The sequence below is a fragment of the Chiloscyllium plagiosum genome, unplaced genomic scaffold (assembly GCF_037043375.1).
Source record: "Chiloscyllium plagiosum isolate Xiang-an unplaced genomic scaffold, Cpla_swu_hap1 HiC_scaffold_31, whole genome shotgun sequence".
Lineage (NCBI taxonomy): Eukaryota > Metazoa > Chordata > Chondrichthyes > Orectolobiformes > Hemiscylliidae > Chiloscyllium > Chiloscyllium plagiosum.
In genome coordinates this window covers 71807145-71879233 of record NW_028270169.1, presented here as the reverse complement: position 1 = coordinate 71879233, position 72089 = coordinate 71807145, and the positions used below count along the sequence as shown (strand labels likewise).

Genomic DNA, 72089 nt, shown 5'->3' with positions numbered 1-72089 from the left:
AGTTTTTCTTATAAAGAAAAAGATAATGAGAATGTTTAGCAGTCGGACGGAATCGGAAGAAAAGGTCATTCACTGTGACGATTCAGCTGCAGACATCTTCTCTTCCTTCCACAAATGTATAACTTGCAACAATTCCAAATGTATTCTGATTGATAAAGGAAAGAGCAAACATCTGTAAATTCTATTTTTTTGTTTACAAAAAAAGTCACAAATTTAATTTTTTTAGCTTTAAAATATTTAAATCTTACTGTGATCAGAATTACAATAAATCTTTGTGTTGAAGAAAAATCTGTTCAAATCAATCAAAATATACATCGATATTCACAATAATTGGGAGAGTGTACACTGCAATATCTTTCCATCAGTTGATGTAATGAGCCATAATTCCACTTTTCTATCCCTTACTGGATTGATCAGTGGTTAGATATTAGCAATAACTAAATTATTAGTATGCTGTCAGTGAACTGCATGTTAATAAGAAACTTCCCAATGCTGTTTGTTCGAAATAAACAGTAATTATTGGTGAAATGTCATTAGATATCTCTTAATCGATGAGGCTGTGATTACTTTGATTATGAAATGAGTAGTATTCCAATATTTCCAATGAGCATTGGATGGAAAATCGACGCTTTTTGGTGTAGACCTGATTTTTTTTTTATTGTAGCATTGGCAGTAATAATCAATGGATAATATTATGATATGCATCACACCTTACTGAATATTTTCAAGTTTTCTAACAGGTTTCTAGTCCAATGTTCAGTTTAAAAAGGGTAATTTTGGCTCAGTACATCAGTAACTGCAAAAGGTTTCAACTCATCTCCAAAGTTATTAATCTTATAATTTAAAAAAAATCAAAAAAATTACCTCTGTAAATGTCATTGACTCTAACTTTAGATTATAGTCAAGTTCGTTCTCTACTTATTTTCTTCCTATTTCTGACACCAGTGGCTAAATATTAATTAGATTAAATGTCATATGAGTGAGACATTAGTTTTCTCTCAAAGATCTATGCAGCACAGGAATGGGTCCTTTGGCCCATAATGTTATGCTGAACATAATGCAAAAGAAACTCATCCCTTCTGCCGACCCTTGATCCATATCCATCAAAATTATCTAAATGAACATTAAATAGCCTTAATGTATCTGCCTCCACCACCAACCCTTGAAGTTCATCCCAGACATCTACCACTTCTTGTGTAAAAAACAATTGCCCCTCACATGCCCCTTGAACTTTTCCCCCTAGCCTTAAATGCATGACTCATAGTTCTCATGTTTTAACTCTGGTGAGAAACTTACTGACTGACAACTCTACCTATGTATCTCATGATTGTATAGACTTCCATCAATTTTTCCCCCAGCAACCGCCACTCCACAAAAAAGCAGCCTGAGTTTTTTCTCGCCTCTCAAATCCAGGCAGCATCCTGGTAAATGCCCTCTGTACCCTCTCCAAATCCTCCATATCCTTCCTGTAATGTGGCGAACAGAAGTGAATACAATACTTCAAGTATGCCTTAACCAAAGTCTTATGATGTTGCAACATGATATCCTGATTCTTGTAACCAGTTCCCTGACCAATAAAGTCAAGCATGCCATTTGCCTTCCTTACCACCCTATCCACTTGCATGGACACTTTCAGGGAGCTATGGTCTTGAATGCCAAGATCCCTTTGAACAACAAAGTTGTTCAAGGTCCAGCCATTAACTATCTACTTTTCCTTAACATTTGAGCTCCCAAAGTGAGACACCTCACACTTGTATGGATTAAGCTTTACCTTTAATTTCTCTGCCCATAGCTGCAGTTTATCTTTTTCCTGCTGCATTCTTTGACAACCTTCTACATTATTCACAACTGCACTGAACTTTGTATCATCTGCAAGCTTATTAACTCACACAATTAGATTTTAATTCATGTCACTTCTATATATTTGTATCGTGAAAAGAAGGGTTCCAGTACAGATCCCTGTGGAAAAAAGAGAGAAAATGAGGGAAATGCAGAATTCTTGAATAAATGAGTTTTTTTTTTCAATGACATAACAATTCTGATGAATAATCTCTGAAGTTGTGATTTTTGTTTTCACATTAACCCAATATTTTAATTCTCAGTTTACTGATCTTAATGAATATCCAGTACAAACTGCTTTGAATATATTGAATCATTTTAAGTGTTGAGTTCTAACATTATGGCACAGTGGTTAGCACTGCTGCCTCACAGCGCCATGAGACCCAGGTTCAATTCCCGCCTCAGGCAACTGACTGTGTGGAGTTTGCACATTCTCCCCATGTCTGCGTGGGTTTCCTCCAGCTGCTCTGGTTTCCTCCCACAGTCCAAAGATGTGCAGGTCAGGGGAATTGGCCATGCTAAAATTGCCCGTAGTGTTAGATAAGGGGTAGATGTAGGAGTATGGGTGGGTTGTGCTTCGGCGGGGCGGTGTGGACTTGTAGGGCCGAAGGGCCTGTTTCCACACTGTAAGTAAAGTAATCTAATCTAATTTAATTGTCCTTTCAATTCTCACGCCATCATGAGATTCTCATTTTAGTTGAATCCATTATTTTTTAATGCCAGTGTCATAATGAAATATTAATATTATTTTCAGGTCAACACACCTGCAATTAACCAACGTTTTCTCACCCAACACTCATAGTAACTATCTCATTCTCTTTCATTTGAATTCTCATATTAATGGATGGATTATTAATCAGCTTTATCAATTAAGAGATGGCTAATTATTTTTCACTTCAATATTTCAGTTTTTTCCGATTTCCTGCACAGTTACATTGCAATGAGGATTTTCTTATCAACCTTAAATTTGGTTTCAGCCATTTTAAAACTAATTATTGCTAATGTCTAACTGGTAATCATTGTTTAAATGCAATATATCCAGCTGTCGATGTGGAACAATGCCTCAAAACATCAACTGACAAACAATATTGCACTCTACAATCTCTTAATCTTAGCAAAATAATTTTCAGTGTGGAAGCTTAGTTGGATTGAATTGGCTGTGAGCAAAAATACATTCTGAGGAAGGGTCACTGGACCCAAAGTATTAACACTGAATGCTCCCCACAGATGCTGCCAGACCTGCTGAGTTGGTTTCCAGCAATTACTGATTTTGTTTCTGAGTTCCAGCATCCACAGTTTTTTGCATTCTTGTACTGATTGTATTTCACTTCAATGCTAACATTTCTATATTTCTGATTATTACAAAAGAGATAACTATTTTTCACATTAAACATTATTTAAATTTCACATGTTTCTTGTGTACACAAACCTGAATTAACAAATGTTTGATCGATTCTTTTACAATAAATCTTCAATTCTTAGAAATCACAATTTTGTGAAACTGAGGGAAGTTGCCTTTCGCTGAGTAGTCACGTTGAATGACCAATGCTTTATTTCCAAATCATGTGCTTTACAAAGCAGTTTAATTTTAATTTATGTATGTGAATAACTGCTTCAAACATATTGAATTATTTGATTATCATGAAACTTATATTTATTTAAGATCATTGTCACTTCGTTCCATCATTATTAGAAATTACTAATTCTTTGTATCCATTACACACTGGAACTATCTAATACAATCCTAGTCCAATTATCACAATAAATATCTGAGCAGATTTCCCTGAGAGTAACCACAGTAAGTTTGTGATTATAGTCCTGCCCTTCCTGCATGGGAACATTATGGAGGGCTCTGGTAATGTCTGTACTAATAGACCAGAAGGGCAGGCGTTCAATTCCTACCTTAAACAGAGATGTGTCAAAGCACCTCAGAGTTGATTTGAAAATATCTAAGTGTCAATTGAATTATTTTTCAATCCAACATTTTCTCAACTTGTATCTGTTGTTCATTATAATGATCACAATATCTTGAATTTATTTGCTTCAGGTCACTGATTAAAGTATGAATGTTATTAAGGTGAGGGGGAAAGTTTTAAAAGGGATCTGAGGGGCAACTCTTTTCACAACGCGTGTTTGGCATTTTGAGATAAGCTGTGAGAGGAAAGGCAGCAGCTGGTACGATTACAACATCTAAAAGACATTTGGACAGCTACATGGATAGAAAACATCCAGAGGGATATGGGACAAACACAGGAAAATGGGACTAGTTTAGTTTCAGAAACCTGGCCGGAATGCCAAGTTGGGCTGAATGGCCTGTTTCCGTGCTGTATCAGTCTAACTTTTTACAATTCAAACTTGACTGTGCTGGGTAAAGGAAAGCAAAAACGGGTGTTAATTCTATTTTCTGTCCATGAAAAAGTGACATAAATTTTAAATAATTGTGTCACATGAAATAGTTCACTCTTATTGTGATTAGAAATACAATGAATCCGAGCATTAAAGTGAAATATAATTGAATTAATTCAACTGTGTTTCCATGGTGTTTTAAAAAATTCTCAAGGTCAGGTTCGTAGGAGAGTAGTCTGACACAGAACAAACGACCAAGAGGCGAGTCTGCTAGAATATGAGCATTTTATTCCCCGCAGCGTCGCCACAACCAGGTCTCATACTTACAACGGGTCTGGCTTATACTCACTCTACATGTTACCGGAACTGGGAGCCGTCAGTTCTCGTAGAGCGGTTGCCAACAACCCACGCTCGGCGGTTAAACGTAACCCCGGAGCAGACTCACCGAACTGGAGACTTTTCCAGCTGATATACTCTTTTCCAGATATAAACATTCATGTGAACAGCAGAGCAAAGCTAAAAAACACATTCCATTCTGGTTACATACAGATAAGAAGATTCACACGGGGAGGTGTGTAATAAGATTCACACGGGACTAAGCAACACCTCCATTCCGGTTAGATTCACACATGTATTGGGACATAATTTTTAACCGTTTCACCACATTCCACTGCTTGGCCCAATACATGTGTTACATTATGATTCACACATGTATTGGGACATAATTTTACACCACATTCCACTGCTTGGCCCAATACATGTGTTACATTATGCTTAATTCAGTTCAATTCGTTTCAGTTAATTTCAGTTCAGTCAATTCAGTGTAGTTCAATTCAGCTCAGTTCAGGTCTGTTCAGTTCAATTCAATTGTGTTCAATTCAGTTCCGTCCATTTCAATTCAATTTAGCTCAGTTCCATTTTGTTCCGTTCAATTTGATTCACTTCAGTTCCACTCAGTTCAGTTCAGTTCAATCCCATTCAATTCTGTTAACTCCGCTTCAGCTTTTTGGACATGCCCACATCCTCCGCTGTACCCCAGGCAAGGGGTTCTTCGGCAGGACTGGGATCCTCTCAAGGGTGGACAGCAGCGACCCTGGGGTTCCTCCGGTCGCCCCCCACCATTTCTCAAACAAACTGCCACGTCATGCCACGGTCCATGCCATCCCGGGACGGTCGGGACCTCCACAGTTTGTTCTTCTGGTTTCTTAGTCTTTTTCCAAAACATTGTTCTGTATCAAAATCTCTCCTCAATTGCGATTGACCCTGCTCGCTGCGCCAAATGTTTTAAAAAATTCTCAAGGTCAGGTTCGTAGGAGAGTAGTCTGACACAGAACAAACGACCAAGAGGCGAGTCTGCTAGAATATGAGCATTTTATTCCCCGCAGCGTCGCCACAACCAGGTCTCATACTTACAACGGGTCTGGCTTATACTCACTCTACATGTTACCGGAACTGGGAGCCGTCAGTTCTCGTAGAGCGGTTGCCAACAACCCACGCTCGGCGGTTAAACGTAACCCCGGAGCAGACTCACCGAACTGGAGACTTTTCCAGCTGATATACTCTTTTCCAGATATAAACATTCATGTGAACAGCAGAGCAAGGCTAAAAAACACATTCCATTCTGGTTACATACAGATAAGAAGATTCACACGGGGAGGTGTGTAATAAGATTCACACGGGACTAAGCAACACCTCCATTCCGGTTAGATTCACACATGTATTGGGACATAATTTTTAACCGTTTCACCACATTCCACTGCTTGGCCCAATACATGTGTTACATTATGATTCACACATGTATTGGGACATAATTTTACACCACACATGGTTAAAATAAAAATTGATATTCACAATGATGAAGAGTTTGTACACTGCAATATATTCACATCAGTTCATGTACTGAGCTATTATTGCACATTTATACCTCTTACTGAACTGAACAATAATTACATATTAACAACACAGATTTTTGAAAATGTATCAGTGCACTTCAAAGAAGGAGATATTTAATGTTACTATGTGACTGTGCAATGTGTAGACATGAACAGCAATCATTGCAGTGAAAAGTAATTACAGTTCTCTGAATTTATAAGGCTGAGACAGCTGTGATTATTCAAATGAACAAAAGTCAGTTTTCAAAGCGTGTTGGATGCAAAATCATTGGTTCCACTGTGGGATAGTTGACCTGAAAACAATAGCATTGCTGCAATGGATTAAATGAAACAATGGATTAAATTAAAATATGGATCTGACTATACACGTTAGAAAGACAAACATGAATTCATAATAAATGTTGTAATCTGAACAAATAAGTTGACTCAATATTTTAAAAGCACTTTGCTCTGATGTTGATTAGACATCATTAAGATCGGTAAACTGAAGACTAAAATATAACAGCTAGATTGATGGATTGAGGACAATAAATGAGCCATTCAGTAATTATTGAAAAGAAATGACTTTTGATCAAAATGCAAACAATACAGAAGTAATGTATTTCATTCAATTAGCTTACATGTAGAAACGTATGTTTTTAATTTATTTAATTTTATCCTGATCGATGTTCAAACATTTGTGTCTGAATTAGGAAGAAAATAAGGAGATAATGAAAGTGAATATCAGAGTGACCACAAGATACAGTCCATGACATTTGATAGAAAAAGGAATTTGCATAATTTTGTAATTATTGAACGTTGATAAATAATTAACTCCTCAGGTACTGAAGCAGTCCAACCCCAAGAACTACAAAATCTGGACAATATCCAGGTTTGGGCTGACAAGGGGCAAGTAACATACATGCCACACAAATGCAGGCTGTGACCATCACGTATAAGAAATGACCTAACCACCATCACTTGACATTCAATGCTGTTACAATCACTGAACACCCACTATCAACACTATCCTGGGGATAATCATTGATCAAAAACTGAATTGGTCTCACCACATAAACACAGTGGCTACAAGAGTAATTCAACTCCTGGCTCCTGAAAGCCTGCCCAACAGCTACCAGGCACAAGTCAGGAGTGTGATGGAATACTCCCCACTTGCCTGGATGAGTGCAGCTCTAACAACACTCAAGGAACCCATGGCCGCTTCCATCTCGAAGGACAAGGGCAACAGCTATATGGAAATACAACTACCTTCAAGATCCCCTCCAAGGTACTAACCCACCCTGACTTGGGAATATATCGCCATTCCTTCACTGTCGGTGGGTGAATGTCCTGGAAATCCCAACCCCAATGGCATCGTGGGTCATCCCACAGCAGCTAGACTGCAGCAGTTTAAGAACACAGCTCACCACCAATTTCTCAAGGGTAACTAGGGATGGGCAATAAATGCTGGGCCCAGCCAGTGACAACCAAATCACATCAAATAAATATTAAAATAATGTCTCCAAGATCAAAACAGCTCCAACGCTGTCCTAGCTGCAATCTCTGCCTCTTCTTATTGACAAAGATAAAAGGTTACCCTGCCCAACTTTCTCATCAGTACAGTATTCAACCCAGCCTTCTCTTATACCAACCAGCAGCATTTCCATCACCAGCAGCAACTCCACTTAAAATATTTTGTCAGTAACTTTTCATTAACTGGTTACTTCAACTACAATGCAATCTCTACAAACAGACCAAGTACCTTTTAGGTGACAACAAATTTTCTAACAACGTTTCTTGATCTCTCTCTGCCATTCTTTTTGGTTATATGAGGTAGGGAAGGATGGGATCACCACAGTGATGTAAGATATATGTAACACAGTGAGACAGGAAAGGTAGTATGGCTCATGTTGACTCTTAGACCCCACAGTGTGGAACAACGCATTCACTGCATAATAAACACAACACAACATTTCAACCCGGCGTGACAGTAATAAAATGTGGATCGGTTGGACAGGCTGGATTTGTTTCAGCTGGAGTTTGTGAGAGTGAGGGATGACATGACTGAAGTATCTAAGATCCTGAATGGTTTGGTAAGGAGGACGTGGAAAGGATGTTTCCTCTTGTGGGTCATACGTTAAAATTAGATTCACCCTTTCAGGACAGAGATGAGGAGGTTTATTTCCTCACAGAGGGCTGTGCAACTTTGGAACTCTCTGCCCCAGAAGGTGGGCTCAATGAATATTTTTAAGACACAGGTTGATAGATTCTTGCTAAGGGACGTTGGGGGAAGATGGAACACAAATCACTAACAGACCAGGCCTGGCCTTATTGAATGATAGAGTGGACTTGAGGGGCTGAATGGTCACCTCCTGCTTCTTTCTCACATGACCCAGGACTAAGAGCTTTGTTGAAAATTCATTCACTGGATGTAGGTGCCACTGGCTATGGGCAGCATTTATTACCCAGAGGGCAGGTAAGAGTCAACCACATTGCTGTGGGTCAGGAGTCACATGGAGACTAGATCAGGTAAGGATGGCAGCTTCTTTCCCTAAAGGACATCAGTGACCGAGATGGGTTTTTCCTGACAATCGAGAATAATTTCATCAATAGACTCATAATTCTAGATGATTATTGAATTCAAACTCCTGAAACTGACTGACCATGTGGCTGTCAGTGAATCCAACACAAGTGAATGGAAACATTGCTCAGAGTCTGGTTCTGGAACATTCAACACAACTAGGAAATGGAAAGTGAATAATTAGCTGAAAACAAGGCCACTGCTCTGATAGGAACAAAATCATTCAATGTTCAGTTATTGACCATTATTGACTCACAGAATATTCTAACCTGCAGAATCACAGTAAAAGGGAAAAGTAAACAACATTCTTGGCAAAGACATAATGAACCAACTGCTTGTATAAAACAGCTCTGAAAAAAGGGGCTAAATCCTCCACAAACTGACAAATCAGATTTGTAGATAGAGATTGGAAATCTTTAGAAAAAAAACCCTTCCCTGCCTATGGTGTGTGCTAGAACCCATTCTCAGAGTGATCTGCCACTTATTTCCTTTGAAGAGAATCTGTTTCCCCTCACAAAAGGAGGTGTGTTGCTCACCTCAGTTACAGACTGACTTACAGACAAAGGAAACCTGATCAGGGACTCGCAGGTTAATTAAGCTTTTAGTGACAGTCCACTGCACACATCAAGAGCTCAGACCACAACAGATTCTAGTGAAACCAACAATGCAATGAAAAAGGCGACTTGCTCTTTATAATCATGCAGCCTCTCTCAATCAAATAATCCCAGTCAACTTCTAAACATTTAAAAACTATTAATATCAATGAATATATATTTTTTTCCATTCCTAATTTCCTCCAAAAAATGCATCTGATTATTCTCTTCAAAATATATTTTAAATGGTGAATTCCAAATCACAATTCATTTCCAATTATTCTTAGAGCAAAACAACTTGCAAACTAAAATAGTTTTCATGTCAATAATGACACTGGAAACTTTGTTATGTAGTTTATCCGTATTTCCAAATATTGTTTTGGTTCATTATTGTAGTGAAGCTAAAATTAAAGTCTATTTATTTCCTCTGATATCCTTCCATTACTTTATTCCCTAATAACAATGCATGACGTAATGGGTGACAAGCATTAAAATAAAATTGAATTTTCAATGCAAGAACTGGTACAAATAATCACATATTATTCAGTTCATTCATTGTCGTTGATTATCAGAGTTATTTTCATTGTATGATCACGTTAAATTCACTTAAATAATCACAGTACAATTTTCACCTCTATAGATAAGTGAAGTGAATGTCAAATTATTAATATTTCAAGTCAAACCAAATTTACATTTTGTTCTGTTTTATTCCAGGAATGACGGAATGTTACATTATTATGAGAAACAGGAACAAGTGAAGATGGTGGCTCTCAGATGTGAGGCCTTAAAGACAAAGGGCCAGGTGGTAGTTACAGTGGGGGAGGTACCTAGTGCCCCGCTCTCCTCAGAAGGCAGTGAGGATGGTGACACTGGCAGGTACGGGTTAGATGACAAAGCGCCTACGTATGGATAGAGGGACGGCAATGGGTGGGATGGCCCACCGCCCTGTAAGGCCCAGAAGGCCGTGTCTATAGCATCACTGGGCATCAAAGCTCAAACTTGGACAGACAGGAGGGGGGGCAACAAAGGGAACTGACAGAAACTAAACCTGAACCGTTTACCCACTGAACGACAGATGTTGGTGAATGAACACCCAGCCTGATAGAGACATGGTATTAATGGGCCTTATTGGGAGAATATGGATGAATTAGTTGAGGTACACAGTCTCACCAATGATGATGTATGGACCCTCCCTCGGGCCAAGATGCCCTGAAGTGTACAACAGAAACTGTCCCTGCAATGAGAGGATGGGGTACACTCGGTTCCTCCCAGAGTACAGCCGATCAGTGTCTCCAGGCATTTACAGATATTGCAGGGACACACAGGGGACGGGACAGGCTGAATGGGCTAAAATAACCTTGGTGACTCAGGGGCCCAAGGATAATATCGAGGATTATACAGAGAGGAAGCCTGAGGTGTGTGAGGACCACGGGGGATTACCAAACCCCAACCTGTAATGATGAAATAGGTTTGATGTATTTAAAAGATGACATGGGATACTATTTAACTATAATTATAAACATGGGATTCCCAGTGGGAGATAATTCTAACCACATTCTGAATTGCGTCATGAGAGCTGAGGCAAACTCAGAAACACAGGGGAATAGCTGCAGTACAGGGAGGGTAATCAGACCCACAATGTTACAAGGGAAGCAGGAAAGGGCACATAGACAAGGAACGTAGGCACAGACAGGGAGATAGGTGTTCATATTGTGAGTGGCCTGTGTTCACCTAAGTATATGCATAGCCCATGAATATTCATTGACGCGCTGTTGAAGGGCCAAAACTGCATGATGCTAACACCGGAGCATCTTTGTCAGTTACCGATAAGCATTTACCCCTCACTCCCTCAATTACTAAAATGAGAGCAGTCGGAGTGGGAACATAGGAAGCTGGATGAAGCAAACCTGCCCCGATGTAGACCGGGAGTATGACAAAATGTATTCAGATATGGAGGTGTGAAACTCAAGAAGGGACCTTCTGGGAGTTGCTCCTATTCATGCAACTATTGACATCAACATCTGAATTTAAACATGGGGATGCTCCGGCCAGGACTGGGACAGAAAGAAAAGGAGAGGCAACCTCTCCGGAGTAGCTACATTGCAGGGAGACTGGGACAGTCAGAGAATCTGGTGGGTTATTGCTCGGACGAACTCAGCGGTGTGCGTAACTCAAACAAGAAAGTGGGTTGTTATCTATCGACCCTGTAGAGATCGAGGGCCCTCTCACTCCCCACACAAACAGGATCTCATCAAAACTGGGGATGAGGGGGCAATAATTGTGAGAGTGACAGATTGACAGAAGCTGGAAATAGTCTGGGTCCATACCTGTGGACATTGAATGGCAGATGAAAGTGGTGTTTACTGACTGAGGAGAACAGGCGACCAGGATACTATTACCTCAGGGATCCTGCAATATTCCAGTATATCCCACCGATGTGTGTTTGATGGATTTAGTCACACTGATCTTACCAACACCTCATCACCTCAAACAGTGAAGAAAGAACATATCCAGATATTATACAGAGTATTGAATCAGGTTAACCAGGCCAGGCTTAAAATTAACGCACAGCGAGTGCAACTGGGAAGGTAGGGAGAGACGTAACTAGGACATCATATTGGGGAGATCAAATCAGGAAGGGAGAGGGAACAGTCCCAGCGGGAACAAAAACTATGATTATAAAACTATACACCCACACACCGTAAAGGGATCAGGCAAACTTTAGGATTGTTTAATTATTGTGGGAATTTTATGAGGAATTATCCAGAAATAGAGAACCATCACGAGCCCTGGCAGAAGCGCGGACATTAACCAGGGATGAGGGAGGCAAAATGCACACAGTCAGCATGCCTTTGGTATAGTTCATGACTGGGCTCGGTGAAGGTACATCACCCTGCCTGGGGGCCACATTGAGCATGAAGAACAGGTCAGAGAGTTAGTGGAAGCAGCTAACTTTCCCAGTGAAGCAGCAATAATGAAGATTAGAGCTCACAGGAAAGTAGAAACCCCACACCAACGGGGTAGTTGGTGACATGGGTGAGCATACTTACTGAAACGGTGCAGACATTTGAGGAGGATGCAGTGGCAGTAGCTACAGAAGCGAGAAAGGAAAGTTTAAAGACATTTCCAGAAACAGTCCCACAGCAGGAGAAACAGGAAGGGGAAAAGGGTGGGGCAGTAATAGGACATAGGATGATGCAGCAGTGCCACTGTATAAGACAAACATTATGAAAAACATATCATGGGCTGGCCCATATTGAGCAGGATAAAATGCAATATCGGATGATCAACTACAGGGGTGTTCTGGAACAAGAAGGTTTTGTCAAAGGGGTGTAGTCTGTACACAGCGTGAGCCAGGGAAAACAATCAGGATAAAATGGAGGAAGCCGTAGGGACCCAGGGGCCCACGGGAACAATTACAGATGGATTTTATGTACACCCCCATCCCAATCCCAGGGAAGGAAATCCTGCTGGGTCTTAATAAACAGGTTTACTCAGTGGGCGGAAGCATTCCCCTGCAGATTCTGACCAAGGGACACACGTTCCAGGAAACTAAGTTAAGCAGCTCTGTGGCCTGTTTGGTACTGAGCAGAAATCCCATCTCACATACCACCCCCAGAGCTCAGGGACAGGAGAAGGAATGAAGCAGACACTGAAAGCTAGTCTGACTAAGGCCCTGACAGAGACAGGCAGAGATGGGTTAGTGTACTCCCCACAATCCTAATGAAACTGACTTCAACCCCAGCAAAGGGAACTGAGCAATCCCCCTTTGAATTAGTGACCGGATGGACTATGCAGCTGCCAGAGGGTATGGTAATGGGAGGGCAGGAGATGTACAATGGCAAGGATAGGGTGAAACAATTTGTGAAAGAACTGACAAAGCAACTGCATGAGCTGAGAGGGGAAGTTGCAGACGGACAGAGAATCAGAGACTGGGAAAGGGAGCTCATAAACATCCGAGCTGACATCCCGAACCCAGGAGATCGGGTCAGGGGGGAAATATTAGTGGAAAGTATGGAAGAAACACATCAAAATGCTGGACTTGGCTGGGGGAACCACAGAATTCCAGAGAGGGAACTCTTCCATCATGCATTAGTAAGGAGCTCTGAATAAACATTGGTCGTGCTGCTCAGCACAGAACTCAAGGCTCCTCTTTGATACTTCTCCCAGCAACAGTTGTGCAGGGGTATGTTACCGGCTGGAGGTCTGTGACCAGTGCCTCTGTTCCACAAGGGTCAGAGCTGGAACATCAGTTGTTTGTAATACATATAAATGATTAGCCTGAAAATGTAAACAATTTAATTAGCAAGTTTGTAGATGGCACAAAGTGAAGAAGCTGTGAATCGTGAAGAATGTTGTCAAAGGAAACATCAAGGACGAGATCAGTTGGAAGGTTATGCGGAGAAATTGCAGATAGGTTTTAATTCAGACAAGTGTGACGTGATGCGTTTTGAACGGCTCATTGTAAGAGGAATGTATACACTAAAAGGAAGTGCCCTGAGCAGCATTGATATACAGAGGTGCAAGTTCACAGCTCCCTGAATGTGGTGAAGGAGGTGGATGGCAGATTTGCCTTCTTCTGTCAGGGGACTGAATATAAAACTGTCATTAGGCCACCTTTGCAGTATTGTGTGCTGTTTTGAGCACCGCATTATAAGGAGGATGTGGAGGCTTTGGAGAGGGTGGAAATGGGTTTACCAGGATGTTGCCTGGATTGGGAAAAGTTGGAAAATCTTGGATTGTTGTCTTTGGAAAGTCAGTGGCTGCGGAGTGATCCGAGAGGCACAGACAAAGTGAATAATCTGAATCCTTTTCCAAGTGGAAATGACCAATTCCACAGGCCATAGATTTAAGGGGAGAGGGGGCAAGTTTAACGGAAATGAAAACTGAAAGAACAGCAGATGCTGTAAACCAGAAAGAAAAACAGAAGTTTCTGAAAAAGCTCAGCAGTTCTGGCAGCATCTGTGAAGAGAAATTAGTTAACATTTCTGAGGAAGGGGGACCGGACCTGATTTTCCTTCACAGATGCTGCATGATCTGCTGAGCATTTTCAACAACATCTGTGCAAGTTAAAAGGGAGTTGTGTCAGACAAGTTTATTATGCAGAAGGTGGTCAGTGACTAGAATGTACTTGCCTGAGAGATGGTAAAAACAGAAACAATCACAATGTTTAAGAGGCATTTGGACAGACAGATAAGCAGGCATGGGTTGGCAGGGATATGGATCATATACAGGCAGATGGAATCAGTTTGGAATGGCATCATGATCCACACAGACATGGTGGGCCGATTATTCAGGTGCTGTACTGTTCTGTTTTCCAGGGAGGAGAATGATAATATTTTGAGTGGAATATGTCTCTTCTTTAGAACACACAGTAAGTTGATGCATTTTGAGAGAAGCAATGTAGAAAGGGGATATATATTTGAATGGCACAGACACAGGGAGCAGGACAGTAGGAATGCGGGACAATGTGTACAAATCCTTAAAGGAGAGAGAACATAAAGTGTTTTGAGTAAACGTATAGGATGCTGGGCTTCATTAATAGAGGGAATGATAACATACTCATGCAAAAGATGCTGACCGTTGACAAAGTTCTAGTTAGGTCACAGTCAATCATTGCATCCAATTGTGGTCAACAGATTCCTGGTCAGGATGAGGAAGTTAAAATACCACAGAGGGGGCTGTTCCATACTTTGCTTCTCTTTCAGGATGCATTGGTGACTCAAGGGTTAAACATTATCCTGCCAAAGGTCTTACTGCCGTATTGTAAGAGTACAAGGCCTGTACTCTTCCAATACAGACTGAACACCTCAGCAGGGGTGAGGCAGACCGTATCTTTGAAATAGAACCTCTTGGAGCCACACATGTGGATTCCACCATAACCCCAGACAGAGCAATTTACCCTTTCCAGACAAGACTGAGAGCCCTGGGCACAACCCTGTTAAACTGCCTCCTGCTCTCATTGTCTCACTTCCCCTCCATATGAGCATAGGTAAGTGAATCCCCCATTTACTGAAAGAAGAACCCTTCTGCCTTAATCTCTTCCCATCAACATATAATCATGGACAATACGATAATCAGTTTCTGTAATCCATCACACATTATCACAGGACATTGGCATTCATCAAGCTTTGTAAATTCATAATTACCAGCTTTAAACTATGTAGTAGCAATCGCCCATGTGACTGATATGTCTTTGTCTAATTGTTATTAAATATACTGTCTCTGTGGGTAAGGCAGAGGTTCGTGAAGATGAGTCTGTACAAGTAGACACTCGGCTACTTTAGAGATGCTTTGAAATTCTTGCCAGCTGTCTGATAATAAAGCTACTGCTGTTGTACAGAAAACTTGTGTCGTCTGGATTTGTGGAACAAAACAGACATTAACAAGGAAGGAGGGCTTTTGCCCGAAATGTCGATTTTGCCTGTCCTCGGATGCTGCCTGAATTGCTGTGTTCTTCCAGCACCACTGATCCAGAATCTGGTTTCCAGCATCTGCAGTCATTGTTTTTACCTCATTAACAAGGAAGGATATGAGTGATCTTCAGGGTGTGGAGTACAGACTTACTGGAGTGGTTCACTGATGAAGAAAATGCAGTCACTGGATTGATTTGAAGAGATTGCTATCTTCTTTGAAATAAACAAGTTAAATACATTTTGATAAAGCCATATAAGATTATAACAGACCTAGATATAGCAGACAAAAATATCTGTATTTGATAGGTGATGGCACAAGAATTAAGACCAGATGTAAGGTTTTGAGACAACGGAAGATGAGCAAGTGTTTCTGTTGACTGTATTGGCTGGAAGTATGCAGAACATGTTGCCTATTATGGTGGTGCAAGTAGAGAATATCAATGATTGATAAAAACAATTAGATCAGTCCTGAGTGAAATAAACTTGCAGAGTTTGGGGTACATATGGGGAATGAGAATATGGGATTCTGCAACAGAGGGCCAGCTTGGATTTGATGGCCTCTTTCTGTGCTATAATGATTTTATTTGGACTTGCTTAACTTGCTCTGGTCACCGATTAAGTTGTCATTTAGGTAAATCTGCTCAGTGTTCCCACTCAGACCAATACAGGCTGTCCCTCCACAGCAGGAGATAATGTTTACTGCTTTATACTGGGTTCTTTTGGTGGGGGGGTGGTGGTGGTGGGTGGGGGGGGGCAAACGGTGTGTGTAACAGTCTGCTAGCATTTATCTGAAATGGCAAAACAACAGTGCAGCCAGACTAGGGATCGATTCTGGAAATGTGGGGAATGCCAGAAGGGAATTCTTTACCCATCCCACCTGGAAACTGGCCAAACCAGTCAGACTGGGGAGCTGTTCACTTGCTCTGTGTGTGTGGGGTGGGGGGGGGGGGGGGGGGAAGGGATTCACTCAGGCATCCATCCTGCTGAGACACCAGTCAATTTACTGATGGCCACAGTTGAAGGATTTTTTCTCTTTTTCACGCCAAGTAATGAACAATGGTTTTGGCAGCTCACAAAATTGTGCACATAGAGATCTTAGCTTTGGAAATGTTCACAACATTGTTGAACATGCACAGGTTCACACTGGGTACAGATTTTTATTTTCCTTTATTCATTCACAGGATGAGGGTGTCACTGGCCTGGTAGCATTTACTGCCCATCCCTAATTGCCAAGGGGGCAGGTAAGAATAAACCACATTGCTGTGGGTCTGAAGTCACGATGTTGGCCAGACCAGGTAAGGATGGCAGCTTCCTACCTGAAAGGGCATTAGTGAACCAGATGGGTTTTTCTGACAATCGATTAATGGTTATCGTTAGACTCTAAATTCACAAGTTTTTTTTTATTGAATTCAAATTCCCCCATCTGCTGCAGCAGGCTTTGAACCCAGGTCTCCAGAACACTATCTGGGGTTTTAGATTAACTGTCTCACAATACCACTCGGCCAATACTTCCCCACATCGCTGTCCAGCTGCACAGAGTGAACAGTGATTTTCTGGTTCATCAGAACTGGGTAATCACACATACGTTTGCTCAATGATTGCAGGAGTTGGATGTTGACGGGCTATTGACATCCATCTCCGAACCATGTATTCTGGGGTTTGTTTCTGATGATGATTGGAAGCACCGTCAGTCTTGTTATCTTTTGGGGATAAAACCAGTTTCAATTAGCTTTCTGTTAAATGCATGGCAATCAATTCTATCTCACAACTCTCAGGCAGATTAGTTTTTGTAGAAGGACTCTCCATCTCCCCAACCTCCTCCATCCTCACCTCCAACAGTACAATAATCTCATAGAGTCTCTTTATGATTATGAATGAAACAATCTGATCGGCTGCTTCTTTCCCTACTCCTATGTCAAGTTGGATCTTAAACTCCCCTTCCTGCAGCTGTGATCCTGCATCATTGTACAGTGTTGCTCGTATTTCATGTTTTGGCCTATCAGTGTTCATGATACTGCATGTAGTATATGGGGCCAACAGTGTAAGAGTTTAGCTCTTTCTTTCCAACAACAGCAGTAGAATTGTACTCCAACAAAACTTATAGAATCACGGCCAAGAATATCCCCCAACTTACCTCTTACCATCAACCCAGAGTATCAATCCTCATTCAACTGAGAGAATTCAGGAGGGCATGTCAGTCACAGCAGCATGAATACCTAAAAATGAGGTGTTAACCTGATGAAGTTCCCAAAGAGGACTACTTGTGTGCCTAACAGCATAAGCAGCAAGTGATAGACAGAGTGAAGCAATCCGGGAAACAACAGAACAGACCTAAGATCTGCAGTCCAACCAAATCCAGTTGTGAATGAAATCAGAGCACAGCTGGAATTCTGAGGACAGTTCTCTTCAAGATATTAACCAACAAGAATGTCAGACTGGATTAATTATCATAAAACTCAAGTCCTTTTGATATTCATATATTTACAGTCAGTGTTCAATTCACCAAATGTAGCTGAAGGTAAAGATAATCTTCAAGTGATTGTAACAGTGGAGATATCTGAATACTTGATCAGCAAATTAAAGCCTGTTGTGTTGAGATAGTAATAATTTTAAAGATATTTTTAAAAAGTAAGGTGACTTGAGTATAATGGAAGAAGTTGATTGGTGTGTAGCTGATAATGTTGTTTTAATCTGAAGTTAATTTAGGATTAGTGAACAAATAAACACATGGTAGGGAATCCCAGCCTCATGGAGTGCACATCCAGTTCCATGTGGGAAAGCCAGGACATTTCTTGTGTGAGCGACAACCACAAGAACACGGAGGTGACACGGGAAATGTCAGGAACACTTGTTTGACCACAGCTAAAGTACTGCACACACTTCTGATCCCCTTATTCCAGGGTTAATGTGATCACACCAGAGAGGGTACAGAGGAGACTCATCAGAATGTTTCTACAATTGGAAAATTTCTGCTCTGAGGAAAGGTTGGAAAGGCTGGGGATGATTTCCGAGGAGGATGAGCTGAGATTTAATTGAAGTGATAAAATGCTGAGGAATCCAGATCGAGTGAATAGGAAGGAGCTATTCATTGACTGAGAGGTCAGAAACTGGAGGATTTAGATTGAAACTAATTCCCAGAAAGAAGGAGGGGAGAATTCATTTCACTCGGAGATGGTGGGGAGCAGGAACTCATTGATGGGGTGGCAGAGGCAGTAACCAGCATCACATTAGAATAAAAGGACATGGATGTAACTGAGATGCTGGAACATGCAAGGTTGTGGACTAAAGTCTTCAGAATGGGATCATTGTGATTTATTTAACATTTCCCCAGAATATTAAACTCAAGTCCAATTTGAGAATTTATGAACATCATCCGACCTGAATTCCAAATGTCAGAATAAATTTATCAGAAAGTACAGCACAGATCGAGGCCACTTGGCCTATCCTGCATGTGTTGGCTGTAATAGAATGACCCAGGCTTTACAGCGTTCTGTACTCACCAATGAGAGCAACAATTTCAGACTGCGTACTCTGCCATCTATGTTGTTATAACCTGTTTATTCAATGTATTTCTTTGACAGCTGCTCATCTTCTTTCCTGGTTTCTTTCCCAGCCCTAACTCCATTCCCCGTGGCCTTGAGGGGCTCCCATTTCTGCTGTTTAATCTCTCCTGCCTTCTCCCGTGTGACAGACTGTGTTTTTGTCCTTGTCTCACTCCCACCTTGCTCACAACTTGTTACATTTCTGATGGTTCCCACACCCCTTCACTGCGTCCCCCAGGTCAGTGGCACGAGTTTTGAATTCTCTTCCTCATGAGATAATCGGAAATCTTTCTGGCTGCAGTTTCCCCCAGATTTTATTTTGAAAAAAAAAGAGGATTTGCGTCAGAGTCAAGTACTTGTGAGCCTTCATCCACAATCCTGAGCACTTAGACATAATATGTGACCCTCCCACAGATGTGCAGGTTTGATGGATTGGCTGTGCTAACATGGCCTGGAGTGTGTAGGTTCGGCGGGTTGGGTTAGCCATGCTAAACGTGGGCTTATGGAGGTAGGGTGGGACAGCAGGTCATTGCAGACTCGATGGACCGAATAGTCTCTTTGTGCGCCTAAGAGACTCTGTAATTCTAACTACTTGTGATTGTTGTCACATTTTCCCAAGTCCAGGTTCATTCAACTCAGGTACACATGCTGCCTTTTGTGTTTCTGTGGGTGCTCACTCAATCCTTTCCTTCTGATTTACATCAGTTTCACACTGTATGTGAGGGTGGGAATGAATGTGTAAATTTAAATACTCCAACCGAAACCCCTCACAAGTCAGGAACTGTTTCTGCTACTAGCATCACTCACAACAGGAAAATAAAGGTTCAGTCACAAATCTGACAGAAACACAGTAGTTATAATCACCAGGAAAGGCTTAGCAGCTTAAAACTCTTTTCTTAAGAAAAGAGGAGGCTGAGAGACAACCTGGTACAAGTAGGAAGCTTTGTGTCTGTGTTTTCAGAGGTTTGAGGTTGAAATCATTGGGTTGAAGCATGTTTCATTGCCCCAGGTCATCGAAGGTGTTATCTAAATGTGCATCTTTCTTTCTGCCTATCTGTCTGAGTCAACAATCAGATGGATAGGTCATTGTCTGAGTGTTTTCCCAAATCCCTGATTGAATCTGTCTCCCCCCACAATCTCAGGTGCCAGCTGCCTCTCGTCCACCCACATGGGCATGTTGAAGAGCATGTCAGGAGAATGGATTGAAACCGAGAGTTCAATGCCAGAATGAAATAGGAAGAAGGAAATAGACGGGAGTTTTGGATCCCAGGGGATACAGACTCCAGGATTAGTCCTTGTGGGCATTCCTGCAGTAACACGAGACAGAATTCCATGATGAGAGTTAAATCCGGGTGGCAGTAGAGGGAACCACTGAGCATGAGCAGGTTTAGTTCAAACACAGGAGGTTTGTTCAGTCAGTAACAGTGTGTTAGACATGGAGGTGAAGTGAGCATTGAGGGGAAATGTTACCACAAGCTGCAGATGGATAACTTTCATTGGAACAGGAGGAAGCCATTCAGCCCTTCAACCGTGCTTTACCATTCAAGAGATCATAGCTGATTTGTGGCCTAAGTTGCAATGTTCAAAACTCTCCAAACTCATCAATAAACTCTTCTGCAACAGACAAGATCAATATACAAAAACGAAACATCTGCAAATGCTGGGAAATCAGGAACAAAAACAGAAATTGCTGGAAAAAAAAAATCAGCAGATCTGGCAGCATCTGTGGAGAGTGAACCTCTGGGTCCAGTGACCGGTCAGGTGACCAGCTGCAGCTGACCATTCTGCCTTTTCTGTAACACTCTCTGGAACAGGTTCCAGTGCAAGGGGAATGAGATTGTCAATAACAACTGAGAGAAACAGGAGGACGTGCTCAATCAGAATAAAACCCATTTTGGTCTTTCACTTTTAATTCAACTGTAAAAATTATTCATTATCATTTCAGAAATAAGATAATAGGCCAGAAATCAACTCTTCATGTCATTGGGTCTGAGAGACTGTGTTAATTCTGACCTGGTCCAGCCTACATGTGAATCCAGACATTGAATAACGTGGTTGACTCTGAACGATCTCCTGGGCAGTTAGAATGGATGACAAATGCTGCCCCAGCAAGTGATGCCATGATCCCATGAACAAACAAAATAAATCCAATCGCTGTGGTTACTTGTGAACTCGCCGGTGTTATTGGAAATGGACGAATGGGAAGGTTTATGGGGTAAAGGGAGAAGAATGCATTCAGTGAGGAGATCCTTTGGAGAGCTGATAAGCCAATCAGCCTCCTTTCGTACAGTAACAATTCAGTAAATATTTCATTCTGAGCCATCTGAGGAAATATCAGAGCAGGGTTTATAAAGAGGTCAGATTGAATGAGTGTCTCGGTGAACACAAGTGAGACACAGGTACAGAGAGGTTTTGGGATGGATTAAATTATATTTTATACATTTGCATAGTCATCAACATTACAGCAGTTAAAACTGGGGGTTATTTATGCATCGAAAGGGAATGCTGGGTAAAGATACCATAGTTAGTGCTTATTTTACTCCAGGCACACCAGCCAGGGAGCACATCCTTCCTGTATCTATCCTCTCGAGCTCTTGAAGATTTTTCTTCCTTTGAAGGGTTTCATGTTTAGATACTCCAGAGAAGACAGCTTCAAGCTCCTCAATCTCTCCTGCCAGTGCAATGCTGCTGTTAGAATTCAACTCACTGGTGCATGTTACTGGCTGCTTCGTGGACTGGAACTGGCAATTGAGACTGAAAGGTTACTGTATAAAATATCTTCAATGGTATTGCCAGACGAGAGTGGTTTTAGGGAAATGACCTTGACTTACGGGCATTGAGTGTCAGAGCACTTCCTGTTGTGGGGCATCCTGTTTAGATTCAATCTATTGATAATTATTAGAACTGACTTGCACTGGCTCCGTCAAAGTGGTCAGAGCATTATGGCTGTCATCGAAGCTGGTAACAAACTTCCCATGGGTTAAAAATTGTAAATGATAGAGTATATACGAGGTCTGATGGCACTGCTGGAGTATTGATGTTGTTGTTAATCACATTAACTGGGCTGGAGTTGACTGAATTTATATTGTCTCTTTCTGAATCTCAGGATGTCTCTCTGGGCAGTAAGTCTCCACAAACAGCAATGTGACAATGAGCAGGGATCATCTGTTTTGATTTAAATTGTGACTGTAGCACTGCTGCTTCACAGGACCAGGTACAAGGTTGGAGTCCAGCCTTGGTCACCGGCCTGTGTGGAGTTTGCACATTCCCCTATGATTGCGTGTGCCCCCTCCAGGTGCTCTGGTTTCCTCCCACAGTTCAAATATTTGTGGGTTAGGTGGATCAGTTGTGCGAAATTGTCCACAGTGTCCAGGATTGTGCAGACTCGGTGGATCAGCCATGGCAAATGCAGTGTTACTGGGATGGAGTTCTCCAGATGGGATGCTCTTTGGATGGTTGGTGGGGTTTGATGGGCCAATGCTCTCTTTCCACACTGTTGGGATTCTATTCTATGATTGAGGATAAAGCAGGGTGTCCTTAGAGAAGGAGCATGTGGTATGTTTCAATGCTCTCGATGCCTTTAGATAGAGGTTGGCATCGCAGGGGATACCGTGCTTTATCTCCACTGCTGCCCCCTCACCCCTAACTCTACTTTGATTTAGTCCCTTCCCATTCTGTCATTTGAAATGGTTTGCTTTGCCCGTAATGGGCTTTGTTTGTAAATATTCAATTGGTTACACGGGTGGTTTACTGCAGGTGATTACATATTAACAAAACCCAAAATGGCGTAATGATGAACGTCGGAAGGTTGCTCAGCTGTGTGTGATAACACTTCTGGGTAGGAGAAATGGGGGGGAAAAGTACACTTCACAGCTCACAGAAGGAGAACTGAAAAGCAGTGAAATCAAACCAAAGGTTCAGACAGGGAGGGAATATTTCCCTGGAGTTTGAGTAACTGGAAAGAGATGGTGTCCGGGAATAGACAGGATTTTGTTTTACAAGGCATTTGAAATTTTTAAAAACTGTTATATTCAGATAGTTTCATTTCTTTTCTTTTAGTTTTATTTATTGTGGAATAAATAGCTACAATATTTTAAAACCAACTTCACAAATGTTAAATAAAATCCATCAAACCATCCCTCACTGAAAACTGATGTGGAGGTGCAATCTCCTGGAGAATCCCTGCCCACTTCTTCCTACCCGGGCTCCAAGGCTATATACATACCTGGGAGATAGCAGCAGGAGGCCATTCGGCCTTTCAATCCTGCTCCACCATTCAAGGGAAAACAGCTAACCATGCAGCTCAATCTCCTGTTCCTGCTGTGTTCCAATCCCCTTTCATGACTTTACCTTGAAGAACTATATCTAAGTCCTCCTTTGGCTTCACCAGCTTTTGTTCCAGTGATGTTGCGGTGTTACTGTGTGGATATAGGCAGGGGTATTGTGATGGTGCTGCCTTCTGGAGGATGCACTCAGCGTCCCTCATCATCCTGCAGTAACATCAACTGGGTTTTAGCAACTAGAGATAGAAACCGTTTCCAGGATATGGGCATGACTGGCTCAGCCAGCATTTGTTCCCCATCTCTCGTTACCCTTCAGAAGATGGTAGTGAGCTGCTGTCTCGTACCATTCACAGTCCATTTGGCGCAGATAGACCGACAATGCTGGGAGGGAGAGTGGTGCAGGATTTTGGCCGAGTGATTCTCCATCTTTGGTTCTTCAAATGTTGTTTAACTTAATCACAATCTGCACATGATTTTGAGATTTCAGTCTGCAAATCTTCACCATCTAGCACCCTGTATAAAGGTATATGTACAGATTAGAAATTCAGAGCAGACAATTCTAGTTTCTCTGGAATATCTTTTTCCCCCTTTCTTCCCTCAAAGCTGTTACCCTCCAGCCCATTTACTCTCTCCCTCCATTCTGACTCTACTACCCTCTAAGGTACACCCTCCCCATTCTCATGGAGTTGTTGATAAACAGATCCATGCCACCCCTTCCCGCCCCTGGTTAGACGCTGCACCCTTTCTGGGTTCACTTGCTTTCCCTTCAGTTGCTGCAAGTCAATAATGTAACAGCAGAATGAAACGAAAGGAAACAGACAGGGAGGTGGCAGATCCTGGATAGTAGAGGAACCTTCAGTCTGGGAGAATGGGTCAGATCCTTCTCTGTTTCTCATTGGTAGATTCCAGTGTTATGACAAGTTGGGGATGGAACTTGGTCCCATGTGGGTGTGCTGACACGTTGACCCTCCAACAGATCAATACTACAAGCAAATACGTTCCTCCTCCAGCCAATCACAGTGTGAAATCCTTTCCACTAGTTACCCCAAAGCACATGCTCCAAAACTTATCCACATTCTGTACTTGTGCACTGCCAGGTTTCCCCACAGATGTGTGGTCCCTGCCTCGGAATTTGGGAGTTGCAGTCCTCATGCAGCCACTGGATCCCTGTCTCTGGAACGTGAATGAAATGTGTGGGGTGGAAGATGTTGTGTATTGGATCCCCATTCAGACACACGGGACCTGTGGGCTGTCACTGGGATTTACTGAGACATCCGCTTAGACAACCTGATTTCTGATGTAAGGAACATAGATTCAGCCAATTGGGGGTTAGGGAGGTTAATAAGGGGCAGCAGGTTTTAAGCAGAGGTGGTTCAGTGGCTAGCACTGCTGTCTCACAGCATCAGAGACCTTCGGCGACTGTGGGGAGCTTACACATTCTCCCCATGTTTGCATGGTTTCGTGCAGTTCTCCAGTTTCCTCACACAGTCCAAAGATGTGCAGGTTAGGTGGATTGCCCATGCTAAATTGCTGACAGTGTCCATGCATATGCCGGTCAGACAATTAGCCATGGGAAATGCAATGTTACAGGGAATGAGTGGGTCTGAACGGGATGTACATCATAGGGTTGGTGTGGACTCGATGGATGAATACCCTGTTTCTGCACTATAGAGACTCTATTCTATTCTCATGAGGAAGAATGTACTTATCTCGATATGTTGCGAATCTGTGGAATTCCCTACTCAAAATGTGGTGGATGCCAGGACAATGAGCCAATGTAATGAAGAGATACAGATGTTGAATTTGCAATGGGTTGAAGGGTGAGAAAGAGCTGGCAGGAAAACCCAGCTGAGACCGATGTGAGCTCAATGATCACCGTATTAAATGGTGGGGCTGGTTCTCCTGTGCCCAGTGCGTCTCTTCTTACGGTAATAACTGGAAAGCTGAATCCAAAACTCACCACCTTCACCAAAGGAGATTTTTGGAAAATGACATAGTCAGGTGGATTAGCATTCCAAGCTTAGATAGTGAGGAAATGTGTAGGAGATAATGATTTTGCAATTTTAAACTGAGGGGAGAGAGTGATTTATGGTTTTAGATTGTGTCGTACCTTCGCAGCGTCCAGTGTACGCTGTTGTGAATATCAATCCTGTACTTTATTACAAAGCCAAGGTCACTGACAATGAAAACCAAAACACCCAGGTAACATCGTCTCACCTCGTAATCTGATAAAAGACTTGTGATAAGTCTGGTTGAACTTAGAACACAGATGGAAAACTGGAAGATTAGATCCACTCCCAAGATCCAGTGCTTTTTAAACAAAAGGAGACTACAATAGGATGAGGCAGAAGTTGGCTAATGTAGACTGGAAACAAAGACTTTACGGTGGGAAAGTTGACAGACTGCGGGAATATCAAAGCAATTTTTTGATGTGCTCAGCAAAAGTATATATCAGTGAAAAGGAAGGACTTTAGGAAAAGGAATAATCTGCCATGGATGGCTCAGGAAATAAGAGAGTCTATCAAACTGAAATAGAATGCATACAAATTGCCAAAGACCAAGGAGATTAAAAAAACTTTAAAGATCATCAGAAAGCGAGATGGGATTGGGGGAGAAAAGTGGTGAGTAGCTATCCCCAGGGCCAGAATAGCAGTTTACACTGCTAGAGGGGAACCTATTGTGTGGGGAACATATGGCGTCTAATTGTTGAAGCATTGAACTGTTACCATAGAGATAATCCTGATCAAGTTAAAAATCACAGCACACTCCAAAAGCTTGTACTTCCAAATAAACCTGTTGCACTATAACCTGGTGATGTGTGGTTTTTAAACTTTGTCCACCCCACCACCGTCTCCTCCACATCAGAATCGTGATAGATAGCCCCACTGAAACTGAAGTGCCTGTCAGATACTTGAGGGAGCCACGGGGGCGTGGGGGAGGGGTGTGTGGTTTAACCACAAAGTGCTGAACTGAACTAGACTTTCTAACTGACCGTTGCCATGGAGATAATACTGAGAGACAGTCTCTATTCAAAGTCCCAAACCACAAAGGTATAAGAATGGGAGCGGCACATCGGACAGGCGGGGAGTTACCTGATGCTGCCTGGAGGTGTTCTGCATGTACACTATCCAGGTAACTGCCATGTCTCATCAATAAAGACTCAAAGAAGACCTCTCAGAGTTCTGTGCCTAGTTATTCCTATCCAGCATGGTTCAGGAATATGAGTACACAGCAGTCAGTCTTCACAGTGGTGGATACGAAGACCATGCCAGTAATTGATAAGGAGACTGAGGAAGGTGAGGACCTAGATAACCATTATCATGAAAGAGTTAGAGCTGGGCAAGGTATTGGAGCTAAAGGTAGACAAGTCTCATTGCCCTGTTGGAATACATCCCAGGATACCAACAGAGTTAGTGGGAGAAATAGCAAATGCACTTAGAGTTATAAAATCCTACAGCAGAGACAGGACCTTTGGCCCAAACAGGCCCACACTGACCAGAATGTCCATCCATGATAACCCCATTTCCCTGCACTTGGCCCATCTGCTTCTGACCCTTTCCTATCCATGTATTTGTCCAAATGTCTTTTACCTGTTGGGAGTGTTCCTGCCTGAACCACTACCACTGGCAGCTAATTTCATATACATACCACCCTCTGTGTAAAACAGTTGCCCCCCCCAGCTTCCCTTTTATTCTTTCTCCTCTCACCTGAAACTGATTCAATCAAGCCGTCCAATCCTTGAGTTCCTGGGAAAAAAGACTGAGTGCATTCACCTTATCCAGGCCTCTCGTGATGTTATACACTTCGAGAAAAGAACCCCCTCTGTTTCCTCTGCTCTAAACATAAAATCCTCACTTGTCCAACCTCTCCCTATAACTCAGATCCCTGAGCCCTGGCAACATCCTTGTAAATTGTTCTGCACTTTTTACAGTTTAATAACTGAAACCTACATTACATTCATCATATTTCCAGTATTTGCCCACAGCGCTGGAACCGACGTGACAATGCCAATGGATTATAATCCATGATCGAGAATGAACTCCTTTACAACAATCCCGTTTTCATAGTGTTTCCCATGGTGCAGGTATCCTTGTGTCTTTCTGGTTGCATTATTAATTAAAGACTTGTCCTTCTAGAAAGCAAAGTTGTGGCTTAATTGTTCCTGGGAAATGTGCCATGATTTTCCAGACTTTCAAAAGCAAATGGAATCTCTCCCCAGTCACCATGCTGACATGGACTTGGCTGTGTCTCAGTACTTTTGCAGTCACACTGAGATTTGGGATATTCGCCCACGGACAGAATACACACCTTTCCTTCCAGATGAAAATGCCAATGATATTCAGAGCGGCACGGATCAAGTAACTATCACATCTGAACATGAAGTTCAATTTGTATTTCTCATCCGCAAATCCACCCTTTCAGTACCTTACAACAGAGCACACAAGTTACCACTGTTAATACAGGATGGAAATTCATAAGACAATTGTAGTATTAAACTGTAGCTTCCTTGTTCCTCCAAAGCTTTAAGCCTCAGTCTCACAATTTCTCTCTTCTGTGAACTGAAATCCAAACCCACCCCCACACTCCTTTCCTCCACACCCAGTTCTCTCACACATTCTCTTCGAATTCAGTTTCCTAGCTCCTGATGAGAACTATCCTGCATACACTACTTCCTGCAACTCTGGCCAAGACCCATCTTACTAAAATGAGCCAAATTAGAATTCTAATTGCAGGCCCATCCTTGTCCCTTTCCATAACAACTCTGAATCTTCACAAAAGAGTTCTGATCATTTTCTGCAAAACACTGCACCACTGATAGTCTGATCACATGTCAGGGTAGTAAGAAAGGTGCCATTTTCCTGGGTCCTGCTCCCAGAGGGATGAAGCTGCTAATAATAGATTAATTCCTCACACCCACAGCCTCCTTCCCAGACACTGGCCTGGGCTGCACATACTCCCAACGGTTGCCAGCACTGCGACCGTGCACTGGTCTCCCTCCTACAGCACGTGCTCCCGATCATACAGGAGTCCAGGTGATTGACAGCAGCTGCTGCCCAATATATCAGAATCCCTACAGTATGGAAACAGGCCCTTCGGCCAGACAAGTCCATACTGACCCTGCAAACAGTAACTTGCACAGACCCATGCCCACTAACTAATGTAACTAATACTATGGGCAATTTAGAATGGCCAATTCACCTGCCCTGCACATCTTTGGATTGTGGGAGGAAACCCGCTCAGACACGGGGAGCACACGCAAACTCCACCAGACAGTCGCTCGTGGACGGAATCTAACCCGGGTACATGATGCTGTGAGGCAGCAGTGCTAACCACTGAGCCGTCTCTATCGAGTGGAGGGGGCGTGGCTGGAGGACTGGGTCAATGGGATTGTGAACAGTGAATGAATGTGGATGACACTGGGGGATGGACATGTCAGTGAGCGACAGGATCAGTGCAGCAGCAAGAGGGGATCCGAGACAAACTGAGCAATGGGAAAGTCTGACAGGAGAGAAACTACAGGAAGGTTCTGTTTAGAGGCTCAGGCAGGGACAGCTGGGAGACAGTATGGCCTGGTGGCTTGGGCAGGTTTACTAATCAGCCTCTTCAAAGATGCTTTTACACAACTCTGAGCCTGATCCTCCTCGTCCAGAGGTAAGGACACTTACACTATTTCCTGGTGGGCAAGGGATACAGGAACTGCCTTTCAAAAGGAACTCACCTGTGTTGGTGACATTAACAGGACTCAATACAGACTCACTGACAAAATGCTGGTGTACTTGAACTTCATCCAGAATATTAACACCTATAACTGGGCAACGCAGACCCCAATGTACAGAGTTAAATCCTGGATACTAATAACAGCTTTGTGCATGGGAAATCATATCTCATGAATTTGACTCAGTTTTTTTGAAGAAGTAACAAAAAGGATTGCTGAGGTCAGAGCATGGATATGATCTACATGGACTTCAGTAACGTGTTTGACAAGGTTCCTCATGGGAGACTGGTCAGCAAGGTTAGATCGCATGGAGTACAGAACTGGCCCGAAAGTAAAAGGCAGAGGGTGCTTTTCAGGCTGAAGGCCTGTGACCAGTGGAGTGTCACAAGGATCGGTGCTGGATCCACTACTTTTCGCCATTTATATCCATGATTTGGATGTGAACATAAGAGGTATTGTTAGTAAGTTTGCAGATGACACCAAAATGGGAGGTGTAGCAGACAGTGAAAAAGATTACCTCAGAGGACAGGGGGATCTGGATCAGAAGGGTGAATGGGCTGAGGAGTTCAGTTCAGAAAAATGCAAGCTGCTGCATTTTGGAAAAGCAAACTTTAGCAGGACTTATACAGTTTATAGTAAGTTCCAGGGGAGTGCTGCTTAACAAAGAGTCCTTGGAGTGCAGGTTCATAGTTCCTTGACAGTAGAGTAGCAAGTAGATAGGATAGTGAAGGCGGCAGTTGGTCTGCTTGCCTTTATTCGTCAGAGAATTGAGTGTAGCGGTTGGATGGTCATATTGTGGCTGTACAGGACATTGATTCGGCAACTTTTGTAATATTCCATGCAATTCTGGTCTCCTTCCTATCAGATGGATGTTCTCAAACTTGAAAGGGGTCAGAAAAGAATTACAAGGATGTTGCCAGGGTTGGATAGGCTGTTTTCGCTGGAGCGTCAGAGGCTGAACGGTGACCTGAAAGAGATTTTTAAAATCAGGCCGGGCATGGATAGGGTAAATAGACAAGATATTTTCCCTGCAGAGGGGGGAGTGCAGAACTCGGGGGCTGAGAGGGGAGGGTAGGCAGAGAGGGGGTGGGCGGAGGGTAGGAGAGGGTGGATGGATCGAGAGGGTTGGGACAGAAATGGGCGGGGACAGAGAGGGGGGTTAGAGAGGGGAGGCACAGAAATGGATGGGGACAGAAAGCGGGATTAGAGAGGAGGGGAACAGACAGGGGGATCAGAGGGGGCGACCGACCGACGGTTGGGGGGGGCGACCGACAAAGAGGGGGAACAGACTGAGGGGGGGGCAACCGATGGAGCGGGGAAAGAGACGGGTGTGCGACCGACAGGGGGGCAACTGACAGAGGGGGGACAGACCGAGGGGGCAAAAGATGGGGGGACAGACCGACAGGGGAGGGACGACCGACGAGGTGGGGGAGCCGACAAAGGACTAACCGACAGAGGGGGGGAACCAGACAGAGTGGGGGGAGACGGGGGGGGGGGGAGAACAGAGAGGGGGAAGATGGAGAGTTATTTTATAGATCTACAACTCAACCCTGTTCGTGTTTTCTCCTCCTCACCTTAATTTCCTCTGAAGGGCTCTGAACAACTGCATAGTTCCTGGAAAGTGGAGTTTCAGGGAGATCAGGTGCTGAATGTGGCATTGGGGACACTGACCTTTAATGGAATGTGCTGGTCAATAAACGGACTCTGGTTTGATTCCACTGTCTGTGTGGTATTTGCACATTCTCCCCGTGTGTCTGCGTGGGCTTCCTCTGGGTGCTCTTAATTTCCTCCCACAATTCCAAAGTCATGCAGTTTAGATGGATTAGCTTTGGGTAATGGTAGGTTACAGAGTTAGGGTGGAATACTGTTCCGATGGTTGGTATGGTCTCATGGGCCGAAAGGCCTGCTACCACACTGTGGGGATTCTGTCACTGAGTATAGGGGCTAGGAGGTCACGTTGTGGCTGAGTAGGGCATTGGTGAGGCCAGTTTTAAAATACTGCATTCAATTGTGGTCTCCATGATTTCAGAAAGATGTTATCAGAATAGGACTCAACCTCTTAATGGCAAGATCTTGGGAAGTGTTGACAAACAAACAGACCATGCAGTGTAGGTTGATTGTTCCTTGAAAGTGTGGTTGAAGGTAGACAGGTCGGTGAAGGTGGTGTGCTGTATGCTAGCTGTTATTGGGCAGTGCATTGAGGATAGGAGTTGGGAGATCATGTTTCGGTTGTACAGTTTATTGGCTCGGCCACTTTTGGAATCCCCAGACTGCTTTCAATTCCAGTCTCCCTGTTACAGGAAAGATGTTGGGAAACTTGCAAGAGTTCAGAAAAGTTTTACCTTGTGGTGCCAGTATTGGAACATTTGAACCATAGGAAGAGGCTGAATAGGCTGAGGCTATTTCCCTGCAGCACTGGACATTTTAAGTGGCTTTATTGAACTTTATAAAATTATGAGGAGCAATGATAGGGTGACCAGTCATGGTTTCTTTTTTCCCAGGGTAGGGGAGACCAAACAAATGCTCCTATTAACAAGCAACAATTTAAAATTCTCACCCTTGATGTAATTCCTGGCTGTGAACATCCCTGTCTCCCTGCACCACACTACCTGTGAGACCCCGACAACTCATTTTCTTTCAGACTCCCAACGATGAGTTTATTCATTGCTTCAACTGTCTGGCTGGTTCTACTGTTGCCAAGGCAACACGGTCTGGAATTCCCACCCTAACCCCCTCAGACCTGCTTTCTTCCTTTAAGGTATTCCTGAAAGCCTGCTTATTTGGCAACTCTTTTGATCACCTGACCTAATATCCCCATCTGTGGCCTTATGTCAGAAGTTCTCAATAGTATTTCTGTGGATTTATAAACATGATAAAAAAAAAACTGTTGTTGATTTGCACATACATTGTCAACTCTTCAATGTTACTGAGTGAATAATCTATAACAGCTCTTACCCAACCACATTGTGGGAGCACCTTCACCACACGAATTGCAGCTGAACAACGAAGTCAAACATCACCTTCTCCACAGGCAATAGGGCTTTGGCACTGATCAATGGTATCTGTGGAGGGAGAAACACAAAGTTGATATTTCAGGGAGTGCAAAATGCATTATAGGGAGGGAAAATGGTGCAGAATTTGGATTTTGAAATTTGTGTTTTACAATGTGCACTAAGTTCTATAAAACCTCTCATCCCATACCATGAAAATTTCCTCCTCTTCCTGGTCAATATGTCTTTCCTTTCCCCTGCCCTTCACCTTCACACATTTCCAATGCCTTGGTCACAACAACACTGTGCTGTCAGTGAAGTTTATCATGTGGTTGAGAATTGTCCCGCCCGTCATTCACTCCGATTGGTTGAAGGACCAACTAGCACCTCTAGCCCCCGTTCCCCCACTCTTATTGGTCCTGCGCTGACATCAATAATCCGAGGCCCATTGTGTGCTGGAGCATGCTCAGTGCTTCCTGCTTTTGCTGCTATTCATTCGGTATGAGAGAGAGGGCTCATCCCTGTTTCTCCTGATGTCAGACAATAACAACAACTACCTGCACTGTATGGAGCCTTTCACATTGACAAATCTCCTAAAATGCTTCACGAATGATAAAAACGTTGATTAAAGAGAACGATTTTTAGATACATCTTTAAGGCAGACAGACGGGGTTCGGGAGGATATTCCAAAGGTTTGTGTCCTCGGCAGCTCCAATCGTGGAGTGATATAGGTGGGCAACAGCTTACAATGAAGACAGTTAGTGGCTAACCATAGGTTAACAACCTCATGTCGTAGCCCCCTACCCCACATACCAGTACTTGTTCTCACAGCCTGCCATTACACACTACCTATGGTTAGCCATTAACAGTCTCCATTAACAGCTAGTCAACCTCCCCCGGCCAGATCGTTATCCTTTATCCAACTGTTCTTCTCACTCTATCCCTACCTATCCTTTACTCCTTTTATCCTCCCCCCACACTATCTTCTGCACATAAACTGACTTTTCTTTCTCAGTAACATCTGTTCTGTGGAAGGGACACCGGATCTTAAACTTTAACTCTGATTTCTCTTCACAGATGCTGCCAGACCTGCTGAGCTTTTCCAGAACCTCCTGGTTGTTGTTTCTGATTTACAACATCCGCAGTTCTTTTGGCTTTAATTTACTGGGAGTTTGTAACTCAGGTCCAACAGCCTCTGTCCCAGTCTCTGCTGTCTCTCCCAACCCCAAACAGTGACACTGCACCTGCACAGCTCATGGACATGTGTTGTCTTGCTGGCCACACCCCTCATTCAATCCCATTGGCTGCAGGACCACACAGACTCTCCTCCCATTGGTCTAGAGCTGCCATCAATCAGCCGGGCCCCATTGTGATGAGAGTGGAGGGCTAATCGCTCTCTCTGCCCTGGGATGAGCTTCATAATTCACAGTGAATGGGGCAGTATCACAGAGCACAGGGGCTGGGGGCTATGCAGCCCATTGGGGCTGCACTCTCTCCCTCTGGAGATGCTGCAAGTCTGTCCCAGGTCCCCTCCCATGTGCCCACAGTCCCCAAATCTTTCCTTATAAAGTAAAATTCCAAGTCTGTTTCAGAATACCTGCTGAATCTGTGTCGTTCAGACTGTTCCAGGTGCTCAGAACTTACTGAGTAAAATAGTGTTCACATTTTCACCTTGTATTATTTGCCAATTACTTGAAAGTAGTTACTAAAAATTGTGACAGTGTTAACAATTCCTCTCTCTCTCTGCAAATTCAAGACCTTGGAACCAAATCTGCACCAGATCGAAATCACTGCTTCACCTTCTCAGCTCCAAGGATAATTATCTGTGCTTCAGCTAGCTCTCCACAAAATAGAGGAATGCATCTTAATTTATTAAGATCAAAGAAACAGACCTTCGGTCCAATTCGTCCGTGCCAACAAGGAATCCTAAACTAATGGATTCCCATTTACCATCTATTGGCCTGTATCAATCAAAACCCTTCCTATTCATGTACCCAATTGGAAGCCTTTTAAATGTTGTGATTTTATCAGCCTCCACTACTTCATATGGTAGCTCCTCCCATACAAACACCACACTCAGCTTGAAAACATTGCCACTTAGATCCCTTTTAAATCTTTGCCCTCTCAACTTAAACCCATGTGCTCTAGTTTTGGACCCACATAACCTGAGGAAAAAGGACGCCAGCTGCTCACCTTATCAACGCCCATCGTGATTTTATAAATCTCCATGAAGTCACCTCTCAGTCTTTGATTCTCTAGAGAAAATAGCCCCAGCCTATTCAGCCTCTCCCTGTAGCCCAAATCCTCCAATCCTGGCAATGTTTTTGTCCAAACTTTTTCAAGTTTCACAACATCCTTCCCAGAACAGGGAAATTCAAACTGAAAACAGAATTCCAGAAGTGGCTTAATCAACGTCCTGTCCAGCCACAATATGACGTCCCAGCTTCTGTATTCAATGCATTGACCAATAACGGAGAGCGCTAGTGGAGTCCCATTTGCCAGCGGTTCACCCGTTTCCCTCTAAAACCTTCCTCTTCATGTACCCAATCAAATGCCTTTTAAATACTGCAATTGTACTAGCCTCCACCCCTTCCTCTAGCAGTTCATTCCATACATGCAATGCCCTCAACATGAATAAGATGCCCCTTAGATCCCTTTTAAAACTTTTCCCTCTCAACTTAAGCCTGTACCCTCTAGTTCTGGACCCACCGAACTTGGGAAAAAGTCCCTGACTGCTCACCTTATCCATGCCCTTCATGATTTTATAAGATCACCTCTCAGCCTCCATCTCTCCAGGGAAAATAGTCCCAGCCTATTCAGCCTTTCCCACGAGCTCAAACCGTCCAACCCTGGCAAAATCCTTGCAAATGTTTTCTGAACCCTTTCAAGTTTCTCAACATTATTCCAAGAACAGGGAGATTGGAACTGAAAACAGGATTCCAGAAGGACCTTAATCAGTGCCCTGTCTAGCCACAATATGACGTCACAACAATTGCATTCAATGCATTGAGCAATAACAGGGGGGGGGGGGGGGGAGCGTACCAAATGCTGCATTCACTCCCCTGCCGACCTGTGACTCTACTTTCAAGGAACTATGAACCTGCACTCCAAGGTCTCTTTGTTCAGCAATGTTCCCCAGGACTTTACCATTAAGTGTATAAGTCCTGCCCTGATTTGCCTTTCCAAAATACAACAGCTCACATTTATCTACATTGAACTCCGTCTGCCATTCCTTGCTCCAATGTCCCATCTGATCAAGATCCTGTTGTATTCTGAACTAATCTTCTTCACTGTCCACTACTCCTCCAATTTTGGTGTCTTCTGTAAACCTACTGACCATACCTCATATAGTCACATCCAAGTCATTTATTTAAGGGCCCAACATCCATCCTTGCAGCACATTACTGCTCACAGACCTCCAGTCCGCAAAGCAACCCTCCATCATCCTCTGCCTCCTACCTTCAAGGTAGTTTTGTAATGGCTTGCTCTCCCTGCATTCCATGTTATCTAACCCTGCTAACCAGTCTGCTTTGTGGAACCTTGTTGAATGTCCATATAAACAACATTCACCGCCTGGATTAATCAATTTTATTTGTCACTTCAAACACTCACTCAAGTTAGTGACAGACAATTGTGCATGTACAAAGCCACAGTGACTCTCCCTGATCATTCCTTACCTTTCCAAATAGATGGATATCCTGTCCCTCAGAATCCCTTCCAACAACTTGCCTACCACTGACTTCAGGCTCACTGTTCTCTTGTTCCATGGCCTCTCCTTACCACCTTTTAAAAATAATGGCACCTCACCTGTCGCTATCAACGATACAAATATCTCAGGAGAGGCCCAACAATCACTTCCCTAGATTTCCAGAAAGTTTCAGGATACACCTGATCAGGTTCCAGGGCTTTATCCACCTTGATGCGATTTAAGACATCCAGTACCACCTCCTCTGTAACATGGACACTTTTCAAGTTATCACTGTTTATTTCTCCAAACTCTCAAGCTTCCCTATACTTCTCCAGTAAAAATGACGTGAAATATTTGCAGATCATTCGCACCCCCTGTGGTTCCATAGACAGCATTGTTGACCTTTAAGGGGTCCTATTCTCTGGTCCAGTTAATCTTTTGTCTGTGATATATTTGTTTAAACTCTTTGGATTCGACTCCAGGACATCCCAGAAAGGCCTACTTCACGGACCGTAATTTTCCTCTGACTTGATCAACAATGCCCTCCAACACATACCCTCCACTTCCCGCACCTCCGCCTTTACCCACACCTTCAGCCACAATAATGAATATAACCCTGCGGTCTTCACCTTCCACCCCATTAATCTCCAGATACAGCACATTAACCTCTGCTATTTCTGCTACCTAAAGTCAGACCCCACCACCAGAGACATATTTCCCTCCCCACCTCTATCTGCATTCCGCAGAGACCATTCCCACTGTGCCTTCCTTGTTCGGTCCACACCCTCCCACCAACCCACGCTCCACACCCTTGACCCTCCCTTGCCGCCATGGGAAATGTAAAACGTGCAGCCACACCTCCCTCTGTCCAAGACCCCAAAAGGATCTTTTCACATCAGGCAAAGATTTGCCTGCACATCCCAAAACCTCATCTAGACACTATGGGAAATTTAACATGGTTCATCCAACTAATCTACACATCTTTGGACTGTGGGAACAAACTGGAACACCCGAAAGAAACCCTCACAGATACTGGAGAGAATGTGCCAACTTGAATACAGGCAGTCGCCCGAGGCTGGAATCAAACCCAGGTCCCTGGAGCTGAGGAAGCAGCCCTAACCACTGAGCCACAATACTTTGGGATCTTTGTTGCTGATGTCCCGCCCCACTGATACCTCGGTCATTCACCCTGCTTCATTTCCTAAGAGGCAGCGATGATGGAGTGAAATTATCGCTAGACAGATAATCCAGAGACACAGAAAACGTTCTGGGGACCCGGGTTTGAATCCCATCACGGTAGATTTTGGATCGTGAATTCAATAAATATCTGGAAAAAATAATCTAGTGACGACAAGGAATCCATTGTTAATTGTTGAAAAAACCAATGTGGTTCACTCACGACCTTTAGGGAAGGAAAATGCCATCCTCACCTGGTCTGGTCTGTATGGGACTCCAGACCTATAGCAACTTGGTTGACTCTTAACTGCCCTCTGGGTAAACGCTGCAATAAATGCTGGCCGAGCCAGTGACAGCCTCATCCTATGAATGAATAAAGAAAACAAGAAGGTTTTGTTCCTTCTCTAGTAGGTACATCCTACCAAATGAATCTGAAATGTTCTCGTACACACTGAACAAATAACTTTCCATCCAAGCCCTTAACACTACATCACTCCGAGGCCATGTTGGTAAAGTTAAAACCACTTATCATTGCATCCATATTATTCTTACATATAACTGAGGTCTCCTTGTAAAATTGTGTCTCAATTCCCCGCTTACTATTGGGAGTGAGTCGATAATACAATCCCAATAAGATGGTCATCCCATTCTTATTTCTCAGTACCAACCAAATAACTTGCCTGGATGTACTCCCAGGAATGTTCTCCCGAAGCCCAGCCATAATGTTATCCCTAATCAAAAACACCTCTCTCCCTGCTCTGTTGTCCCCTTTCTATCCTTGCTATAGCATCTATACCCTGGAACATTAAGCTGTTAGTCCTATCCATCCCTGAGTGATGCCTCTGTAATTGCTATGGAAACCTAGACTGTAGCTTTAGGGTGCAGGACCTGGAGTGTAGGGAGGTTAGGAACATGGCATCAATCTCAAAGGAGGGTGCCTGTAAACAGGAAAGTGGCTTGAAGTGTGTATACTTCAATGCAAGAAGTATACGAAATAAGGTAGGTGAACTTGCAGCGTGGGTTGGTACCTGGGATTTCGATGTTGTGGCTATTACGGAGACATGGGTAGAACAGGGACAGGATTGGCTGTTGCAGGTGCCAGGGTTTAAATGTTTTAGTAGGGTCAGAGGTGGGGGTAAAAGAAGGGGAGGTGTCGCATTGCTTGTCAAAGATAGCATTACAGCGGTGGAAAGGACGATGAATGAAGACTCGCCATCTGAGATAGTTTGGACTGAGGTGAGGAATAGGAAGGTGAGCTCACCCTGTTAGGAATTTTCTACAGGCCTCCTAATAGTCCTAGAGATGTAGAAGAAAGGATTGCGAGGATGATTCAGGAGAAGAGTGAAAGTAATAGGGTGGTTGTGTGGGGGACTTTAATTTTCCAGATATTGACTGTGAAAGCTATAGCTCGAGTTCGTTAGATGGGTCGGTGTTTGTTCAATGTGTGCAGGAGGGTTTCCTGACACAATATGTAGACAGGCTAACAAGAGGTGAGGCCATACTGGATTTGGTTCTGGGTAACGAACCAGGCCAGGTGTTAGAATGGGAGGTAGGTGGGACAGTGACCACAATTCAGTGACTTTTACTCTAGTGATGGAGAGGGATAAGTTTGCACTGCAGGGCAAGAGGGCAGGGAAATTATGATGCGGTGAGGCACGACTTAGGATGCGTGGCTTGGAAAAGTAGGCTTCAAGGGAAGGGCGCAATTGATATGTGGAGCTTGTTCAAGGAGCAACTATTGAGTGTCCTTGATAAGTATGTACCTGTCAGGCAGGGAGGAAAGGGTCGTGTGAGGGAGCCGTGGTTTAATAAGGAATTGGAATCCCTTGTTCAAGGGAAGAGGGCAGCCTTTGAAAAGATGAGGCGTGAAGGTTCAATTGGGGCGATTGAGTGTTATAAGGTAGCCAGGAAGGATCTGAAGAGAGAGCTAAGAGCAGCAAGGAGGGGACATGAAAAGTCCTTAGTTGGTCGGATTAGGGAAAACCCTAAGGCTTTCTCTAGGTATGTCAGGAATAAAAGAATAAAAGGAATAGGTCCAGTCAAGGATAGTAGTGGGAAGTTGCGTGTGGAGGCTGAAGAGATTGAGGTGTTGGAAATTCTGGAAAGGGCGAAAATAGATAAGTCCCCTGGGCCTGATGGCATTTATCCTAGGATTCTCTGGGAAGCAAGGGAGGAGTTTGCAGAGCCTTTGGCCTTGATTTTTAAGTTCTCGTTGTCTACAGGAATAGTGCCAGAAGACTGGAAAATAGCAAATGTGGTTCCCTTGTTCAAGAAGGGGAGTAGGGATAACCCTAGTAACTATAGGCCGGTGAGTCTCACTTCTGTTGTGGGCAAAGTCTTAGAGAGAATTGTAAGGGATAGCATTTATGAACATCTGGATAGGAATAATGTGATCAAGGATAGTCGGCATGGTTTTGTGAAGGGCAGGTCGTGCCTCACAAACCTTATTGTTTTCTTTGAGAAGGTGACTAAGGAGGTGGACGAGGATAAAGCGGTAGATGTGGTGTATATGGGTTTAAGTGAGGCGTTTGATAAGGTTCTCCATGATAGGCTACTGCACAAAATACAGAGGTATGGCATTGAGGGTGAGTCGGAGGTTTGGATTAGGAATTGGCAGGCTGGAAGAAGACAGAGGGTAGTAGTAGATGGTAAAGGTTCACCTTGGAGTGCAGTTACTAGCGGTGTTCCGCAAGGATCTGTTTTGGGACCATTGGTGTTTGTCATTTTTTATAAATGACCTGGAGGAAGGGCCAGAAGGTTGGATGAGTATGTTTGCGGATGATACAAAAGTCGGTGGAGTTGTTGACAGTGAGGAAGGATGTGGCAGGTTACAGCGGGATATAGATAAGCTGCAGATCTGGGCAGAAAGGTGGCAAATGGAGTTCAATGTAGGTCAGTGTGAAGTGATTCACTTTGGTAAGAGTAACAAGAAGATGGGGTACTGGGCTAATGGTAGGATACTTGGTAGTGTGGATGAGCAGAGGGATCTTGGTGTCCATGTAAACAGATCTCTGAAAGTTGCCACCCAGGTAAATAGTGCTGTGAAGAAGGCATATGGCGTACTGGCTTTTATTGGTAGAGTAATTGAGTTCCGGAGTCCTGAGGTCATGTTGCAGTTGTATGAGACTTTGGTGTGGCCGCATCTGGAGTATTGTGTGCAGTTTTGGTCGCCATACTATAGGAAGGATGTGGAGGCACTAGAACGGGTGCAGAGGAGCTTTACCAGGATGTTGCCTGGTATGGTAGGAAGATTGTATGAGGAAAGGCTGAGGCACTTGGGGCTGTTTTCATTGGAGAAAAGAAGGTTTAGGGGTGACTTGTTAGAGGTGTATAAGATGATTAGGGGTTTAGATAGGGTTGACCATGAGAACCTGTTTCCACGTATGGAGTCAGCTATTATGAGGGGGCATAGCTTTAAATTAAGGGGTGGTAGGTATAGAACAGATGTTAGGAGTAGTTTCTTATAGGACAGATGTTAAGAGTAGATTCCATGAGTCGTGAGTTCATGGAATGCCCTGCCACTAGCAGTGGTGCACTCTCCCTCTTTATGGGCAGTTAAACGGGCATTGGATAGGCATATGGAGGGTAGTGGGCTCGTGTAGGTTAGGTGGGCTTGGATCGGCGCAACATCGAGGGCCAAAGGGGCTGGCTGCGGCTGTATTTTTCTATGTTCTGTTTTTTTCTATCCCAGTCACATTTTCAAAACCATACCCAGAGCCCACCTGCCTGACCTGTAAGGCCTCTTGCACAGAAATAAATGCAGTGCAACTGGTCCGTCGCACCTCATTCTGTGACTTGCTCTTGACTACCTTGACAGTCTGACTGGTGAACAGTACCAGCCTCAGACTCACCTCTTTTCTCACTATCTCTTTAGGATTACCCTGACTCCCTCACAGGTTTAATGCCTCCCGAGTGGCACTAGCAAATCTTCCTGCTCGTCAGGACCCCATGCCTTCCCCTTCCTATGCCATTGGTACCAATGTACAATGTCCTCCCACTGGTTATTTTCCCTTTTGAGAATCTTCTGCTCCCTCAGAGACATCCTTGACACTGGCACCAGGGCGGCACCACCCCATTCTGATCCCTCACTGTCAGCTGCAGAAACAGCAGATTGTGCTCCTGACTAGAGAGTCCCCTATCACCATCGATTGTGTGGAACTGGATATACCTCACATTATGTTAGAAGCCAGTCTCAGTACCAGTAACTTGACTGTCAGTTACATCCCCCTGAAAGTCTAATACCACCTACATTTTCCAAAACAGTATACTTGTCTGAGATGGGGATAGCCACAGGAGACTCCTGCAGTACCTGCCTACCCCTCCTAGCTTTCCTGGCAGTAACCCATCTACCTGACTGTATCTGCAGTATCCTGCATTCCTGACACTGCCACCTATCACACCCCCCAGCTCCTGTCAATTCCTCACTGCCTTTAATCACTCCTCCACTAATCCATGCGATCCAACAGGATTTGCAATCACACTTCCTGCAACCATCAGGATCATTGAAACTCTCCCTAATCTCCCACATCCGACAGGAACAGCATGCCCCTCTACAACAGGCCATCTCTCCGCCTTAACAATCTACAGACCAAGACAAAGGCACAGTCTTACTGCTCGAAAAATACTGCCAGAGAATAACTTAATGCTTAAGTTTTATATTTTAAACATTTAATCAGGAGACTGTAAGACATTAAAAAGAAACCCTCACCTTACTCACGATTGTACATTTAATAAAATAAAACCGACTAAGATTGATATTTGAAGAGACTGAAACTCACTAAGCTGATCCCCGGCTCGGAGTATTTCCAAGGGTGAAGTCTCTCTGAGGGCAGCTGTGAAATGTCACTGTTTCTCTTCTCTGCCCACTCCATTTCCAGAGAGGTTTTTAACTTCACATCAAGTCAGCTCAGAGAGGTCACTGCTTGGTTTTATTCACTGGGGGTTGCCTTTGCTGCCCAGACCAGTATTTTTTGGCCACCTTTACTTGTCTTGGAGAAAGTGGTGGTTAACCGCCTCCCTGAAATGCTGCAGTCCATGTACACCACAGTGATGTTTGGACAACAATCCCCCTCTGGCCCCACAACCCTCCCTGTCTCTGTAATCCCCCTCCGGCTTCAGAAATTACATGTCCATGGCATAAGATTTTTATTTAGATTCATTTTTGTTTAATAAACTGGCCCAAAAAAGTGAAATAGTTCACCCCCAAACAAATTTCTGTTGATTGAAATTTTGGAGAGGCTGACACATTGACGTTGCAGTATTTTATCTCAAATTGTACACCTAGAATGATGGAACTTTCTTTTAAATATTGCTAAAAAGGGAGGCAATGGCTTAATGGTATTCCTGCCAGATGAGTGATATGTACAGTGTTCCGAGGATTAGGGTTAGAATCCCAACATGGCTGATGGTGGCATCGGAATTCAATACAATCTAGAATGAAAAGGCGAATGATGACCATGAAACTATTGTTGATTGTTAGAAAACCAATTTGGTTCACTAATGTCCTGGAGGGAAGGAAACTGTCATCCTCACCTGATCTGGCCTACATGCGACTACAGGCCCACAGCAATGTGGTTAACTCTCAACTGCCCTCAGGAAAAGTACTTTAAAAACTGTTAACAAATACTCCACAGGTATCACTTAAAAACTGGTTGTTCCCATTGGGACTGTGAATTTCTGAACGGCCAGAACTAAAACGGAGTTTCATCTTCAACTTCTCCCTGTCTCTCCTCACTCTGTTCACACCCAAGTCCAAAACACTCTCATTGAGCCAAGCAGCCCTCACAGTGCAGCCCTGTCATTTTCCTTGTCTGCTCACACCTACACTGCCCTCAGCCTCCTGTACTGTTCCAATGCATCTCAATGGGAGCTCAGGGACAGCACCTCATCTTTCAATTCAGCCCTTTGTAACCCTAGAGTCAATATGGACCTCAGCATGGACCTCTGAATGAACAGACAGTTGTCAGAAGCTGGAACATTCCACCTGAAAAGGTACTGGAATTTGAGTCCAAAAGGATTTTTAATGGGAAGTTTGCAGGTAATTGAAAATATGAAGTTTACATGTTCGCATCATGAAGTGGGTGGTTGGGTCTAAATCTGAGAGTTCTCACAAAGAGACAAGGTGCAATCTGGATAAATCCCTCTCAGGCCAATCCCTCTCAGGCCAATATCTCCTTCCTCTCCTGCAGGGCCCAGAACAGAGCACACACCCAAAGGGTGACCCAACCATAAATTTGTACATCTTTCTGCTTAACAAAAATATTGGAGATATTTTCCCACAAACAGATCAGACAAACCTTTCTCCTTCCACAGTTAAATGCCAATGATATTCAGATCCGGATGAATCCATTTTCTGTAAAAACTTGCTTTTGAGATCCCAGCCTCAATTATTCTGATTTAATATCCTATGAAATGAATTCACAAAACAAAACTCACAGTCAGTGCTAGAAGAATATAAAGACATACTTTTCTCTTGTTATGTGCTTGATGTGTAAATGCCTCTCTTCAAATCGCACCCCCCCGTCCTAGGAAAGGGACATGTACATGCGCCTCACCTGTACCTTGCCCACAATAAAGATGGTGGCCATATCACCGCCTGAGGGCCGCAGCCATTTTCCCATCTGCTGCAAACGCGGGACTAAGAGATTCTAATTCAGACTTACGAACCGCACAGAGTGTAATTAAAACTTCCCAGTCTAAAGTGACTCATTATCTCCCTGTCTCTGAGGCCACTCTCCCCTTCCCTGTTTGTGTCTCCCACATTCACCAACGGCCGAGTCACGTGGCACTGCATCGGCTGGGTTATTGGTGACGTGTCATCCCACTGGCCACGCCCCTCATTCACTCCCATTGTTTGGATGACCAGCTGGTTACACTTCGTCCACCAGTCCCACCACCTTTTCCTATTGGTCCGAAGCTTCCACCAATCAGCTGGACCGCATTGTGAGGTCAGTGGTGGGATCCTCCCCCTGTCTGAATCACACCCAGAAGGTGTCAATCAGGAACAAGCAGAAGGTGCAGGAAAAGCTCAGCAGGTCTGGCAGCATCTGGGAACAGAAATCTGTCCAGTGGCCCTTCCTCAGAACCGATGGGAGCTGGGAAAATTAGAATCCTGACAGTTTGGAAATAGGCCACTCGGCCCAAAAAGTCCACAGCATCCCTCCAAAGGGTATCCCACCCAGACCCATTCCCCTACCCTATTACTATATATTTCTCCTGACTAATGCCCCTAACCTACACATCCCTGAGCATTATGGGAAATTTAGCTTGGCTAATTCAACTAACCTGCAGATCTTTGTATTGCAGGAGATAGGGGTTAAAGAGTAAATAATAGGGAGGGACAGAATCCAAAGAGAGACCGGACCATTTGGAAAGACAAAGGAGTGGATTACGTTCTGGCTGGGAGGGTGCATAGATGTTAATGGTGGGGACAGGAACCTGTGTCTGGCAGCATCTCAGTGGAGGTGGCAGAAATGACAACTGATGATCTACGTTCTGCTGCAAAAACAGACCCCGAGCTTCCAGCTGCCTGCCACTTTAAACACACGAGCCTGTTCCCTGGCCAACATCTCTATCTCATGCTTACTGCTGTGTCCCAGTGAAGCCAGAACATACCAAATGGCCCCGTATTTCGAGGAATGCAATTTCCCCTCCCATGTGGTCAATACCATCCAATGTGTCTCCTCCACTTCCTGCACCTCTGCCTTTGAAACCCACACCTCCAACTGCAACAAGGATAGAACCCCCACGTCCCCCCACCAAGTCCTTACCTTCCACCCTGATACAACACATCATTCTCTGCCATTTCCACCACCAACAATCAGACCGCACCACCAGATTAAGGGGTTTGACAGAATAAATACTGATGTGTCTGAGGGTAAATACTGAGAGGGGAGTCTGAAACCAGATTCTGAGCCAGTCACAGAATCAAAGGTTCTCCTTTGGGTTCGTCACGTTTAAGGCAACACAGACACGGACAAGTGGTTTCAGCAGCAATGGAGCTGGGGTGAGGAGGAGATAAGCAACGGTTTAGAGATTGGAATTCCTGATGTTTGGGATTGTGTAGATGTCTAATCAGAAGGTCAGCTTCACGTCAGTTATAACAGCAGTATTGTGAAGAGTCTAATTCTGCTGCATAGTTCCCAGTGAGAGGGAGAGGCTCAGCAGTTAGGGAAAGGAATTTGTAAGCCAACGGGTTTAACCACTACAATGTTTCATTGGAGGGAACTGCACCTAATCGAGTAGTGGGAGCGTGGTAAGCAGTTTGATAACTGAGTAACAGTGGAGTAATGGAGAGGGATAATGGGGAGGGAGAGCTGGGCATCGTCAGTGTACATGTGAACCCCAACATGGTACTTTTGCACAATGTCACCTCCTGGCAGTATGTAGGTGTGATACAGGAGAGAGCAAGGATAGATCCACGAGGGACACCAAATGCAAGGAATTCAGAAAGGAAAGGGAGAGTGGAGATGGAGCAGGATTTTCCAACAACCGTGAGGTCAAATGTCAGTTTTTCACAGAATGGGAGAGAAAGACATAACCAGAAAAAACAGAACAAGGAACAATGTCAGTGAATCGGTGAGGGAGACAGATGTGGAGGAGGAGAAAAGAGAGTTGGAAAGTCTATGGTTTAGTGAGATTAGGGTAAAGGGTCAAGATGAGCTCTGATAAGGCTTGACATGAGATGAGATTGGAGATAGATGTAGGTTTGGACAAAAACCGGGAACACCACGTGAGGCAGTTTGACTCAGTGGGCTAGTGGGAGGGAGGGAAGCAGCAGATCGGATTATCTCAGTCTTAGTGACAGAGAAACTCCATGTGCTCCAAACTCTTGTTGTTGGAGAGAAGGATGGAGGAGACAGGAGGATGGACAGTGCTTACAAAGAAACAAAACCTGGGTAAGTGATATATAAAGTGAGTGAACAAACCTAATGTATATAAATTTTATCCAAAATATTAAAACAAATGACTGAAGTCCTGGTTCGAATCCCATCTTGGCAGATGGTGGAATCGGAATTCAAGAAAAAAATAACTGGAATTAGGAATCTCCTGATCTCCATGGAATCATTGTCAATGGCGAAAAAAGTCCTGCCAACCTGACAGTGACCGAGCCAGCAACTCACTGTATTAATCACTGCAAAGTCTCAACACAGGAATGAAACTGGATGGACCACTCGGCATCTAAGAAGGCACCATTTAATACAACCACAGAATCAGCCCTCTCGATGGTACAATGTCTTTCAGACTAACATCTGGATTTTGGTACCAAAATGTGCAGAGCTGTCTCACAGACCAATCAAGGAACAGCCTGACATAGTCACTCATGAAATCAACCCTTACAGACAATGACCAGACACCACCATCACCATCCCAAGATAATGAAATTGTGGTGATGGAAAAGCGCAACAGGTCAGGCAGCATCCGAGGAGAAGGAGAATCGATGTTTCGAGCCTAAGCCCTTCATCAGCCTGACCTGCTGTGCTTTTCCAGCACCAGACTCTTGACTCTGATCTCCAGCATCTGCAGTCTTCACTTTCTCCTGAAATCTCTGGATATGTCCTGTCCCACGGGCAGGACAGACCAGGCAGAGGTCGTGGCACAGACAGGGAGGATTTGCCCTGGGAGTACTCAACATTCACTCCGGACACCAGGAAGTCTCACGGCTCCTGCTAATTACCACATCCCCTCCTCCCTTGGCTGACGGATCAGTTCTCCTTCATGTTGAACAACATTTGAAGGAAGCACTGAGGCAATAAAATGGTGTCAAACGTACTCTTGGTACAGGATTTCAATGTCCACAATCGAAACTAACTCTGCAACATAATTACTGACTGCGCTGGCCAGGTCCTGAAGGACATAGCTGCTCAACTGAGTCTGCAGCGGGTGGTGAGGGAACCAACAAGAGTGTCAAACATACTTGATCTCAGTGTTATGAATTGACCAGCTACAGATACATCTGTCCATGACAGTATCAGTACGAGCGACCATCACACATTTCCTTTGGAGACAAAGTCTTGCCTTAAAGTTGAGAAAAACCTCCATTGTGTTGAGTGACACTATCACCGTTCTAAATGGGACAGACTTCGAAGAGATGTAGGGTCTCAAACTGGGTATCTATGAGGCACTGTGGGACATCAACAGCAGCAGAACTGTACTCCAACACAATCTGTAATCTCATGGGTTTGTAAATCCTGCTCTCAACGATCACAATGGACAGGAAAGGAGGGCATGCCAAGAGCAGCACCAGGCAGACCTAAAAATGAAGTGCCAACCTGGTGAAGCTATCAAACAGAACTACCTGCATATCAAACAGCATCAGCAGCAATCTTCAGCCAGAAGTGCAAAGTGGGATGATCCATCTCAGCCTTCTCCAGTGGTTTCTAACATCACAGATGTGAGTTTTAAGCCAGTTCGGTTGAGTTTGAATAACATCAAGAAATGGTTAAGTAGTGCAAAGGCTACGGGCCCTGCCAACATTCTGGCAATAATACTGATGGCTTGTGCTCCAGAACTTGCCACCCACCAAGTCACGTACCACTCCAGCACTGGCATCTACCGACAATGTGGAACATTGCCCAGGGATGTTCAACACAAAAACACAGGGCAATCCAAACCAGCCAATTTCCCTCTGTCAGTCCACACTCGATCAGCAGTAAAGTGATGGAAAATGTCATCTACAGGGCTACCAAGCAGCAGCTGCTCAGCAACAGCCAGCTGAGCGACACTCACTTTAGACACCACCACGGCCACTCAGCTCTCGATGATGTTACCTCCCTGATTCACAATCTGGCAACCAGCTGAATCCTACAGGTGAGGTGAGTCTGACGGCTGAGTCCCACTCCAAGACCACAAATTCTAGCTGATTCCACCCTTGTCTCAGCTCATACACTTTCATCTATCTTGTGTTATCTCCAGACTTCAATATCCAAACATACTCCTGGCCAGCTTCCCACATTCAACCTCCCTGTAATCTAAAGAAAAACTAAATCTCTGCTGCCCAAGTACTCCCTCGTACCAAAACTTGTTGATCCATCAAAAGGCTCCTATTCATAATCAACAACATAGAGCCACAGAGATGGACAGCATGGAAACAGACCCTTCAATCCAACCCATCCATTCCGACTAGATTGAGTTGGGATATCTGGTCTCACCTGCCAGCATCCAGCCGACATTCTTCAATTTAAAACTCTCACCCTTGATTTAATTCCTGATTGTGATCATCCCGAGCTCACTGCATCTCACACCCTTTGAGACCTCGACAACCCATTCTGTTCGAGACTCCCAATGATCTGTTAATTCATTACTTCACCGGTGTGGCTGCTTTTACAGTTGCCAAAGCAGCAAGGTTTGAAATTCGCAGCTAAAACCTCTCAGGTCTGCTTTCCTCCTTTAAGACATTCCTCAAAACCTGCTTTTTGGCAATGCTTTTGGTCACCTGACCTAATATCTCCATCTCTGGCCTTATGTTTAAAATTCTCAATAATATTTTTTGTGCAATTATAAGCATGATAATAAAAATACAAACTGTTGTTGATTTGGACATTATCTTCAGATCTTTATTGTTACTGAATGAATACTCTATAATGTCTCTTACCCAACCACACTGTGAGAGCACCTTCACCACACAAACTGCAGCTGTACAAGAAAGTCAAACATCACCCTCTCCCCAGGCTACAGGGCTTTGGCATTAATCACTGGTATCTGTGGAAGGAGAAACACAGTTGATGTTTCAAGGAGTGCAAAATGGATTACAGGGAATGAAAATGGTGCAGAATGAGATAGTCAGAAATGGAAGGAAGATACACTTGCTTATTGGAAAAAGAAATTCTTGACTGTTAAAGATTTTCCAGAAAATATTGATAAGCAGCAGATGGTCAGGGGCTGGGCGGCAGTGAAAAATTAACTTCCAAAAATGTCTGTAAAAATAATAGTAAAATACCAAACAGACCAGAAATACACCCATTGTTCGATACTGACGAAGCTAGATATTGACAAAGTGGTCGCATGAGGGAGCCCAGAGATGAAGCAGAGCTGTATAAGCTGTTATGATCCCACAGTCATAGAGATGTATAGCACCGACACAGACCGTTCGGTCTAACTCATCCTTGCCAAACAGATATCGAACCGAGTCTAGTCCCATTTGCCAGCACTTGGCCCATTGTAAACGCTTCCTAATCATATCATGTGTCTATTTAGATGCCTTTAACATGTTTTAATTGTACTAGCCTCCACCACTTCCTCTGGCAGCTCATTCCACCCACTGCATGAAAGAGTTGTCCTTTAGGTCCCTTTGAAATTTTATCCGTTCACCCTAAATGCCCTCTACTTCTAGACACTCCTACTCCAGGGAAAACACCTTGTTCATTTACTCTATTCATGCCCCTCATGATTGTATAAACCTCCATAACACCACCACTCAGCCTATGGCACTCCAGGGAAAACAGTCCCAGCCTTTTATGCCTCACCCTACAGCTCAAATCCTCCAACACGAACAACATCCTTGTAATTCTTTTTTGAAACCTTTCAAGTTTCACAGAACCCTTCTGATAGGAGACAGGCCAGAACTGCACACAATATTCCAAAAGTGGCCTAACAAATGTCCTGTACAGAAACATGACCTCCCACATCCTATACTCAATGCTCGAACCAATAAAGGAAAATATACTGAACACCTTCTTCATCATCTGCAAATGACTTGCAAGGACTATGAACCTGCAGTCAAGGTCTCTTTGTTCTGCAAACGTCTCCAGGGCCTTGCCATTCAGTGTATAAGTCCTGCCCTGATTTGCTTTTCCAAACTGCAGCACCTAACATTTATCTAAATTAACCCCCATCTGATCAATATCTTATTGTAATCTGAGGTAACCTTCTTCATTATCCACAATACCTCAAATTTTGTATGACCTGCAAACTCACTTACAATACCAAATCATTTAAATGAATGATGAAACAAATCCAGAAATAAACATCCATTTCTCTGAGTTTGAATGTGCTCTGTGTAGATCCTGCCCAATGACTCTGTACCAGAGAAAGGCTGCACCTGCGCCTGGCTGCACCTTGCCCCCTACAAAGCTGGCGGCTCCGCACGGGTCCAGTGAATTCTTGCCCCGAATAAAGATCGTGGCGGTCACTCCTGCCTGTAGCCACACTGAGGCAATTCCCCGTTTACTGAAAACGCGAGACTGGGACGTTCAACTTTGTGTTTTCCGACGTGCACATTTTGTTTGTAAAACCTCTCCGCTCATACAGAATCTCTCTCACCTCCTGCGGTTCCACAGACAGCCTTGATGATTTTTGCGGGTACCTATTCTCTGCCTGGTTACTCGTTTGTCCTTAGTGTATTTGTACAATCACTTTGGATTCTCCTTAAACCTATTTCCTAAAGCTATCTCATGTCCCCTTTTTGCCCTCCTGGTTTACCTCGAGTACACTCCTACTGTCCCTTTACTCCTCTAGGGATTCACACAAAACAGCTCTCTGTACCTGCCATATCCCTCCTTCATTTTCTCGACCAGGCCCTCAATTTCTTTCGTCAGGCAGCACTCTTTACACCTACCAGCCTTGGCCTTAACAGGAACATACTGTCTATATACTCTCATTGTCGCAGGTCTATGGAAGCAATGGCAGATGAGGATACAGAAGCAATCATTCTCAGTAAAGAGGTAGTGTTGGAAAGATAACAGCCTAAAGGTAGATGGGTCTCCTGGCTCTGATGGAATGCATCCCAGGGACTAAAAGAGATGTTGGGGGGGGGAGAGAATAACAAATAGACCTCGTGATAATTCACTAAAATTTGTTGGATGTCTGGTTTTGACAGACTGGAAGCTGCAAATGTGGTGCCACTATTTTTCAAAAAGGACCTGTTAGCTTAACTTCTGTAGTGGAGAAAATGCTTGAACCTCTCAAGGAAGTAGTGGTGAGATATCTGGGTAGAAATTGTCTCATTGAGCAGACACAGCATGGATTCATGAACGGCAGGTCACGTTTAACGCGTTTACTAGAATTACTTGAGGATACGATGAGTGCGTTGGACAAGGGGGACTCGGTGGATGTGGTGTACCTGGATTTCCAGAAGGCATTCGATAAGTTGCCACATAAAAGGCTGCTGAATAAGGTAAAGATGCATGGCATTATGGGTAATTATCATTGATACAGGATCGGTTAACCAACAAAATGTAAAGAATGGGGATAAATGGGTGTTTGGATTTGTGTTGGCACTACAACTGTTTGCAATTTACACAAATGTTTTGGAGTTGAGGACCAAGTGTACGGTGTCAGAGTTCACATTTGATACAAAGATGAGGTAGAGCAATGTGTGCAGAGACCACTGTCAGTATGCACAGGGATACAGATCAGTTATGTGGGTGGGTAAGGATCTGGCAGATGGAGTTCAATGTTGGGATATGTGAGGTCATCCATTTTGGTTGGACTAACAGCAAACTGGATGATGAAATGGTGAAAACATGCAGCAGGCTGCTGTACAGAGGGAGCTGGGTGTCCTTGTGCATGAATCACAGGAAGTTGGTTTGCAGGTGCAGCAGGTAATTAAGGCAGTGAAGGGAATATTGTCCTTCCTTGCTAGAGGGATGGTGATGCTGCAGCTGTACAGGGGGCTGGGGAGGCCACACCTGGAGTACTGTGTACAGGTTTGGTCTCCTTACTTCAGCAAGGATGTACTGGCACTGGAGGGAGTACAGAGGAGGTTCACTAGTTTGGGTTAGGAGTTGAGGATTGGTGCATGTGGAGAGATTGAGAAAACTGGTTCTATAGTCATTGTAATTTAGAAGAATGGGAGATTGGATAGGAAACAATAAAATTATGAAGGGAGTAGATAAGACAGAAGCAGGGAGGCTATTTCCACTGGGGGTGAGTCAAACTACAGAGCATTACCTCAAAATAAGGGGGAGCAGATTTAGAACTGAGCTCAGGAGGAAGTTCTTCAGCTAAAGGGTTGTGAATCTGTGGAATTCCCTGCCGAGTGCAGCATTTGACGTTATCAACTTGAATGCCTTTAAGACAAAATGTAGATTTGTGAACAGGAAAGGAAGTAAAGGTTATGGTGAGAGATCAGGAAAGTGGAGCGGAGGCCATGAGAAGCTCAGCCCTGACCTTATTGAATGGTAGAGCAGGCTTGAGGGGCCAGATGAAAGTTCTTGCCTTGTGCCATCAAAATTGGCCTTTGTCCAATTCAGAACCTTAACTTTTAGATCTGGTATATTATTTTCTGTAACTATTTCTAAATCTTGTCTGAACTCTTTCAAGATTCAAAACATCCTTTCCAGAACAGGGAATTTCGAACTTAAAACATAATTCCTGAAATGGGCTTAATCAATGTCCTGTCCAACCACAATTTGACGTCCCAGCTTCTGTACTCAATGCATTGACCAATAAATATATGCATACCAAACACCACCTTCACTAGTCTGCCTACCTGCGACTCTACTTTCAAGGAACAATGAACCTGCACTCCATGGTCTCTATGTTCAGCAACATTCCCAAGGACTTTACCATTAAGTGTACAAGTCCTGCTCTGATTTGCCTTTCCAAAATCCAACAGCTTACATTTGTCTAAATTGAACCCAGTCTGCCATTCCTCGCTCCAATGGCCCATCTGGTCAAGATACTGTTGCATTCTGAACTTGTCCACTTCTTCATTGTCCACTACACCTCCAATTTTGGTGTCTTCTGTAAACCCACTGACCATATCTCATATATTCACATCCAAGTCATTTATTTAAGGACCCAATATCCATTCCTGCAGGACAATGCTGCTCACAGGCCTCCAGTCCGCAAAGCAACCCTCCATCACCACCCTCTGCCTCCTACCTTCAAGCCAGTTTTGTATCCAAATGGCTCGTTCTCCCAACATTTCATGTTGTTATCTAACCTTGCTAACCAGTCTGCTTTGTGGAACATTGTTCATTGTCCATATAGACAACGTCCACAGTCTGCCTTCATCAATCATCTTTGTCACATCTTCAAAAAAACTCAATCAAGTTAGAGAGAGAGAATTTCCCACACATAAAGCCACGTTAACTATCCCTAATCAATCCTCGTCTTTCCAAATACATGTAAATCCTGTCCCTCAGAATCCCTTCCAACAACTTACCTACCACTGACGTTAGGTTGACTGTTCTCTTGTTCCCTGGCCTTTCCCTACCACCTTTTTCAAATAATGGCACCCATCTTCCAGCATCTCACCTGTCACAAACAATGATATAAATACTTCAGGGAGGGGCACTGCCATCACCTTCCGAGCTTTCCACAAATTTCTGGATACACCTGATCAGGTCCCAGGGATTTATCCACCTTGTTACTGTTTAAGACATCCAGTACTTCCTCCTCTGTAATATAGACACTTTTCAAGTGATCACTATTTATTTCTCCAAACTCTCTAGAATAGAATAGCATAGTATTTCTCCCACTTCCTGTTGTTCCATAGATGGCCTTGTTGATCTTTCAGAGGTCCTATTCTCTGTCTGGTTATTATTTTATCCTTAATGTATTTGTAGAATTTCTTTGGATTCTCCTTAAACTATTTCCTAGAGATATTTCAAGTCCCCTTTTTGCTCTCCTGATTACCCTCGAGTATATTACTGTAAAAACGTGATCCTTTGCTCCCAATTCCTCCGCGTCTGCCATATCTGCTCCCAGGCGAAGCAGTTCCACTCCAGGACATCCCAGAAAGATTTCCTATTTCAAGGACCACATTTCCCTTCCACGTGATCAACAATGCGCTCCGACGCATATCCTCCACTTCCCGTACCTCGACCTTCCCCCCACCCCTCCAACCACAATAAGAATATAACCCCCCAGTCCTCACCTGCCACCCACTAATCTCCATTAACCTCTGCTATGTCCGCTACCTACAGTCAGACCCCACCACCAGGGATATATCTCCCTCCCCAGTCCTTTCTATCTTCCGCAGAGACCATGGGAAATTTGGTGCTGATGTGCTGCCCCACGGATACCTCAGTCACTCACCCTGCCAAATGGCCTAGTGAGATTATCACTAGATGGATAATCCAGACACCCAGATAACATTCTGGGGCCCAGGGTTTGGATCCCATCACGGCAGAGAGTGGAATATGAATTCAATAAAAATTTGGAATTAAGAATCTATTAAAGACCCATGAATCCATTGTTGATTATTGCAAAAAAAAATCTCATCAGATTCGCTAATATCCTTCAGGGAAGGAATCTGCCATCCTTATCTGGTCTGACACACATGTGACTCCAGACCCACAGCAATGTGGTTGACTCTTTACTGCCCTTTGGGCCCAGCCAGTGACACCCTCATCCTGTGAATGAATAACAAAGAAGGTCAAGTCTTGTACACAACCATACTATTCTTACAGTTAAGTGATCTCTTAGTAAATTTGCTTCTCAACTCCCTGCTGACTATTGGGGAAGGGGGGTCAATAGTACCATCCCAATAAGGAGATCAACCCTTTCTTATTTCTCAGTTCCACCTGTATCACCTGCCTGGATGTACTCCCAGGAATACCCTCTTGAAGCCCAGCTGTAATGTTATCCCTAATCAAAAATATCTCTCCCCTTGCTCTGTTGCCCCCTTTCTATCTTTGCTGTAGCATCTATACACTGGAACATTAAGCTGCTGGTCCTATCCATCCCTGAGTCATGCCTCTGTAATTGCTATAATATCCCAGTGCCATGTTCAAAACCATATCCTGAGCTCCTCTGCCCGACCTACCGGGCCTCCTGCATTGAAATAAATGCAGTGTAACTGCTCATTCTGTGCCTTGCCCTTGTCTGCCTTGACTGTTTGACGTCTGAACTGTACCAGCGTCAGACTTAGCTCTTCCTCACTCTCTCTCTGGGTTTACCCACATTCCTTCACTGGTTTAATGCCTCCTGAATAGCACGAGCAACTGTTCCCTTCCAGTGCAGGTACAATCCATCCTTCTGATGGAGGTCAATTCTACCCCACAAGAGATTCCAATGATCCAATAATGTGAACTCTTCTATTCCTATGTCATTGATACCAATAAACAACAGCCTCCCCTCAAAATGGTTATTCTCCCCTTTAAGAATATTCAGCTCCCTCTCTGAGACATCCTTATACAAAAATTACACATTCGAATAATAAACCTTATACTCATCACGTCATCATAAAAGGATTACATGACACATTGAAGGTTTGGGGAGACCTTTTGCGAGAATGCGATGATTCAAAGGAGAATTTTTAAGCAGCAAATGGGATTTATCTGGAACACAATGCGAATATCCAGATCCTGATATACTGAGTAATTCAATCAGAGTTTAGCAGAATATTTACTAAGATTACCATCTGAATGTCCACCTGTAATATCCTGTAATACAAGTTTATAAAATCTGTCACTACCAGTTCAAGTTAGAAACCCACACCATTCCCTCCTTGTGGCCCAGGATGACTGTACATATTACCCTTGATGACATCAGCAGTCAACTAAGGGGGAAATCTGTGGGTTTCTAGGAGATTCCAACTTGAGATCTCATGTGACTGAACACAGCAGTTCTTTGACAGGTTGGAGAAAATGATCTAAGCGTCAGTGAGATATGGGGAACAAGAATGACTTTCTTTTCTTTCATTCCGTGCTGCCGCTCTGCCTCATCAATAAGACATGGGTGTGAAAGGCTAATGCCTAACGATGGGCAAGTTGTCTCCATCCTGACCAATGGGTAGGAAGATCCTCTCAATCACTCCAAAGCGTATCCCTAAAAAGATAGCAACTCTGTCTGCTTCCCACTGCCCAGTGCTCCCAGTAAATGTTTGGAAGAATGGGAAGGGGGGGATATCTCCTAGAAAAGGCATAACTGTAAAAATGTCTAGGAGGATTATGAAAAGAGAGAGATGCACAGGAGAAGGGGGCAACAAGTTGCCAGATGGGGTGTAACTTGGAAAAGTGGGAAGTTGCTCATTTTGGAGGAGATAATAAAAGAACAAAGTACTATTTAAATGGTGGAAACTGTAGAAAGCTGCACAACAAAGGGACCAGGGTTAATTGTTCAGGAAACACAGAAAGCTACCACACAGTTACAACAGGGAACCAGGAAGGGGAATCGAATGTTTTGTTTCAAAGGTTTTTAGTATTAGAGTTTGGAATATATACCTGAGAGTAACGTGTGGAAGTGCTGGTGAGACCACCATATCTGCAGTAATGAGAACAGTTTTGGTCTCTTTAGATAAGGAAATATATCACTTTATTGGAGGCATTTCAGGGAAGATTCAATGAGATGATCCCTGGTTTGGAGGCATTATCTTTTAAATAAAGGCTGAAAAGGTCGGGACTCTACTCACTGGATTTTCGAGAAAGAGAGGTGATCTCATTGGGACAGATGGGATTCTTTAGGGGTTTGACAGGATAAATACAGAGAGGATGTGTCTGAGGGTAAATACTGAGAGGGGAGTCTGAAACCAGATTCTGAGTCACGGAATCAAGGGTTCTGTTTTGGATTCAAGGTTAAGGCGACACAGACACGGGTAACGGGTTTCAGCGGCAATGGAGCTGGGGTGAGGTGGAGAAAAGCAACGTTTAAGAGACTGGAATTCCTGGTGTTGTGATTGTGTGGATGTCTGATCAGAAGGTCATCTTGGGGTCAGATATAACAGCAATATTGTGAAGAATGTAGTTCTGTCTCAGAGAGTTCCCAGTGAGAGGGAGGGGCTCAGCAGAAAGGTAAAGGGAAGGCAATGGGTTTAACCGTGACAATGTTTCATTGGAGGAAATTGCAGCTAATCGAGTAGTGGGAATGTGATAAGCAGTTTGATAACTGAGTAACAGTGGAGTAATGGAGAGGGATGATGGGGAGGGAGAGCTGGGCATCGTCAGTGTACATGTCAAACCTAACACAGTGTTTTTGGACGATATCACCTCCTGGCACTATGTACGTGAGATAGAGGAGAGACCAAGGATAGATCGTTGAGGGACACCAAATGCAAGGAATTCAGAAAGGAAATGGAGAGTGGAGATGAAGCAGGATTTTCCAACAACGGTGAGGTCAAATATTAGTTTTTCACAGAATGGGAGAGAACGACATAACCAGAAAAGACCAACAGACAGAACAAGGAACAATATCTATGAATTGGCGAGGGGGGGTGATGAGGCGGCAGCGGAGGAAAGAGTGTTGGAAAGTGAGTTTCGTGAGATTAGAGTAAAGGGTCAAGTTAAGCTCTGATAAGGCTTGACAAGAGATGGAGAAAGATGTAGGTTTAGGACAAAAACCAGGAACATCACCTGAGGCAGTTTGGCTCAGTGGGCTAGTGGGAGGGAGAGAAACAGCAGATCGGATTATCTCAGTCTTAGTGACAGAGAAACTCCATGTGCTCCTCACTCATTGTTGGAGGGGAGGATGGAGGAGACAGGATGATGGACAGTGTTTCACAAAGAAACAAAACCAGGGTTAGTGATATTTAAAATGAGTGAACAAACCTGATGTATTCAGCTTTTATCCAGAATATTAAAACAAATGACTGAAGTCCTGGTTCGAATCCCATCTTGGCAGATGGTGGAATCTGAATTCAAGAGAAAAAACAACGTATTAGGAATGTCCTGATCTCCATGAAACCATTGTCAATGGCGAAAAAAATCCTGCCAACCTGTCAGCGGCCCAGCCAGCTACTCACTGTACTAATCACTGCAAAGTCTCAACACAGGAATGAAACTGGATGGACCATGTGGCATCTAAGAAGGCACCAGAAATTACAACCACAGAATCAGTCCTCTCGATGGTGCAACGTCCTCCTCACTAACATATGGTTTTTGATGCCATAATGTGCAGAGCTGTCTCACAGACTAGTCAAGGAACCGCCTGACATAGTCATACTCACGGAATCATCCCTTCCAAACAATGACCCGACACCACCATCACCATCCCTATATATCGAGAGTGTGGTGCTGGAAAAGCACAACAGTCAGGCAGCATCCGAGGAGCAGGAGAATCGACGTTTGGAGCCTAAGCCCTTCATCAGCCTGACCTGCTGTGCTTTTCCAGCACCAGACTCTTGACTCTGATCTCCAGCATCTGCAGTCTTCACTTTCTCCTGAAATCTCTGGATATGTCCTGTCCCACGGGCAGGACAGACCAGGCAGAGGTGGTGGCACAGTGGTGTACAGACAGGGAGGATTTGCCCTAGGAGTACACAGCATTGACTCCGGAGACCAGGATGTCCTGCTGATTACCATATACTGTACTGGCTGATGAATCAGTTCTCCTTCATGTTGAACAACATTTGGAGGAAGCACTCAGGCAATAAAATGGTGTCAAACGTACTCTTGGGTACAGGATTTCAAGGTCCACAATCGAGACTAGTTCTGCAACAGAATTACTGACTGAGCTGGCCAGGTCCTAAAGGACATAGCTGCTCAACTGAGTCTGCAGCGGGTGGTGAGGGAACCAACAAGAGGGAAAAACATACTTGATCTCATTGTTATGAATTGACCAGCGGCAGATACATCTGTCCATGACAGTATCAGTAAGAGCGACCATCACACATTTCCTTTGGAGACAAAGTCTTGGCTTAAAGTTGAGAAAAACCTCCATTGTGTTGAGTGACACTATCACCGTTCTAATGGGGACAGACTTTGAACAGATGTAGGATCTCAAACTGGATATCTCTGAGGCACTGTGGGACATCAACAGCAGTAGAACTGTACTCCAGCACAATCTGTAATCTCATGGGTTTGTAAATCCTGCTCTCACCCATCACAATGGACTGTAAAGGAGGGCATGCCATGAGCAGCACCAGGCAGACTTAAAACTGAAGTGCCAACCTGGTGAAGCTATCAAACGGAACTACTTGCATATCAAACCGCATCAGCAGCAAGCAACAGAGCTAAGTGATCCTACATCCAATGGATCAGATCGGAACTCTGCAGTTCTGTCACACCCAGTTGTGAACGGTGATGGACAATTAAACAACTCACTGGAGGAAGCATCACAGAAATCCCCACCCTTACTGATGGAGGGGCCTCACACATCCATGCACCAGATAAGATGACAGCATCTGCAGCAATCTTCAGCCAGAAGTGCAAAGTGGGATGATCCATCTCAGCCTTCTCCAGTGGTTTCTAACATCACAGATGTGAGTTTTAAGCCAGATCGATTCAGTTTGAATAACATCAAGAAATGGTAAAGTCGTGCAAAGGCTACGGGCCCTGCTAACATTCTGGCAATAATACTGATGGCTTGTGCTCCAGAACTTGCCACCCACCAAGCCACGTACCGCTCCAGCACTGGCATCTACTGACAATGTGGAACATTGCCCAGGGATGTTCAACACAAAAACACAGGGCAATCCAACCCAGCCAATTTCCCTCTGTCAGTCCACACTCGATCAGCAGTAAAGTGATGGAAAATGTCATCTACAGGGCTACCAAGCAGCAGCTGCTCAGCAACAGCCAGCTGAGCGACACTCATTTTAGGTTCCACCATGGCAACTCGGGTCCCGATTGTGGTACCGCCCTGATTCACAATCTGGCAACCAGCTGAATCCCAGAGGTGAGGTGAGAGTGACAGCTCAGTCCCACTCCAAGACCACTAATTCGAGCCGATTCCACCCTCCTCTCAGCTCATATACTGAAACTCTCATCCATCGTGTGTTATCTCCAGACTTCGTTTTCCAAACACACTCAGGGCCAGCTTCCCACATTCAACCTCCCTGTAATCTCAAGAAAGTCTTAATCGCTGCTTGTTGATTCATCAAAAGGCTCCTAATTAGAATCAACAGCATACAGCCATAGAGATGTACAGCAAGTAAACAGACCCTTCGGTTCAACCCATCCATGCCGACCAGATACCCCAACCCAATCTAGTCTCACCTGCCAGCACCTGGCCAATATCCCTCAATTTAAAATTCTCACACTTGATTTAATTCCTGGCTGTGATAATCCCGAAGGTATTATCCCTACTGCGAATCCTCTACAAGGATGCCTGCCTTGAAGAAGTTTTCTTCCTCTCTCTACAAGAATCTCAGGGAGTCTCTCTCCCACTGCAACTCCCAGGTCATTTCCTCTGCCCTGAAGCTCTTCAACCACGTCCTGAAACAAACCCGCTACTACAGCCACATTTGCTTACTTGTCCGACCTGCCCAGCTCCTTTTCCACCTATCCACTCCACCCTCTCCTCCCCGACCTATCACCTTCATCTCGTCCCCCACTGACCTATTGTACTCTATGCTACTCTATCCCCACCCCCACCCTCCTCTAGCTTATCTCTCCACGCTTCAGGCTCTCTGCTTTTATTCCTGATGAAGGGCTTTTGCCCGAAACGTCGATTTCGAAGCTCCTCGGATGCTGCCTGAATTGCTGTGCTCTTCCAGCACCACTGATCCAGAATGTGATAATCCCTAGCTCCCTGCACCACACACACTTTGAGACCTTGGCAACCCATTTTCTTCGAGACTCCCAACCATTTGTTAATTCATTACTTCACCTGTGTGGCTATTTCTACATTTGCTGAAGCAGCATGATCTGAAATTCACAGCCAAAACCTTACAGGTCTGCTTTCCATCTTTAAGACATCCCTCAAAACCTGCTTTTTGGCAATGCTTTTGGTCACCTGACCTAATATCTCCATCTCTGGCCTTATGTCTAAAGTTCTCAATAGTATTTTTGTGAAATTATAAGCATGATAATAAAAATACGAACTGTTGTTGATTTGGACATTATTCATTCAGCAACAGTAATGATTTGAAAATAACCTATAATGCCACTTACTCAACCACACTGTGAGAGCACCTTCACCACACAAACTGCAGCTGTACAAGAAAGTCAAACATCATCCTCTCCACAAGCAACAGGGCTTTGGCATTAATCACTGCTGTCTGTGGAAGGAGAAACACAGTTGATGTTTCAGGGAATGCAAAATGCATTACAGGGAATGAAAATGGTGCAGAATTTGATAGTCAGAAATGGAAGGAAAATACACTTGCTTGTTGGAAAAAAGAATTCTTGACTGTCAAAAATATTTTAGAAAATAATCTGATAATAGAGCAGCACATGGTCAGGGGCTGGCCCGCAGTGAAAAACTAATTTACAAAGGGTCTATAAAAGTAACAATACAGTTGTAAACAGACCAAAAATACACCCATGGTTCGAGACTGAGGAAGCTAGATATTGACAAAGTGGTCATGAGGGAGCCCAGAGGTGAATCAGAGCAGTATTGGCTGCTATGATCCCAATAACTCTAAACTGGAGAAAGTCTGCACATGCGCCTGGCTGCACCTTGCCCCCTACAAAGATGGCGGCGCTGCACGTGTCCAGTGAATCATTGTCCCGAATAAAGATGGCGGCGCTAACTCAGGCCTGCAGCCGCGCTGAGGCCATTCCTCATTTACTGCAAACAAGGGACTGGGACGTTCAAATTTGTGTTTTCCGACGTGCACAATTTGTTTGTAAAACCTCTCCGCTCATAGCAACACAGTTTTTCTCCAGTTCCCCGTTTATTTCTTTCCTTACCGTATCCTGTCTCTCCATAACTTCCCGAGCATTCATTACAGCGACTGCGCGCCGCGCGCGAGGGTGATCACATGGTTTAGTTTAGCTCCGCCCTTCATTCACTTTGATTGGTTGGAGGACCAACTGCCCGTTAGGTCCTCCAACACCGCCCACCGTCCTTTCATTGGTCCGGTGCTGACATCAATCACCTGGGGTTCCTTTGTTGGCTAGAGCATGCGCAGTGTGTCCTGCTTTAGCTGATATGTTGGGTAATGTGATGGGAGAGTTTACTGAGGGTAAGAATTCCCTTTGTGTGAGCTCTGCAGTAGATTTCCTTTATTCATGGAGGGAATTGCCTTCCTACTCATGACTGTATAGCTGTGATTGATGAATCAATGCCATCTGAATCAGTACATAAACACCCCATTTTCACAACATCTGAGATCTTTAGCACATTGTATCACACTCTTCTTTGGAAACAAAAAAAAACATGAAATGGAGCCTCAAGGAATCGGAGCAGGAGTAGGGCATTCATTCCCTTCAGCTTGTTCCCCCATTCTATCAGATCATGGCTTGGCCAACCCAGACCTCAACACCTCTTTTATGCTTGATCTGCATAGCCCTCAACTGCTCAATATTTCAAAAATCCATCTGCCCTCTTAAAATAATTTGAGATAGAATCATAGGTTCCCTACTGTGTGGAAACAGGCCCTTCAGCCCAACAAGCCAGAACAACCCTCCGAAGAGTAACCCAACCTTTCCCCTCCCACATTTAACTTTCACAATTGTTTGGGTGAGAAAATTCTACCCATTTACTGAGAGAAAAAATTCTTTACTTTTTCTAAAATGAATGTTCCCTTATGTAATGTCCCCTGGTTTGAGACTTCACTGGTGCTCGAAGATGTAGTCAACATCTATTCTGTCAAGCTCCTCAGAATCTTGTTTCCATAAGATCACCCCTGCTTATCTATTCTTGATAGGTCAACCCTTTCGTCCTCGAAGCACCTAAGTGAATCTTTTTTGAATGGTTTCCGATGTTAGTTTATCCTTTATTAAATATGGGAGCTAACATTGTATACAACACTGCAAGTGAGGACTCACCAACAGCCAGTGTGGTTAACCAATCCTCAATCCATGCTAATACAATACGCCGATACCATGAGCTCCTAAATTGTGCAATTAACTTTTATGTAGCACCTTATCATTTGCATTTTTAAAATCCAAATACAGAACATCATTGGATTGCCCTTTATCAGCCCTTCTTGTTATCTCCTCAATGAACTGTTGCAAATTTGTCAAATATAGTTTCTCTTTCACAAAACCCAGTCTATCATGTTTAATGATAAGCTTTCCTAAATGTCCTGCAATTTCTTACTTTAATATTCGACTCTGTAGATTCTTTCAGTAGATTTGCTAAGGATGATTCCCCTCTCTTAAATCCATGCGGACTCTGTCCAATCTTGTCACTGTTCAGTAAGAAACTTGACTGTACTCCAATGTAATTAGTAAATGTATCTGTATTTATTTTTAAAAATAGATTACTTATCAATGCTGGACCCATGCAATATCAATAAATTAGTTCCTCTGAATTTGGGTTATAATGTTTTTTCTGTTAATTCCTTTTTATACTGTGTTATGCAGACAGCACCAAGTGAACACTCTTAATTGTGAGTAACTTTGAAAATAATATAATTGAAAAATGACATCCCAAAATGCTGCCTCATTATTGTGCAAGGAGGATTTTGCATTCAATAGTTTGCAGATAAAATTGAACAGATGTTTGCTGCAATTTGGCCAGACTGCAGGTTACACCATAGTGGCAACTCTGCTCTCAAATTCTTACTTGACACTGCCCAAGGCGATACTGATGGGACTTCACTTTGCCATTCTTGTTCACCAGCTTTATTTCCAGGTTTAATTCTATAATCATTCTAGAGCTTGTAATTTTAGACAACTTCTCTTTTAGGTACATATGTAAATATCATCCTGAAATGTTGCACTGAATGGTACCAAATTTGAAATTAGTCTCTAATCTGATAGTAACGTGCTTTGACTCTTCTACGTATGTATTGGCATAAGTTTATGCCAGTTATTTTTCTGAAGCCTGTGATTCCTGATAAAGGGCTTATGCTCGAACCATCAACTCTCCTGCTTCTCGGATGCTGCCTGACTTGCTGTGCTTTTCCAGCATGACACTTTTCGACTCTGATGTCCAGCTTCTTTGGTCATCACTTTCTCCGTTGAGTAGATTAAACCAAGAATAATTTTTGTTGATCAAAGTGCAATAGGAACCAATTCATGAAATTCAGATATCTCACATTTACCTTAACTATGTGAAGGCTAAGACATTACTAAATTATTGTCAGTAATTGAAACCGTGCTGACAAACCTGTGCAGTATCAGTGCCTCAGCTTTAGAGTGTTCCCAGATATCGCGCAGCTGCAGGATTTTGTTTTGCACTCAGCTATATGTTGTTCTCACTTGTTTCTTTGTGAAAGATTACAAAATTAACTTAGATAAATGAACTTATGATTTCTTTAACCAATGTTGGGAGAAAAAAAAGTCAGTATTTCAAGTGCTGATAAAGTAAAATAAACTGATAATCAGTAGGAAGGGTTTAAGATGGATATGGAACAAATGCTGGCAAATGGGATTAGATTTTTGATATCTGGTCAGCATGGGCAAGTTGGACTGAAGGGTCTAAGTTTGTGTTGTACAACTGTGACTTCATTCTCTCAATTATTCAAGAAGTTGAATACTTCGAGGAGGAAAGGGAGAATTTATGCAGAGAATACACTTGCAATGATGATTGAGGTAGATCAAACTCACATTATTTCATGACCTTTTCCTCTGGGTTCTTCAATGAACAAACTTGTTTTATTATCTGAATAACTATGTATCATGTGATTTGTTTTGCACAATATATTTCGTTAGGATCTATTACAAGTGTTCATTCTTAATAGATCTATTAAGAACTATTAAGAAGTGTTCATTTTTAAAATTTAGGCAGCTTGATTGTTCAGCAAGAAAAGTTTAGCGTTTTACTCCCACTGAATCATTGCTCTATAAAAGGTGACAAACTTTTTATTTTTTCTGGGCACTGAATATATGGAAGTCAATTCTGAAGGAAATAATCCTCGTCGGTAATGTTCCCACATATGGGGAGTAATTGCTTCTGGTCACTCTTCAGGTTACAGAGGCTAGGAAAGAAATGAGTTAGCCAAAGTTAGCAACATCATTTGGATGGACTATGCTCATTGGGGAAAATTGCAGGATCTGTAGAAGGAACACGTGTTTCAGAGTGTATGCAATAAACCTGAACATTGTTACTTTTGCACAGAGCTTGGGACCCGACTGGAGCAGCAATGAAGCTCGTATTGTTTTTTTAAATTTCCGAGCTTGCCAAATTATTGTTGGTAAATGCAGGTGACTTTATCAAAGCACATTTCACATGCCCCAGCTAGGAATTTGGTCCCAATTCTGTCAGTCCATCCATTCTTATGGATAAGAGGTATTTTAAATGTGAGCACTCCATTTAACTATTTGAATTGAATACTTCAGTGGTTATGTCCTCTTGGATTGTTAATTTCAAATTACTCAATGTGATTTTTTTGTCCCCCCTGAATTTGCCAAGCACTGGGCAGTTCTGGAATATTCCAAATATTTACAATAGATACACTTACACTATTGAAGGCAACCTGGAAGATTTGAATACCATTCAGGTAGTCAACAACAATACATAAGTAACTTTATGAATTGCTTACTGTACACCAACAACGCAAGCCAAATATTAGTGAAACCACAGATTGTTTCCCATGGATTCCCAAATCTAAACAGTGCATTCCAGATACGCTCACTATCACCACCTGGAAGCAGTCTCCCAAAGTGCTCCCAGAATTTAGAAAACGCATAACTGCCCTCCAAAGCTAACTCTGCTGTCACAGGCTTCACTCTTATTGTATACAATGACATTTATTGTCCAGTTCTTTAATGTGACAAATGATTTTACAAACAATTTATAAAATACTTTAAATCCTGAAAAAATGTGATGTCAGCCCTTTGTAGAAGTGAATGGAAAGTGAGATGTTTGTTTGACCTTTGGCTCTATGTATCAGACAGAACTGAGCCTTTAGCAAGATGTGGGATGTTTCCCACACATTTTGTTTAAAAAAGCAAAGATTATGCTCTGAGGTTTAAATGTTCAATCAGGTTTAATAAAAATCCTTCCAAAAATTGAGTTTGACTTCAGCTCCTTTAAAGAGACATGCTCTTGGCCTTCAATTTTGTGACATGTGATCATTCTTTGGTAAAGGTGGCTGTGTACAACACTGCAGGATGTTGTGCTGAAGTGCCTCATTGGGTGGATGAGCTTTATTACTGGTGTAACTTGGCTAATTTTGAGATGGAATGTCACTTTGAGTTAAATCTTGTTTTTAAAACTGAGGCGTACTTGTGTAACTCAAGTGTGGAAACTATGCTCATGTTTGCAATGAACCTTTCACTTTTGGAGATTAGTATTTTCCGATCTGTTTTGTAAATAAAGTTCACTATAGAAAGCACAGTGCTGGAGAACCGCAGGTCCAGCAGCATCTCTGAGGGGGGAAAAAAACATTGTAAGTTCAAAGTCTCATGACCATTTGTCCGTTCAGACGAAGAGTTAGTGAACTTGAAATGTAACATTTTGTTCACTTCACTGATGCCCTCAGAACTGCTGAGTTTCTCCAGCACTTTGTTTCTGTGGTTCAGATCTCCAGCACCTGCAGTTTATTTTTTTATATAGATCCTATGATTTGACTTGGGGAGCAAGAGGCAGCAACTGTGATCAACTAGGATAAAACTCCCCAACCATGGAAAACACAGTTCTTTATACTTTGCAAAACACAACTGTAAATAAGAAATGCAATTAAGCTAAGTGCAAGGTGGCATACCACCGGCCTTGTCTCAAACTTGCTACTCACCTTTGAGGACTAATCTGTCAGAATGGTGTTTGCTAACTTCCTTTGAGATCACAGTCCACAAATGTCCCAGTTCCTGGGCCAGGCCCGGTTACCACATTGCAGTGGGGTGGGGAGCTTTGTGTCAGCCTGAAGTTTTTGTTAAGAGCAACATTGCAGGTTGAAGTTGACGGTTTTGACTAGTATTGAGTCACCAAACTTGGAGGAAATCCTTCCGAATGTATTGATTAACTGGATTGAGCCTGTTTACATGCAGCCCTGTTAGTAGTGCTGTCATATTCTAAGTTAAGAATCACACAACATCAGGTTATAGTCCATCAGGTTTAATTGGAAGCACACTAACTTTCGGAGCGCCGCTCCTTCATCTGGTGATTGTGGAAAGCACAATTCTAAGGCACAGAATTCATAGCAAAAATTTACATTGTGATGCAACTGAAATTATGCATTAAAAAAAATCACAAAACCTGTTTTTAAAAGTTGCATTCCTGACAGTGGTCCACCCAATCACTCACTGTATTAATCACTGCACAGTCTCAACAAAGGAAGGAAACTAGATGGACCATATTACATCTCCCAATGCACTGGAAAGTACAACCACAAAGTCAGTCCTCTTGACACTGCAACTTCTGCCTCACTGTGGGCCAAAAACAGCAGCAGAACTGTACTCCAGCCCAATCTGAAATCTCATGGCCTGGTATATCCCCCACTCAACCAATAACATCAAGCCAGGAGATCAGCCCAGGTTCAATGGAGAATACAGGACGACATGCCAGCAGCAGTACCAGTACATAAAATTGAGGTGCCAACCTGGTGCAGCTACCAAACCTGCACGCCAAACAGTGCAAGCAACACCAAATAGAACTATGTGATCCCACAACCACTGGATCAGATCTGAGCTCTGCATTTCTGCCACACCTAGTCATGCTTGGTGATGGACAATTAAACAACTCACTGCAGGAAGCATCACAGATATCCCCATCCCTACAGACAGAAGGGTCTCAATCATCCATGTAACAGATACGACAACAGCATTTGCAGCAATCTTCAGCCAGCAGTGCCAAGTGAATGAGCTTCCCCATTGGTCCCTGACACAGATGTGAATTGGATTAGTTGAAAACTCATTTCAAATCAGATCAAGAAATGGACAAATAGTGTAAAGGCTCTGGGCCCTGCCAACATTGTCGCAATAAGACTGATGGCTGTGCTCCAGAACTTGCTGCCCACCAAGACAAGTACTGCTCTAGCACTGGCATAATATTCTCCATCTTTGGCCTTTTGTCAAAAGTTCTCAATGTTTTTGTGAAATTAAAAACATATTGATTTTTACCAGTATCTTCTACTCTTCACTATCGCTGAGTGAATAATCTGTTCTGTCTCTTACCAAACCACGTTGTGGGAGCACCTTCACCATCCAAACTGCAGCAGTACAAGAAGTCAAATATTACCCTCTCCACAGGCACCAGGGCTTTGGCATTGATCACTGGTACCTGTGGAAGGAGAAATACACACGATTTTTCAGGGAGTGCAATATGAATTATAGAGAACGAAAATGGTGCAGAATTTGGCTGTTAGAAATAGAAGGAAAATTTACTCGCTTATTGGAAAAAAGAATTCTTGACTATCAAAGATATTGTGGGAAAAAAACCTGATAATGAGAAGCATATGGTCATGAGTTGGGCAGGAGTGGACAATTCATTTACAAAAGGGTCTGTGAACATAATAGTAAAATACTAAACAGAGCGAAAATACACACGAGACACTGAGGAAGCAAGATAATGAACAAGTGGACATCAAGGAGACCAGAGGCGAATCAGAACAGTGTTCACTTGTATGATATCACAGTCAGAGATGACTAGCACTGAAACAGACTCTTTGGTCCAACCGTCTCTGCCAACCAGATATTCTAACCTCATCTATTCCCATTTGCCAGCATTTGGCCAACATCCCTCTGAACCCTTCCTATTCAAATGCAATTTTAGTTGCCCTTTAGGCTCCTTTTGAATCTTCCTCTCTTAACCTAAACCTATATCCTCTAGTTCTGGGCTCCACGAACCCAAGGTAATCACTTCGTCTATTTATGCTATCAATGCACCTCATGATTTTATAAAGCTCCATAACATCACACCTCAGCCTATGACACTCCAGGGAAAATGGACCAGCCTATTCTGCCTCTCCCTGCGACTCAAATCCTCCAACTCGCAACATCCTTGAAAATCTATTCTCAAACCTTCCATGTTTCAGTTCCTCCTTCTGATAGGAGGGAGACTAGAATTGTAAACAATATTTCAAAAGTGGCCTAACCAATGTCCTGTTCAGCTCCGTTACTCAATGCTGTGACCAATAAAGTAAAGCATACTAAACAACTTCTTCACTATTCTATCTACTTTCAAGGATCTATGAACCTGCACTCCAAGGTCTATTTGTTCAGCAAGAATCTCCAAGACCTTACAATTCAGTATGTGTCTTGCTCTGATTTGCTTTTCTAAGATGCAACACCTCACATTTATCTAAATTAAACCCTATCTGCCACTCCTCAGCCCATTGACCAATCTGATCAATATCCCATTGTACTCCGAGATATCCTTCTTCACTGTCCACAATACCTCCAATTTTGGTGTCATCTGCAAACGTACTATCTGTACCGCCTCTCTTCACATCAAAATTTTTTAAATGAATGACGAGACATATCCAGAATAAAAAGCATCCATTTCCCTGGGTTTGAATGTGCTCTGTGTAAATCCTGCCCCATGACTCTATCAGGGAGAGCTGCACATGCACCCCTCTAAACTTTGCCCCCTACAAAGCTGGCGGCCGCGCGCGTGTGCAGTGAGTCGTTGCCCCGAATAAAGATGGCGGCGCTCACTCGGGCGGGATCGCTCGATGAGGCATTTTCCCCTTTGCTGCAAAAATGTGACTGTAAGTTTCAAATTTGTGTTTTCCGATGTGCACCAAATGTATGTAAAACCTCTCAGCCCATACCAACACCATTACCCTCCCGCTTCCTGCTGTTTATTTCTTTCTTTACCGACAGCCCTCTAGCCACAAGTCCTGAACATGCGCGCCGACGGCGAGGATAATCACGTGGTATAGTCTAGTCCCACCCCCTCATTTACTCTGATTGGTTGGAGGACCAGGTCTTCCAGCTCTGTCCCTGTCTTTCCATTGGTCCGCTGCTGACATCAATCACCCGGGGCCCATTGTTGTTTGGAGCATGCGCACTGCTTTCTGCTGCTGTTCATAACTTACGAGAGTTAAAAATCACACAACCACCTGATGAAAAAGTAGCAAAACTAGTGCTTCCAAATAAACCTGTTGGACTCTAAAGTGGTGTTCACTAAATTATAATTTTGTCCATCCTAATCCAAAACCAGCACCTGCAAGTCACGAGTGAGGGAGGAATGCATAATATAAGACCAAAAGAACTAGGAACAGGAGAAGGCCGTCCTGCCCTTCGAGCCTTCTCTGCTATTCAACAAGATCATTTCGTGGACGCAGAACCATTTACCCGCGTTCTCACCACATCCCTTAATTGATTATTTCTTTTTTAATAAAAATCTACCTTAGCTTTAAAAACGTTTATTGAACTAGCATCAACTACTTTCCTGTGCAGTTAATTCCATAGTGGTTAAGAAGTTCTTTCTCAATTCAGTGCTAAATTTGCTGCCTCTAATCTTGAGATGATGCCATGTTGTCCTCGTTTCACCTGCCAGTGGAAACATCCTCACTACTTTTGTTTTATCCATTCCATACATTATTTTATATGTTTCCATTCTTCTGAATTACAATGAATATAATCCTGTGGGATATAGGTAAAACAGTGTTTTACTGTCCTCCTGCAAACATTGAACAGCGAAATTGAGTACTAACTTCAGTGTATAATTGTGGGATATAGGTAAATAATTACTAACTTTAGTATATAATTGTGGATAATTGAGTAACTTTAGTGCATAATTATTCTAGCAAATAATTTCTTCCATCATGATAGTTTAAATAATTTACAATTTCAGCAAAAGAGCTGAGATAGCTGAAGCGCATAAACTAGGCAAGAAAAGACATATTGTTAAAATGTATTTTCAGGAATGGAATGTACCTATGAACAATGGAAGATGTTACAAGCAAACAGATAAAGTGAAAAGAACATCAAGATCGAGGTTTAGCAAAATCTCCCTTATGTCAGCACTTACAGAGTGGAGGGTCGCCAGCTTGGATAAGGGGGGAGTAATAATGCCAGAGCGCACCTGGGTAGTGGCAGAACGCAATAAGGGAGATTGATAGGTATGAAGACCTATGAGGTAAATGGGGAATACCGAAAATCAAAACTGTATACATTGTAAAGCAATCCCTGAATGTGTGTGCCCACTGGTCACCCCTTCTTGCAAGAAGGTTCCAATAAAATTCGCTGGTTCAGATTTTGACTCGGACTGAAATTTATTATACATTGAGTTTTATTTCTCACAATCCCAATCTACTCAGTCTCTGTTAAGCCAACCCCCTCAACTCCGGAATCAACCTAGTTTACCTCCTCTGCACGCCCTCTAGAGCCAGTACATCCTCTCTCACGTAAGGAGATAAAAACTGCATGCAGTACTCCAGGTGTGACCTCACCCAACACAGCTGGAACATAATCTTTACATTTAAACACAATCCCTACAGCAATGAAGGACAAAATTCCCCCATTTGCCTTCTGAATGGATCGTTGTACCTGGTGACCAACCCTCATGCAGAAGGATACCCTGGTGCCTCTGCATAGCAAATGGTGCAACTATTTAAAAGTCAAGTAATAATCTTCTTTGTAATGTTACTCCAAACAAACAGTATGACTTTACGTTTATGAACATTGTATTCCATTTGCCAGACCATTTCCTACTCACTCAATGTATCTATGTTCCTCTACAAAGTTTCACAGTCCTCCGCACACTTTGTTCTGCTACTCATCTTAATCTCATATGCAGAATTTGACACCCTACATGTGGTCCTCAACTCCAAATTATCTGTATCAATTGTATATATTTGCAGTCCCAACACTGATTCCAGAAGCACACAACTAATCACTGATTGCCAGCCAGAATAATACTCATTTATCCCCACACTTTGCTTCCTTTTATTCAACCAATCTTCTATCCATGCTAATACTCTCCCCCTAACACCATGCACCCTTATATCATGCAACAGCCTCTTGCACAGCACCTTGTTGAAGGCCTTTTGGAAATCCAGGTACTCCACATCCATTGGGTCCCCGTTGTCCACCTTGCTCGTAATGTCTTCACAGAATTCTGAAATATTTGTCAAACATGACCTGCCCTTCATGAACCCATGCTGTGTCCGTCCAATGGGACAATTTCTATCGAGATTCCCTGCTATTTCTTTCTTGATAATACACCCAAGCATCTTTCCCACTACAGAGAATAAGCTAACTGGTGTATAATTTCCCATCTTCTGTCCACTTCCTTTTTAAAATAGTGTCGTCACTTTTGCTGCTTTCCAATCTGCTGGGACTGCCACAGAGTCCAGTGAATTTTGGAAAAGTATTGCCAGTGCATTTGCTATTTCTCCTGGCATCTCCTTTAGTACCCTGGGATGCATTCCATCAGGGTCAGGAGACTTTTCTATCATTAGAACAATTACCTCCAACAGTCAAAACTAGCTGTTCCATAAT

General features: G+C 43.4%; 1 long non-coding RNA gene across 2 annotated transcripts; it reads right to left on the bottom strand.

Annotated features, from left to right (window-relative positions):
• Nucleotides 1–27925: 27925 nt before the first annotated feature.
• Nucleotides 27926–60861, bottom strand: LOC148141995 (uncharacterized). Of its 2 annotated transcripts, XR_015752225.1 has the most exons (7): nt 60759–60861; nt 57474–57556; nt 48635–48741; nt 43338–43445; nt 37296–37404; nt 32143–32249; nt 27926–30154 (listed from the first exon to the last, which is right to left on the bottom strand). It is a non-coding gene; the product is annotated as an uncharacterized LOC148141995 (long non-coding RNA). The 2 variants fall into 2 exon arrangements; XR_015752226.1 differs by lacking the exon at nt 48635–48741.
• Between the last annotated feature and the right edge of the window lie 11228 nt (nt 60862–72089).